General features: G+C 42.4%; 2 protein-coding genes across 4 annotated transcripts in view; both read right to left on the reverse strand.

Annotated features, from left to right (window-relative positions):
* Positions 1-3,923: 3,923 nt before the first annotated feature.
* Positions 3,924-42,671, reverse strand: LOC144718849 (uncharacterized). Of its 2 annotated transcripts, XM_078594420.1 has the most exons (3): positions 42,347-42,671; positions 29,622-29,738; positions 3,924-7,183 (listed from the first exon to the last, which is right to left on the reverse strand). In XM_078594420.1, exon 3 carries the CDS (start codon positions 6,650-6,652, stop codon positions 5,312-5,314), a length of 1,341 nt encoding a protein of 446 aa, XP_078450546.1. In that variant the 5' UTR covers positions 6,653-7,183; positions 29,622-29,738; positions 42,347-42,671; the 3' UTR covers positions 3,924-5,311. The 2 variants fall into 2 exon arrangements, with proteins under 2 accessions (XP_078450546.1, XP_078450547.1); XM_078594421.1 differs by lacking the exon at positions 42,347-42,671 and having other exon boundaries at positions 29,622-42,340.
* Positions 42,672-63,190: 20,519 nt separating this feature from the next.
* Positions 63,191-72,089, reverse strand: part of PBK (PDZ binding kinase) — a 9,366-nt gene continuing 467 nt past the window's right edge. The window contains exons 1-8 of one of the 2 annotated variants that reach the window (XM_078594422.1): positions 70,991-71,226; positions 70,651-70,719; positions 70,045-70,141; positions 68,974-69,116; positions 67,886-68,055; positions 65,668-65,797; positions 64,565-64,735; positions 63,191-63,947 (exon numbers count right to left, since the gene is read on the reverse strand). In XM_078594422.1, the coding sequence (XP_078450548.1) occupies positions 63,754-63,947; positions 64,565-64,735; positions 65,668-65,797; positions 67,886-68,055; positions 68,974-69,116; positions 70,045-70,141; positions 70,651-70,708 (963 nt within the window). In that variant the 5' untranslated portion in view covers positions 70,709-70,719; positions 70,991-71,226 and the 3' untranslated portion in view covers positions 63,191-63,753. Of the gene's footprint in view, positions 63,948-64,564; positions 64,736-65,667; positions 65,798-67,885; positions 68,056-68,973; positions 69,117-70,044; positions 70,142-70,650; positions 70,720-70,990; positions 71,227-72,089 lie in introns of those variants that run through there. The other variant, XM_078594423.1, reaches the window with a different exon arrangement.

Consider the following 72,089-nt stretch of genomic DNA (forward strand, 5'->3'; position numbering starts at 1 on the left):
TGTGTGGGTCTTTGTCCTCAATGGCTGCAGAACATGTGAATCGAGAGCGATGGGCCCTTCTTACAACCCTAGAACCTGGAAGAGGTCATGTCACACTTTCCTGCAGAATTTCCACTTTTTAATCATTGCCAGATGTTCTGGGTTGGAGGTGGGGAAAATAACTGTTCTAAGTGTGGCTACCGTCATGGAAACAGAGAATTGTCACGATTTTCTCAGTGTCATAGACAGGTGAATTCTGTCCCATCACTCAAGAAACCCACATTTATTAGCTTGAACTCTGCATATACCATTTGAAAAACTATAAATGCGGTATTTTTTCATTTATATTGCATTTAATAATACAATTAGAAGCTGCACGCTACTGCTTTGTAAAACGTTCCGTATTTTATTTCAACAGAGTATGTTATGTTTGCATTTGTTTATCGAAAGTAGTTCATTTTGTTTGAATTAGGTACAGCACCACTTCTGTGTGCTTATTAGAACAAAATACGATGTATTGCTTTGGATTTGTTAAGATCGTGCGTGCGCTGTGTTCTAACAGCAGCTGTTCCACATCAATCTGCCTTAATGTCTTTCTTGTTTTCTTTTTGTTATTTTTTCTTCCTTTTTGTCAAGCCCTGCTCCGTTCCAGGCTCCATCTTCACTCATTAGCCTTTATCTTTCCGTGTAGAGTAATCCGATCACTCTTTGCATCATCCCAAACAGCCTCCCGCTTCCCCGTCCTGCCTAATCCTACCCAGGGCTATCGTTAGGGTCTGGCAAAGTCATTAGTTGGGCAGCAAAGCATGTGGTAGTGTTACTGATGATCAGTCCCCACCTCCCCCCTCTGCCCGTTCGCCACGAACCCCTGCCTCTCCAGACGTACATGCAGCAGGGAGCCTAATAACAACGATGAATAGGAGACGGAGTGAGCAAAAAAACGAACATATGTTAACCTGTGCCATATAATGTCCACAGGACCTGTTTTATACAACGGCAGATGCAGTGCAAGCACACTCAACTCTGCTGGCCATATGGCGCCTTGAAAGCTGATAACGTGTCTGTCTCACAAAGGAAATGGGTTTTTTTTTCAGAATATATTTTACGTTCAAGTTTACGATCACCTCGATTGTCATCATTAGCTCTCATTCACCCGTGCAGCACATTCTAGACCGTCATCAATGGTACAGTTAGCTATAACACAGTAAACGTGCAACCTTGCAGATGTGCTTGGGAACCGTTGTTGGACCAACGTTGTCCTGACAGCGGTCCAACGTTTTGTGTTAACTGGGAATTGAGCACAGGTGGCAAGTGTGGAAATAATTTATGTAAACTGCGGTGGCGAGATGGCACGACGAATTTCCCGAGGTGATCACACACCAGGGCACATCCCTATGCAACACATTAAAAGCACACAAACCTCATCGTTACACCACCGAAGACGATTCTGGGTGCACAGTGGGTGGCGTAGAATAATCAAGCAGTTACAACAAACAAACAAAACGATGACCAAGAGATTTTCTGTGTGCTTCATCTCGAACACGTGCGGGTAACGGTGATCGCTGGATCGGAACGACTGAATGAAGAGCGTGATGCCATGCACCCTTACGGACCCAGTAATAAACATCACGATGTATTGCGTAGAGAATTGGCGATGCAATTTTAGCCGGTTGTTCTGAACGGAATCAACATAATCCCGTAAATTATGATATCTGGTCGATGCACACACGTGAATGCTGCCACGGTGGTGTGAGCACACTGGACGTAATAAAAGGTAATAAAAGCCACAGTGCTATTCTACGAAGTGCATGCGTTCATGCAACTTAATTTGTTGGCGCAGTCGTTTTTATGGCACTTATTTGGTCCAATAAATTATATTAAGTCCAACATTTACAAAAAAATAAACCTTTACTGCAATAGTGTATGTCCCCATACACAAACAGATTTGTACCAAAAAAATAGCATATTCCCTCCACACCCCCCCCCCCAATTTGATCTGCATTGTGCCATCGGCATCACACCACAAACCATTTCTCACAAAACAGTGCAACCACCCGAACAGCTTGCAGAAGTGATTATCCCAGAACTACTCCTGAAATTCCTTCAAGTGACCTCTGGTCCACACAGTAGGGGGGCAGCACTTTCCCAATCGCCCTGCCATAGAGGGCAATGTTTGTTGTCGCGTGACAGTCAAATCGATATTTTCATTTCTCCCACAATTTTGTTATACCAACGTGACCAGCTGTGCAGATGAATATTTTTGGGTTTTTTTACGTATTGTTCCTTTTCTAATTCCTGAGGTTTCTTACGTACACTTGGCCTGCCATACCTGCTTGTCACACGTGGTTGCCTGCAAAGTCATTCTCAATATCGCCGCACTTGCCCTTGCCCGCATACAAGAAGGCGGCCAAGGCCGCTCCATTGCAGAGCACCCCCCTCCCGAGACCCTCTTAAGTGACTTTGTCTCTGCTTGTCTCCTGGCTGCAGCAGTGGAACTTTCCACTTGCCTTCGCATGCACAAACACTGCCTGTGGATTACCGGTGGCCCGTGCCAAATGCCACAGCAATGTGTGTTGCAGCACAGGCAATCCTAAGCAGCGGCATCCATACAAATCCCGCAGAGTAGAAGCGTCTTTAAAAAGAAAAAGTTGACCGCTTTGTTAATTGTAAAACGTCATGGTATTGTTTTCCCATATACATTATGAGTATAGGACGCCACATTAGTGTCATATTACACTGCCGAGCAGTATTAAAAGGATAATAAAATTGTAATATAAATTAATGTATGTACTGTAAGCAGGTGCTTTAAGTATACAATAACAATAATATAATTGAGTAATCATCCCCGTAATGTAAATGTGCGTACGTATTTGTGGCATGATGCCACTGGCTTACAGAAGTGCGCTTTCAACACTGCAGAATGATTACCCTTATGCATATTTCATTAAGCATTGTGGTAACATATGAAAGCATCCACAATTTCTGTGAAAGTCTGTCAAGATGCTGTGGTAACAACCATTATCCGAAATAATGTTATGCAAATCAATGCTATTCTTACATAAGTATGCATCACCAATTGGAACCTATATTTCAATCATGCTGCAAATGGAAAAACAACTCACGTAAATCAATAACAGCGCCTTAAAACGACTGTAATAGAAATTAATACATTTCTGGCAGTGGTCCATCTTCTTATCACATGTATGTTATATGCTGGGAAGAAAAATAATTGCCCAAAAGGATACCCATCATATTTATTTCCCTTTTGAGGCCACGGGCGTTATTGACGAATGTTTTGAATGTATTTAAAATAATTGTTACGTTTTACTACAGCACGTTGACGTCGTTTAGAAAACGAATGTAATCGTAACCACCACTATCTTTAGAGCTCTTTGGTAATGTCACCACATCATCATAATCCTCAGGTCACGATGCACCCCACTGCCGGCTGTCTCTCGCCGTCCTGGACAAGGCTCATTCACATGTCGGAATTTCATCGCTTCACCTCGGATGGTGGACTCACGACTACGGAAGACAACGTGAACCGAATATTTGGATGAGTGACATTCATACATCACCGTGTTTGCACCTTCCTCAAGTACCGTCAGCCATTGAAACGTCTATTTTGCAAACAGAAAATATGTTGAGAAATGTCCCTTCTTCGTTACAGATTGAGGAACGTCCGTGGCACGGAGCCCATATATAGCCACAAAACAAGTCTGTCCTTCACCCGAGCTAGCTACAGACTTGCATACAGTTACACCCAAGCCACACATTCCCCTAGAACATATTAGTTAACATATTTTAATTAGCACTGCCTTATCCGTGAGAATCTATCTAACAATTTGTCTGTGAAAAGAAATCTACACAACCTAACAAACGTGTCCACATTTCGTTAATCCAACTCACCATAGCTCTATAAACAGAAAATCATTGTACACATGTACGAGACATAACTTTTATTGTTTCATCCTTTATACATTTAAAAAGCGCAGCTGTACACACAGTAATTAGGTTAACCCCAAAAAAAGCAGCATTTTCAAGTCACTTCGCCTGGAATGAATGGTAGTGGTGACAATAATCAGCCTTAAATGCATTGCATCTATTGTGCCTGTATGGTGCCTCGCTATAAGGCATAGCTGCATTTGACCGTTAACACACATCAGCGATTAAAAGGCAGGGGGCTGGTGGGGGCTGTAGTTGCACTGGCATCTCTTTCCCTCTCTCGGAAACACGGCCACGCAATGCAACTCAAATGACCCGGATTTGTCAAAGGACGTCGGCAAATGTACACACACACACTTGAGGAAGCCACGGTCTGGTTGCCTACTAACAGCACAATGTGTGTGTACACAGACGTCGACATCTCCTCAGCGGCACACAGCTACAGTGACGGCCACACACGCACGCGCTGCGATCGCGTTTGTGACCCAATGACTGGCCCAATGCTCCGTTTCATACGAGGGGTCAAGACGAAAAACGCTGAGCATGGCTATCCACATACTGAAACTCAGCTTCAACAATCAAGCAAATAGAAATCAAAGTTAAATATTTCATAAACTCTTGGTCAAATATATATTTTGTATGTCACAAAAAATAAAATTTGTTGCATAATAAATTACACGATATAACATTTGAAATTTGCCCGGACTTGCTTTTTTTTACCTCCAGTGTCACGTGGTAGCCCTACTGCAATGCAGTACGTTGAGACGAACGGCAACCAAGGATTCGACGATTTTTAAACATGTTCAAGATAGTTTTTTTGTTGCTTACATTTGAATAGGTTATAATATGTGTTTTATCTAAAGGAGAATTTCTTCACACACACACACACAACTACTATATGACCACTGTTGAATGCTAGGTTATACCATGTCACGCAACTCTTGTTTTTATGAACGGTCACGTAAAAATAACACTTCAGTCTGGGCCAAATAAAAAAAAAGGAACATAAATCGACACTTTTTTCCATACATAACACATTATTTAATACTTGAAGACATTAATTACTAACTACTTGAAAATGCCATTCATCAAAAGTGCTCTTAATTACTCAAAGTAGCATATTGAGAGTCTAAGCCTAAAACTGTGGTCCTGCACGTAGGAAGGTAGTTCAGAAGCAGGGCAATCCACACATGCATCACGCTCCAAATGATAATCACTTGTAATGTCCTTATAGTCTCAGTTGGCAGCAAAAGTAGCAGAAAATGGAAAAATAAATTACACATTCTTGAAACAACAAACAAAAACGTTTCCGGCAGACAGGTATGCAGGTGGCAGGAGAAGAAAATAAAACTCCGAAAAGCCGAACCAGTTTTTGTCGCTAAAAAAATCAGTCTTTTTTCAACGCTCCGAGGGCTCGTCTGCAGGCGTAAATCCACTTGATGACACGGGCGTTGCGCTCAATGATCGACACGGAGGTGGTGGGCAAGTTGGCGGAGCCGTCGTCCTCCTCGTCGTCCTCGTTGGGGTCTTTCTCGCTCCGTCGAGACATCTCCTCCGCGTCGGGCTCCTCCAGCTCCACCATGCTCACGCTGCGAAAGTGGAACGAGCCGCGGTGGCTCCCGTCCGGGCTGGCCCAGGACATTCGCTCCTCCGTGAATGCCTCGATATCCTCAGCCTCAAGCCCGCAGAAGTTGAAGAAGCGCTCGTTGTCGGAGGCCGAGCGGGTGTAGCGGGCCGTGAGGTCCGACTTGGAGCGGTAAATCGCTCGGCTCTTCGTGCCGGGAGGGAGTCGCGCCGCCGGGGATGTTACGCGCCGTGGCGAGCGCTCCAGCTTGCGGATGACGCTGCCCAGCTCATCCACCAAATCAGGACGAGGGTAACACGGGGACGGCTCGTCTTGGAGATGCCCACCGCTGGAACTGTTGGGGCTCTTGGGTCGGTTGTCGTCATCTTCTGAACTTGCGTGGATCGTCACCGGGCTCAAGGTCCTTTTGGGAGCCTCAGAAGTCGGGCTCAACGGAGGCGAAGTGGATGGCGAGGAGCTGCTGCGCTGGTCCTCGTCGTTGTTGCCGCCGGAGTTGCCCGCCTGGATCTCGGCGCTGCTGTTGCTTGGGCTGAGTCTCTCCTTCATGTGCGCAGCCTGCAGCAAGCGTCGCAGAAAGCTCGTGGCGGCACCACCGCCACCGTTTCTGTTCCCGTTTTTGCCGCGGCCACCGCTGCCACCGCCACCGCCACCACCACCACCGTCAACCGTTTCGCTCGAGTCCTTGACGATGGTCAATTCTTCGTTGTTGCGGCGGCGGTAAATGAGCAGCGAGTCGGGTCTCGGCTGCTGGCGCTTGGAGCCGCTCCGGTGGAGCGTGGCGGTGGACCGCGGCGAGTTCTCCCAGTCATTGCGAGCATTGTTCAGGCTGACCAGCCCGTTGCATCCTGCTTGCGAGGTGGTGGTGTTGTTGTTGTCACAGTTCAGCGCGCAGCTGTTGGCAGACAGGACCGGTTTGGCATCGGATGTGGGACTCAGTGGCGCGTCGTTGCAGCTCTTCACGTACTTGTACTTGTCGGCTGCGAGTCGCTCCCGAGCGCTGAGACCGCCGCAGTTGGAGAACTCATTCTGCTGGCGGAAATACTCGGGTCCCTTGTTGAGAATGCGCACGGGCAGAAGTGACGGCACCATCAACTGGTTCTCAGGCTGTTCCAGCTGAAACACTTCTGTGTGCATTTCTTTCATTGAAAGACGGTTGCAGCTTTCAAATTGTATCCTTTTCGAGCGTTGCAGTGTGTGGAATCTTCAGCGATAAAACTCTGTTTGATCTTTGGTGGGGGGGGGGTTCAACTTTAAAAACTTTGGCACTTTCTAAACAACAACAAAAAAGTCCACAACTTTTCCAAGTTTGATTTCTTCTCAATGCAGAGCAGGCAAATATGTATTGTTGATCTTGAATCTACAATCAATATCTGTTAGTAGTTTCATAATAAATACCTTCGTGTGCATTCGTCAAAGAAGAAGAAGAAGTTTAAAACTAACTTTCGTTTAGCACATGTTGCATTCCTCCAGCGCAGCAGACAGGTCCAAACTCCGGATTGTCAGCTGGGGCAGTTAAAAACAACTTCTCTCTCCGCTCAGAAGAAACCAGACGCTGGCTCAGAAACCAGACCCTGGCTCCTCTACTGTCACACGACGACGACGAACCCGGGTGTCTGGTGTCAGCAACGGCACGGCACTGCTGGGCCAGGGACTCACTCCGCTTCTCTCCAAACTCTGTGGGAGGACAAAACAGAGAGAGAGAGTGCGCAGGCTTAATAAGCCGAGCAGGTTTGTGACATCAGAGTACCCCCACACACACCACACACACCCACCCCTCCCTCTACTGCTGGGAGGGGCCTGGAAAAGATGCTTTGCCTGGGGCACAGATAAGCACTTAACCCCCCCCCATCCCCTTTGCCTGGGAGCCCAACCTAATCATCCACCCCCATCAACGGGTTTTTTTTGTTTTACAATGGCAAGGACTGCGCGCTCATTAAACCCAAGAGGGGCAGGGGCTAATATGTCTTATCTTAGCTTATTCACCTCATTACGCACAAATAATCCACGTTGCGGGACGAGAAGAAACGCGCGATCACGTGAGTTCTAACGCGCAGGGCTTTTGGCGTGGCTGGCATAAGTCAGCGGCGTTTGATTTCGTTTAAGCGTCAACGTGAGAACGAGTGGAAATGAAAGCGCCAATGAATGAACGGTGGGAAAGTATGCGGCACTTAAAGTTGCAGGCGGCACTTAAAGTTGCAGGCGACAAACGCGCACCTCTGGGTGTTGGAAGATGCAACCGCCTTTGATGTTCCTAGCAGCTCATTAATGCACGCATTCTTCAAAGTTTCACTTTCAAAGTGTTCGTAAGCGTCCATTGCAGAGGATTAAACGCACATGCGCTTCTCTCCGATAATGGTACGAACATCGCGTGGAATGCTAGTTAATCAAATAAATACTGGCCAAAACACACTAATGCTGCATTTCCCCACTATTAGAACTATTCGCAACATTACACTGCTGTCATTGATTTCGCGCTGCTGTGAAAGTTAACCGCAAATGCTTGCGCAACCGCTTGGCGTCGGTTTTGAATCTTCCCCAACGTAAACTGAATTAGCGCAATAAGCTGCGGTCCCATTTGTTTCGCATTGTTGTAACACAAAGGCCCCCAGTGATCAATGTCTTGTGCTGCGAGAAACAAAAGCCCCTCCCTCTCTCTCCACCCCCACTGGACTGCAGTAGTACTTAATATATAATAATACTGAATATTCGTCCACTGAAAATAGGGAGTAGCACGCTTTTGGGACCTATTTTCATCGGAGCAGAGAAAGACACAGAAATGTTAACAAATGTAAATAAAAAATATCGTTTCAGCAAATCGACTACAGTGCTTCTGTTCTATGACCCGTGGGAAGGGACGCAAAAAATGTAAAAACGTCAAATCGATTACAGTTTGCCCCATTCTCATTCTTTTCACGGTGGCATTCGATTTGAATGCTTGAACTTTCAGGGAGGGGGATGGAACTAACAAGCGTGCCCCCTCCATGTGTGCCTTGGAGGAGTTAATGCGGTCATTACATGACAATAGGGAAGCGTGCAGGCTGCTTTCTCTATCGTGGCACTCAACTATATGCCCATATTCCCTCGTGTAATTTAACAATGTAATGTAAAGTGGGACGAGACCGTTTGAAATGTTCAGAGAGCTGTGCCAACGCTCATACACGTAGTCTGTTTATATATTGGGTACATTATTTTCCTATATTCTAGCTCCAAAGCATTCTACCGAAAATAGTATACATTGTGCTTAAAGTTTTAGTTTATGTAGGGAAATATTTCAAGCCAAGAGCGTTCTTAATTATTCATGCCACGTTAATGTGTTGATAATGTGTGTGCTTGTGCTGAGCATTCTACGACAAACCAAGCTTCTATATATTGAAGTATAAAATATTTTACCGTGCATTTCGCAGCACTTGCTAGGCTCGTTTTTTTTTGACGGCGTTGTACAGTCTACATTAATCTTAGCCCGTCTGTGTTATGCCGCGGAGCCTCATTCTGAATGCCGTACCAAGAGAGGGAATCGTAAAACTGACAGGCAGCAAAACCAATTGGCAGACCCTCTGCCCAGAACAAATTTTTCTTTCCGGCGAGATGGGATCTCACCACATGTCCCTCAAGCCTCTGAACTAACCGCACCGGGACAACGAACACCATGATAGGGATCACATGGGGATAGTGTAGGATTGTGGTTCGCTCAGTGCGGTTACCCTCCCATCAAGCTCTCCAGATTCTTCTCTGCAATTTAAAGTTTCAAACAATGCACAATAGATTTTGATCTAAAGCTTTCGTGACTGCAGGGATTCATATTCTTGGTTCTTTCGGTAAAGTCACGTAGAAGGGAAATAATAAAATAAAAAAAATAATAAAAAAAATATTATTTCCCTTCTACGTGACTTTACCGAAAGAACCAAGAATATAATGCACAATGACACGTACAATACCCATTTTTTTACTAACAGCAGCTCCTGAAGTTTACCTATGTGACTTCACATTCTCCTGCAGGTGTGTACAGGAGCGAAGGTTGGTATGTACGTTGAAATTTGTTCACACCGTACGTAGCCAACCATGCTAATCGGAGGTGCGGGGGAAAGACAACAAACTAAACGCAAAAAGCAGCTCTAAAGAAATGAGCTTTCAATCTAGATTAAAAACTTCCCAGCCCCGGTGGCTTCCTAATATCGGAAGACCGTTCCAGACGGTCGCGGAAGCGCACCTGAAAAGTGCGCGATGCAGTGACCGTCTTTAGGTGCGCAATCCTCACTGGCAGTGGGGTAGCTATCGAGTGCGCAGGTGTTGCGACTGAGCTGGCATCCACAGGCTGCAGCGGTCCAGGTGTTTGGCTTTGAAGAGAAGTGAATTAGGAGAGGTGGCCTCATTTTATTCCTTGCACCAGGGCCCATGCTCACCACGCTACCCTGCTGCACACTGTGTGACCGTGCAAGGCTACGTGGCTACGGTGGCCTGGATCTCATTCGGTTTTTTTTACTACACAAAAATAAGTACTGGGGGTAGGGATGGCAGGGGAAGTGGTGGGGGCAGAGAAGCTGCCTCCAGCCAAAGATCCTCCCCCCCCCACTTCTCTTAGCTGCAGATTGATAAGGTCGGCCCACACAGTGGAGTACATACTTAGGAGGAATTCGCAGCGGCAGTCAGAGTGACAGATTGCAGGCCGTGGTCTGCATCAGAATAGGAAAGTGCGTGAAGCCTTTACGAAATGCTTGCTTGGCTCAGGAGTGATGTGGACTTGTTGGTTAAATTTAGACCAACAAAAACCCCGATGGCACTGTGCGGGTTTTTGCGGTTGTGCCGGAGAAGCTGTCGTTGGTTTCGGATTTTTCCGCGTTTCGTTCGGCCCAATGTCCGACGTTTCGGCTCCAGTTGCCGGGAGATTTTACTGAAGAAGCTTCCCCATGGACAAGCTGCCAGCACGTGAAGCAAAACATCTGACATCATGCCGTACAAGACGCGTGCAATTCTATAACACATCGGAGATCTAACCCTACGGCGGTCCGTCCATGCACTCAAATGAAAGAAATACATTGTGTGGTATTTTTTTACGTGCGACAAGCAAGCCAGAAAAATATATCTACTACTCCGCTCTCTTATTACGCCGTGTTCATTCAAAACAAATATATTTCAAACGTTTTCACCGGAATCTGCTTGACATCAGTGTCTAAGGTCCAAAACTAAGCGCAATTTACTTTATTTGTTCGTTGGCTCTGGGTTTTTGTTTAGACTTGTCCCCGGGTCTGGGGTCACTGGCCACTCAGGAGACAAGCGTCATACAAGGGTGGCCAGGATTAACCCCGAGTGCTGAAAGCTTTAGGTCGCGATGACCTTTGCGAGCTCTTCAAAGTCTACTATTGTGCGCAACTTCAGCCATTGACCAAAGCTGACTTCTACTCAACTTCAAAGTAAATAGTACGTGGATCGTTAAACTTACATAATTGTTGCAATTTGTTACGGGTACACTTACAATTGTGTGTAAACATAAAGCGGGGTGTTTTTTTTGTTTTCTCCAAGGAATCCATATATGTATTGTTTCCTAACAGTGCGGCGATGTTCTCCTCCCCCATATATTCTGGGCAATTTTAATTTGCTATTAAGTACCCCCAGAGCATAATACAAGCCCCCTCCCCTGCGGCGGTCTAGAGATCCCCATGTGGGCACATGTTTTTGTGGCAGATATTCTGCCTTACACAGCTTTGTATTCGAAATGCTCTCGCAGTTTACAAAAATTCCTCCAGCTAATATTACGTAGTAGTAGTAAAAATAATAAGTTAATAATACGTAGTAGTAGTAGAAATAATAATGAGGGACAAAATAAGTCAAGACTGTGCTCTGTAACGTGCTCGTTGTTTTTAAATGTCACGGAGTTATTTCCTATCTTCCGTTAATCTCTCCCACAAGGATACTGCTCTTACCACCTCATATCGGGTATATAAATCAAGCCAGACTTGTGTCAGAGATTTGCTTACCCGTCGACTTATATGAGAATGTTAAAGTAAAAACAGAGCTTTATTATCCTCGATTGGCTAAAGCCACAGCTGCTGTACCAAAGAAAATATCTGTATATTCTCCTATACAGAATGTTGTATCTTCACAACATTCATCACCACAGCAGCGCACACTGTGGGTGGAGTAAGTTGGCCAATAGTCAGCTTCTGCTCTCGATTCGTAAGTGGTGGCCCTCCTAAAAAGAAAACCAGCCAAAGCTTTGGGCTCCAAATAACTCAGGAGGCCCTGGATTCATTAAGCAATCGGCTTGTCCCAATCTCCAATTCAAATCCTAACAAACTTAACAAAACGAAATTAACATAATCGAATTAATCTGTCCTCATCTCTATCTCTTGCCTACATCTCTCTCATTTCATTACATTTGTATTATTTGCATCTCTCCTGTCATCTCATTACATCCCTATATTTTCTCTAAACCTCCTTCTGTCATCTCACTAGGAGTTTAGAAAATCAAAGGAGGGGGCCCTAACATCATTTCTATTTAGGGCCCCCAATGGGCCAGCACCACAACCACTGCTGCATGACCACAGAACAGAGAAACATAACCATTTAAATTCCTCATCTTCACGCATTCAGAACCACAGGGTGCAGACGGCGAGTGCAGTGAGCAGTCAGATACTGCTGTCACCAAAGCCAGACAGACACTGGAACAGGTGCTTCTGACACCGTTTGTTGTCTGTTCCTCTGTCTGCCCACAAATTGCTTTACCAGAATGAAGAGATAAACAGATCCTAGTCGCCCAATGGATGACGCACATGACTGCAGCATAATCTATAGAGCATGTTACATGGATGAAAAAAAAGGTAATATATATTTTAAATGACCTTCAAAACTCCAACCCGCATCTCATTTTGGATGCTGATATAAGAAATGAGCGCAAGATCATGCCGTGTCTGGATGCCTTGCAGCACGTGACCTTGAAGGTTGACATTAAGGAAATCCAGGTCCAAAATCTGGTGTCCACGTGAGCAAACAACATTTGACCTCGCAAAGGTCGAATTTTGCCTCTGAAATCAAGACCAGACCCATTTTTCAAGAAACCCCCATCTTGTAACCGTAGCAACAAAGAGCCCCCCCCCCCACCTATCTACCTCACAGGTTCCAAAAAACAGCCAAGCAACACAATCTACAGGACCACAGGACATTACATCATACAAATTAGATCAGCGATCGTTTCTTTTCATAAATAATCCCGATTTAAATAGATTAAGACATCCAAAGCTACCAAAATATATTAACACTCCAACTTAAGGAATATATTCATAAAGGTGATATGTATTTCAAATTTTTTACATGATTTTTGAACATACTAATTTACATGAACATTAAATATCTTACACAACACCTAACCATTGCAATCAACACCATTCCCTACACACCAAATCACACTCACCACTATTCCCGACAAACGAATTCACCATCGCACTCACTACCTGACAAAGACAAAGGTCCCCCATATTGCCTTAACAGACTGTTTGAGAAAGTGCTGTTAGCGAGCACCTATGAAGCGCGGCACACACACCGCACCAGGCACTCATTTGTATGTATGTTGAATTTCTTTTTCGCACTGTACGAGGCTAACCATGCCAATTGAGGCTGAGTCGACCGAGGGGAGGCCCAGTACCAGTTCAGATAATCGTCACTGGTGTTGACCGTACGGTGGGAATCAAACTCTGGTCACCGGATTCGTAGCGCAGTGCGCCGACCACTGCACTACCACTCCTTTCCACCACCTCACCATCGCACTCACCACCATATGCTATGCACCAGCTCACCATCGCACTCACCACCATATGCTATGCACCAGCTCACCATTGCACTCACCACCATATGCTATGCACCAGCTCACCATCGCACTCACCACCATATGCTATGCACCAGCTCACCATCGAACTAATCGCCATTTCCTGTGCATCTCACCATCACACTCGCCACAATTTCCTGCATACCACCTCAGAGTCACACTTACTATCACTCCCTACAAAAAACACTCTTGCACGTTGCACGGAGAAAAAATGTTAACATTACTGTACAAATTATATTTGTATTATTTTGCATGCATATTACGTGCAATAGGTTAGAGCCAGTGGTTGGATCTTTGATTTATTCAGGAAACTAATTGGCCACTGCTCTAAAGGGATACATTCGACACACCTGGGGTGGATAGTAGAGATCATTACACAAGTTAAAAGAGACTTACAAAAAAAGGCTGATTTATAGCACGCAATTTTAAATGCACAACTCTCTACATTCATGTTTTTCATCTTCTTTTCAGCACACCGTCGCCAGACGATTCACTTAGTAAAAACGTGTGCATTAAAACCAAACTGCAAAAAGTGTCCATGCCCAAACTGACATTGGGTGTGTTGCTATATTTGCACTGTCAGCATGAGCCAGTGGATGAAACTCCACATTACCATCGCAGGAGCAAAGTATTTATGTCGGACTACCACCGTTGAGTCTGCCCCAAAGCGGTACAGTAATTTCATCAACTGAGCAGGAATGATCCCCAACTAGAACCTAAACTAGCGACCTTAAAACTGTGAGTCAACCTTCTTTGTCAACGTGAACAGATTTATACTGTCGGATATTTACTACAGTACAGTATTTTTGATTTATATAGGGGATAGAGCAGTGGTGTGTTTGCTAACGAACTGCATTATGAACCCAGAAATCCGAGTTCAATTCCTGGCCACGGCTATCACGAGTGACGAGCGGTATCACAACCGGTCCTGGGTTTCCTTTGACCAGCATGGCAAAGCAGGTCAAACAACTCCCATGACCGACGTAATATTGGGAGGCCTTCGCACAACACTGGATTGACCAATGACTCTAAATGAGTATTGGTTTATATTTCTCTATCTATTTAAATGTATCAGTAGTCATCCTCAATACCCAACAGTGAGTGGTGGGTGCTACGGTGGCGAGATGTTAACTACCTCACCTGGTATACAGGAGGTCGTGGGTTTGATCCCGACCCTGATGCTTGTATATTTATAGTTTGCATGTTCACCCCGTGGTCGCGTGGATTTTTCTCCGGGTCCTCCATTTTTTCCCCCTCCACATTTAGAAACATCCCTTTAGAGAATTTGGCTGCTATAAATTGCCACGCGATAAGCCACTTCATTGGGCTATAATTTGTGGCCAGATCGCTTTCTGAAAACGAGCTACATAGCTCAGTGTGACTTACCTGGTAAAATAAAAGTAGTATAGTGAGAAATAATTCCTCATGCTCCTCATTCCATAACCGTGAGGAACGTAATCCCTCGACAGCTGGGTAAGCCCAAGTGGTACATTCACAGCCATTACCTACGTCCACCTTTGATTGCACAAAAGAGGGAAGCCAGTCTTCTATTACCTGAGCTACTGACCCCTAATAAACAAAATAATGGCCTCCACTCCCAATGCTCATTCTCAGTGGCACTGTGTGGGAAAGAGAAGGTGTGGAGTACTGGGTCATGGTCAGCCGGTTTTTATGCTCGATAAAACTATTCTCAACTTCCTTGATGAGACTAATTGTTCAAATCTCCCGCATCATTTAAGGGGCACTGCTCCACGTGGCGCCATGCAACAGTCGTTCATTTAACAACCAGTGTTTATCTCAGGCTGCGACCAGATCACCCAGACTACACCCGATCTCGTCAGGGTTGAGTTTTGACAGCACTTGGACGGACGACCACAGATGTGCAAAACGGGTGCGGGACTACGTTGGGGGCAGTGCCGGATTATCCTAGTACCACAAGTAGCGACATATGCTACGGGCCCGCACTTTCAAGGGCCCCGCACTGAATTCTTTCAAGCTATCAATTCCGGTTCAGTGATTCTGCACTTGCTCTATTACTATAGTACTATACCGCCTTCAACTTTTATGAACGACTGGGTGTTTAAGGTTAGCGATTTGTCATATTATCCGGCTGTATGGCAAATGAAAAAATGCAATTACTTTACTAGGCAAGTAAAAAGTTCGTCTTCTTGGTTCTTTCGGTAAAGTCACGTAGAAGAGAAATAATACTTTTTTATAATAATTGTTTTATGTTTAAATGTTATTATTTTATTATTTCCCTTCTACGTGACTTTACCGAAAGAACCAAGAAGATGAATCCCTGCAGTCACGAAAGCTTTAAATCGAAATTTTAAAAGTTTGTGTTTGAATATTTGTGTTTTATTATTTAGGGCCCCTTAATAACATATGCTACAGGCCCCGCACTAGCTTAGTCCGGCACTGGTTGAGGGGCAGTGCCGAAGAAAATCATAGTTGTACTGTACTATGCTCCTTGCCTACCACGACTCGCGTTGACCAGCATGGAGAGGCATGAATGGATAAAGCACCATGACTCGCACTGTGTGGGTGGTGGGCTCTCATCCAGAAGCGGACTCATCACAGGGTTTCACGCGTCGACGTTTATCTCAAAGCTCGCAGCACCGAGTGTGAAATTGCAAGTCTCAATGTATTTGGGCCATGGAGAAAAACCACCTCTCCATGTGGTATTTTTAGGTTAATTTTTAGAAAGAGGAAGCCTTTTGCATTCTTGCTGCTGCAGATAGCCGTGCCTCTTGCCTCTTATTCAACCAAGAGATATCAAGCCCCGCTTTAAAAAAAAAACAAGCATCTTTGCCTCCAACAGCCAGCCATTGCTTGACGTTTCACATTTCACATTTCCTCGTCATTTTATCCCTCCACACGAAAAACAAGTGAGCCATGCGAACAAATGTCCAGTCAAAGAGTGCTGATGCGTTGAATAATGCTTATCAGCAAAGCGATGAAAGCTGCACGTGTCCCTTCTTTGTATTCCATGCGTGTCACATCTGAAGGGCACTGGGGTGCAGTAAATAGAAGTTGACCTCACAAAGGAGGAATTCTTAACCTGCTGTGGGTTTGATTGGAATAGCGCGTGTGGCCCTTGCTCCATTAATCCTCAACCTCCATATCGTGATGGCTAGCACAATATTTATTCATAAAAAATATTGACCAATTGGCTTAATAGAAATACATGATTTATATACAGTACTCGGTAAATAAGCATGTACAGTTCTGTCAGTCTACTGCCGAATGAAAATTTCACCACACCATGTTGCTCATGGGGGTTGTTTAACCATACTGCCCTGTGACCTCCTGTCAGCAAGCCTTCGACACTTCACGAGGCCTCAAAGTGCACCTGGCCTGGCACAGGCCCCCATAGTGACGTCACCGTCACTTAGTGGCGAATGGTGGCTGTTTTTGTTGTTAACCATACTTCACCATGCTGAGCAGTGTAGGTCGGTGAAAGGGCTGAGCACTGGTTCAGATACCACCCGATTCTGATGTTGGCTGTGGCCCAGAATCGAACTCAGGTGGATGGAGTTCCGAGCCCAGTGCGCCAATCACTACTCACCCTTATAGCGACATGCAGTACCTTTTATTAAATTGTTATTTATAAACCATTAATTCTTATCATAACCTAGCCTCATGTTTGTGTAGTGGAAAGCGGTATCCGTTACAGAATGAGTCACTCAACATAATTCATATTTAGTTGACAGAATTAGCTTCCAGCTAATAAATAACGGTGGGAGAGTTGTACAGTGGTTTATTTCTCCCCCATCAATAACAAAATGGCACATCAGTCACTGTCGGTCCATTTCTTTGGGGGCGGTTTGGGCCCATCTGTTCTTGGGAAATTACATTCAATTATGGGGGCGTGAACCTCTACTTATGCTCAACGTGTAACACCGGTAAACGGCTTCAGGTCTTCTCAGAAAGAGAAACAGATCAATTGTCCCCCAAGTCCTGCTGACAGAGTTGGGGTTTTTCACAAGCCAAACACAGATCAGAAACTACAAGCCAAACTGCAACAGGATAGGGCGCACACACACACTCTCTATATCACTTTGGCCCGAAACGAAACTGTACTTTCAGCTATAGGGCATTTGAAATGCACGTGCGCGTAAGGGAACGCAGTCGAATGAGATGCATTCCCGCTTGTTAACTTCACATTGACTCGCTATTTGAGTGTAAAAGAGTGTTTAGACATAACCCATTAAGGCTTCCCACAAACCACACAATCAACATACATCAACGTTACGACTTCACTCAAATGTTTTACTTTAGTGAGAGGTGGATGGGGGGGGAAGGAAAAATCGAGGAGTTGTATTTGTGAGGAAGTGAAAGCTGCTTTTTGTCTTTCCATGGTTCTGGGCGGGGGTGGGGTTGGGTCTCCTCCGCCACGGTGACCCACGGCAAGATAGCCGCAGGAGGAAGAGGAGGAGGAGGAGACGCGCGGCGCGATGAAATCCAAAAATAATTTGGAGACCACGGCTGGGCAAGGGCAACGAAGGAATGGCCGGGAATGAAAACGGTAAAGACCTTTGCCCAGCATTGGGAAATTACAGGCCGACGACAACAACAACAACAACAACGGCTTACCTTTCATTAATTTCGACATGAATATAACAGCAAATCATATTTGCCGAGTGTAATGAAGCTTTGCTGTATGCCCGATCATGGCACAACCAGCAAATGACAGCTGAACAAGGGATACACATTAACCCTGGGGCAGAGTACAACAGCAGTATGCACCTTTGAGGCCTTCGATTATTTATACTGTGGCTCGTTTGTGTAAAGCTGACGCATGTTGCACTTCGCCCTGGGCTACCTGGCTAAACTAGCCAATCGCGCCAGATTTGTGTCCGTCACATGACCAACTGCAATGATGCCACCACTGAGCTGTTCTTGTGCCGTCTAAATTACACGGCACCTGAACACCTCCTCGGCTGTCCAAACTCTCTTTGACCACCAGACAATGCCAAGGTGAAAAACAGAAATTGGTATACATTCACTTTCGGTAAACGCTCCGGTGATTAAAATCTCAATGTAGGTCTCCCACATCTACTGCGTTGCGATGTCGTCAACTCTAAACAGGTGGGGAAAGCTTCTGTTCTATTTCAAGTGAGCAAGTGACAATTTTCCAATTTGCCATGCAACGACTACTTTTGTATTGCCACAGCGCACAAATTAACAAGGGTTGGGTATGACGTTAGGCCTCATCCGATGGGTTTACTTAACAAAAACAGTTTTAACAGGCCGGTGTATACCACCTCAACTATTGCTCAACAACTATAACACGTGGTATTATTGAAGGAAGGTGAAGAGCGGGGAGTGTATCGGATAATATAAGGGGAGTGGGGGGGGCTTGAGCAGTGGACCTGTCCATAAGCAGGGAACTTGCTAAAGATCAAATATATGCTTTATTTAAACATAGGTAAGAGGCTGCTCGGACCAAAAGTCCCTTTTTCAATGGAGACCTGGCTCACAAAGCCACACAGGTTTTATAAGGCTCATCACCATTGCGCAAGACTCAAAACGCGTGAACTTAACAATCGTTTTGAAGCCCGAGCCTGCACAGGGATTGCTCGCAAAGTGGGGGCAGTGGCCCGATTCGCACCGAAGTTTACACCAAAACACAGCATGGGGATGTGAATTGGGTTCCACTTCGGCTTACAATGGAGTGTTCTCTGGTGTACAGGGCCATTCTTTCGCACCGTACATAGCCAACCGTGCTCATCGGAGGGCATGGGGGAGAGGGGTGTTACTGTGGGTAGCAATTCGCGTAATGCATTATGAACCAAGGGACTTGGATTCGATTCCCCGTCACGTCTCACATCAGTTGCAAGTGATTTAGGAACCGTTCCTGTGTATGCCCCTGTGCCAGCCTTCACCTTCCCGCACTGATCAAAATGGTGAAGTATGGTCAATCGACCCTTGCAAACAACATGACATGGGGAGGCCATCATCCAGCAGTGGATTGACAAATTAAATACCGGTAATCTTGAAGTATACAGTAATTATTTTTGTGTAATATAAGTTGATGCAAATGTGGAGTTTTTCATTATTGTCACGAAACAACCATAGGCAAATGTTAATGGTTGCCAAAACACAAATGCACGAAAAAACAACGCTTCTGTTTTAAAGTTATGTGAACTATAGCAGCGCTATAGTTTTATGGTAAACACGCACGCCACACTAACTAGAGATTAGCAAGGGACCTGCGCCTGGCATTACGTGCCAGTGTTCAGAGGCACGTGTTTTTGTGCAGAGCACGGTGGCACACGCCTGTTATCCAGCCCTCTGAAAGGCAAGGGTTTGTGGATCGTACACACAATTGTAAAATTCACAAACCCGCTGGGCTGCAAGGTGGCCAGTAGATGGCATTATGGCAAGTGGATTGAATCAATCTGTTCAAAGTCGTGATTGTTTTCCACCGGATACCCCAGTCGGTTTTCAAATGCCAATCACTCATTGATGGCATTGGCCAAACATGCCAATGCAGGAGTCTGCTGGAAATGAGTCATGAGACTCAGTAAGGGTTTTCTTGGATATAATTGTTTTATTTAATAACACCAACTGGCACACATACTAAATCACTAGCATTATGTACCTTGCAGTACAATTTTTTGCAACATTGCCCCTAATTCAGCATTTCCAAACTCATTGGTTGCAGACCCCCAGGGATTGTAAAAACCTGTCAGGGGGATTAGCAGTCTTTGCAATGGATACCGTGCAGGATAAATTTTTTAATTTGCACAAGGGGAACGTCAGCACCACGTTTTGGTAACAAAATACACAACATTTAATACCTCGTCGACTAGAGCCGTGGACGTTGTGACCACTATATTGTCTCCATGATGACTTTAGTATTTTGGGGGTTGGAGGTAGGGGGCACAGGGACCATTGGTTTTGACCGGGAGCTGTCGTACCTAAAAGGTTGAGAACCACTGTTCTAATTGTTAATGCTGTACTCTGTTTGAAAAAAAACATTGTCTTCAGTTCAGGCAGGGCTGTTGTACGAGCATGTGCACAGGTTCAGTACCAAGGGCTCAACAATGAGAATGAAAACCCCACGTTTCTCTTTTGATTCCTTTGCGGTACATTCTTTTGTTGATTGTGAAAGTGTTTAAAGGTCGCAGCTTTTGAATGCAACACCATTCATGCTCTAAAACCAATAATAATACAGTATCATAGCACCACACATTGTGCATGCATGTCTGGGTTATTGAATAAAATAATAAGCGTCGCATTGTCAAGCAATGTACTTTGGCTGAGCAACTCCAGCCGACTCTTTATGCTTCTGTAACAATCCATAGTGTGCCCATTTTCTATAACCTTTCTCATTTTAGAAAAAAAATGTTAAGCCCTTTGTCAATCCACCCCTGGATGATGGCCTCCTCACATCGCATCAGTCGCGGAAGTTGATTGACCACACGGTACTTATAAAACCTTGCTCATGAGTGCGGGGTTGGCAAAGGAGGATTCAGTGGAGGGGTGGGAGGAGAGAGGTCAGATATCACTCGCCACTAATGATAGCTCATAATCAAGGTTTTTGGTATTAGATCGCGTAAGTATAAATGTGTCGTGACCCTCCACCACCCGACACAGCCAGTAAGGTTTGTCACGTAAACAACGCGCCAATTAGTTACTACTTCAGCCCACCGGTGTGTTGGAGAGTAAATCCACAACATTTACAATTTGAGTACGACGTTTCGCTGGTAATTACATCCAGCATCATTGGCGATTTGCCAAAATAGTGAAGCAATTCACTGGCTTCTGGTCTTAAATAGAGCAAGATGACATCACTGAACCCATCAGCCGGGTATCGAACTCAGCCCCCCCCCTCTCAGCTTAATCGAACAAGTTCAAAAAAAAGTTTGAGACACCATTCAACGACCCCACCTATTTTCACTTACAAAACCTAAAAAAATGTCAATGACACGGACGCAGTTCTCCAATGGCAACAGAACCAGTGGTGGAAACTACACATTCCCACTCTATCAACAGTACAATCACTGTTCACGATCCACAAAGGGGTATGAATTTTATGGACCCAGGAACAAATGGGCTAAGTTAATGTTAGGCTGGGATTTGAGCTCAGGTCCATAAGATTTTGAATTGAGCACTCTAACCACAGCTCCATCCAGCCGCACAGTCAATTACTGGCTGTCAGAAATGTCTTTGCATATATATGCAAAAATGTAAAATTTGTATTCAAGTTAAATTCGTACAGAAATATCACTGCAGGTGGCATTTACAACGGATCTGTGGTCATCCAGAACAGACCATACAACATATAACGACGCAATGCCCGATCCACACATATGAAGGAGACATCACAACGATACACTCTCCTGCTCCTGACGTGGTTATCTGGCTTGACCACCTGAACGTGAAATTGTAGTTTTTTTGCTCTGCATCTATATCACCCGTAAGAAAGAAAAAGATGGAGCACGATATGCATGTTCATAAAAACCTCACGATTTTCGTGTCTGCGTCTCAATGCGAAATCAGTAACGCATTCATTCCCTAGTGTGTTTAATGCAGCAGGTATTTGTTCAAAGCAGGTGATGATGTCAAGAGTTAGGGAAGTTTCCATTAGGCAAGCTCTCCTTGTGCTTACATGTGCTTCACACACAAAGCAGTGTTATGCAATGCACATTGACCTTTGTTGAGTCAGACCTTCGTGAATATTACAGCAGTTGTTGCGGTAACAAGTTGGTATTCGTGCATTGTCAAAAAAAGATAGAACAATTAAATAGACCTCGTTAATTATTTAAGCAAAGTGCATGCACAGAACATGATAGCAAGAACACACATTATTGGATATTCATCATCAGTAGCCATGAGCCATCAACTGCTAGGTGAAGGGCTGCGCAAGATTCTTTACCGATGATTCACGGTCTCATGAATGATGGCGAAGGCCCAACTCGCTCCTGCACACAAGCCACTCATCACTCCATCGGCATGGTGAACAGACTCCCGAGCGTGAATTACACTGGTCAACATACTTTTCCTGGCATAAGGTATTCCAACGGCTTTAAGGTAATTTTGGGGTGCTGAGTCCAAATCTGGCATCAGTTTTTGTCTATCACATCAGGTTTTTGAGATATCAAATATTGCATTTTCAATAAAAACTGCAGAAGAAAAATATTAAATAAATGTTGATATCTACATAAAATGATATTATAAACACACTATCCTAAAAATACAGCACCATATTTTAACACTAAAGCAGTCACTGACTCGCGACAACTTGCAATCATAAGTGACAGAGTTAATTTTGGGTGAAATCAATGAAAATGGGGTATGCCGATAGCATAAAAATTAGATATGGTAGAGCAAATCTGAGATCAGATTTGGAATCAGCACCCTGAAATTAGTCTAAAACAGCTGCAAAAGTCCAGGCCAGAAAAAAATGTGTTTTTTTTGTTGACCAGTGTTACAGTACGAGTCATTTCATTGTTGCAATATTTGCCTTCAACTACTGAACTTGGATTATTTCTGCATTACTATGTTCTTTTATTAAATAATTTTATTTAGTGTTACAGTACGAGTCATTTCATTGTTGCAATATTTGCCTTCAACTACTGAACTTGGATTATTTATGCATTACTATGTTCTTTTATAAAATTATTTTAGTTATTTATTTTACCAGGCAAGGCCCACTGAGCTCCATAGCTCTTTTTCAGAAGTGACCTGGCCACAAATTATAGCTCAAGGAGGTGGCTTATCATGTGGACATCTACAGCAGCCAAATACTCGAAACGCATGTTTCTAAATCATCAATGGAAGATTATTATACTTGCTATGAACATTTCGAGGATCATAAAATCAAACTATTGATATTTTTGCAAATGCAATGTTAAGTAAAACATTGCACATTCGAATAATTGCACTCGATACACAGTGTGTCCATTATTAATGACTTACAATTCGACAGCAGTTTAAACTATGGAGTGTAAACGTTAACAACAATACCGCTTATATTTTAACTTTCACCCAAAACAACTCGAGTGATCTTCATCAGCACATAAAGAGAAGCGTACAAACGATCACAGCCGAGAAACCGGGGTGGGGGGGGGGCTCTCAAATAATCACAATGTGACCCGTTTCGTCAATACCACGACAGACAAGCCAAGGTGTAGAGGGATGAGACTCACACGTTGAAGTATTTATAAGCGAGTGTCCGTACTTGCATGGACATCGCGCATACTACTTTCCGATCGTAACCATTTTACAATGTACGATACCTTTACAGAGGTTATGTATTTCCTATTAAAGAAAACATACTGCGAATTTCTGGAAACATCATTCCACCAGCCTTGTCTTCTAGCTGCGACACAATTATTGTGTTTAACAGTACCACAGTTTTTACTAACCCATCTCACACTTGTGTCCAATTATAATGATTTAATAATGGATATCTGTATGGACCCTCTCTACAGTATTTCATATAATACAATAGAACACGTACAAATTGCGTGGAGACATCATTCACAGCCTGTAGCTGGGCCACAGTTATTTTTTCTCATTAACAGCAGTAAAAAAACACATGAGAGGCGTGAAACCAACGCAGGCATGTTATCACGCTGGCACATTCGTCAACGGGTCATGTCTAGAAACCGTTAATTTTTGTTAAAAAGTGAAATGCACCAAAAACGGTCCTCTCCCCCGCGAAAGCCACGTAGGAATCGTTATAAAACAAGCCTGGTTTGAAACAAAGTGCGAACAATTTACCAGCCATGTTGTGGTTGGTGTGAGTGTGTGCATAGTGAAATAGTTGTAACCATCTTCTTGGTTCTTTCGGTAAAGTCACGTAGAAGGGAAGTAATAAAATAATAAAAATAAAACATAATAAAATAATTCTCACGACGTTTCGGCCACAGGGGAGACAGACCTGGTCTTCACCTGAGGACGGCTGCTTGCGTTGTGGCCGAAACGTCGTGAGAATTATTTTATTATGTTTTATTTTTATTATTTTATTACTTCCCTTCTACGTGACTTTACCAAAAGAACCAATAAGATGAATCCCTGCAGTCACGAAAGCTTTAAATCGAAAAAAGTTGTAACCATTCTCATTTTTCAGTTATTTGCATGGGGGATAAACCCCACTGATCCACTTTTATGTAAGTTTGTAAATACCCATGGATGCACGTGACAAATGACCAAATCTTTGGTCAGTGGTCATTCTGCAACCCAAATCACCTGAAACCTCATCGGATCTCAGAAGCTAAGCAGGGTCTGAGCCTGTTTAGTACTTGGATGGGTGACCACCTGAGCTCGCCAGGTGCTCTATGCATAGGTATTTCAAGGGGTGCCAGGAAATGACAGTGCTTGTCACCCTACTCGTATGCCACGTGGAGAGTTTTCTCCAGGTTCTCCGGTTTCCTCCCAACAACTCGTTAATATGATAATTGTTTTTTTACCCTTTTATCTGGCAACAAAACCGACACCTTTTTTTACAAGGAGTCATGTTTGCATTGACCACAATACCTGCGGTCGGAATGCAAACAAAAAACACAACTCTGATAATGTATGCACTGTCCTTGAAATAGATTTTTCCACACCCGAGACAGCTTTTCTTAGAGCCTAGTCTCACATGGTATTGGACCAGATGACACCAAAAGGCGCACAACTCAAAGACAGTGCAGATATTGGCCAATGGAGGATCTTCCTGAAAAAAAAAGTCTTGAGACTCAGTGAAGCATTCATGATTAAATGATTGGAATTATCATTGTATGTACACGTATTTCAGCACAGTTCCTTATTTAGCCATCACACATTTTTTTATAAACCAACTGCAGCCAGCTTCTGTGCTGAGTAAAGTGCATTGCTGTTAGCGTTCACGGCCATTGATGTATGGTGAGTGCAGGGTGGAGCACAGGAATGAGGTTTAGGGTTGGTCAGTATATGTTAATAAAATAGAAATAACAAAACAAATTTTTTTCTATCCCTTTCACTGGACTAAAAAGTTTAATCCTTGCTAAAGTGCAAAAAATGTATTGGCATTCAACAATCTGTGGCAAGAGATGGCATTTATGTATGGTTGCAAATCCCGTAAAAATGCTTCTGCAAACACAGTAGAACCCTCTGGCAGTGTGGGCTTGAGGAGAATAAAGGAGGAGGCTGCTCAGACATGCCGGATCGCCCATGCCAAGCACGACTCTCTCTCAGAAGATAACTTTCTGCCAAAGGAGTGGCCGTGTGGTATGTTGCTATGTTAGCGGTATTAAATTATATAATTCTGAATATGGAAGCAGAAATCTTTCTACTCTAAAGAAACCTATAATGAATTGTTTTGTGACAATGGTAGCAGTAAGCTGAAATTATTTAGTTCTAGCATGAGTTGATGACATTAAAAATAAAGTGTTTTAGATTATACTATACCCGGACCATCCTTGAAATCGAGATTTATGTATGTATGCGAGAACGTGCTCAACACCTGGTTATAGCAGGTGATCCATTTGTTGATATCCCACTAAATTCATAGGGAGAAATTACAGAGAAGCTACATTTTATTTTAAAGCCCCTATTTATCATCCATCAATCTCAATGCACTCTGTTTATATTATAAGACATTGAGCCATTGCTTCCACGACATTTAATCAGCTGTTGAGTAGAGTGTAAGAGGGGTCATTCGAAATCAATGGGGTATCTAAAATGGATCACCCTGAATATAAAGTTCATGTGTATGTGCAAATACCAAGTGTTCACCAACACAGGGGGCTATGAATTACGAGGAACGTATCTGGCCAAGTAGCTTGCAGTTAGAGCAAATGGCTCATAATCTAAAGGCTGCGAGTTCAATTTCTGGTTGGGGGTCGACTCAGCCCAACATCTCTCCGGGGGTGATAAAATAGTACCACTTTTGGGGGAAGCCAACAGTTGTCCTATGATTAAACTCGCCCCAGCCATAGGAATGTGGAATTTCCATGATTGGTTCAGAGCTGTAAACAGGATTTGAGCACTGCCTCAAAGTTCAGTTGAACAAGAAGTCGTTGGCTTTTTTTTTACTTAGGCTGAAAGCATAATTCACTATGCAACACAATTTTTGTTCCTAGGTAGTAAGTGTTATTTCGTAATTGCTTATGCCTAAAAGTATAGAAAATGGAAAGTATTCCCCACAAACTTTGCTTTTGTGACCAAGACAGTGATATTTTGAAATGTATCTATTTTCAACGAGAAAACGGGCGAATATGTGTATTTTCGTTCACATGAAGTCAGAAAAGTTTGTGGAGAATAATAGCCATTTTCTGTACTTTTGAGGCATAAGCAATTACGAAATAACACTTACTACCCAGGAAAGGGAAACAAATTTTGTTACACAGTGTAATCATAATTAACAGCCCTTTGTTATTCCACTGCTGGATAAAGGCCTCCCCATGGCATATCAGTGTGAGTTGGAGAAGTACTTGGTTTGGGTGCCCAGCACTGGTTCAGATACCCCTCCATGTGTTTTTGAAACAAAGGTACTGTAATGTGAAAAAAAAACCACATGTAACAATGCAATACAGTGCCAAATTTAAACCCCTTATTTATGATCTCATCATAGAATAAAGTACCTTGATATTATCAGGTAATGTGGTTTCTTCATTATCATCATCACTGCTGAATGAAGGCCTCCCCGAGCCATCACCATCTCCCACACGTGTTTCTTCAACAGTGGTTGTTTGATTTAAGTGACACCGTTATTGGACACAGTTTAACGCCATACCCAACCTCCACCAGTTTGTAGCGTACGGCAATACCAAAAGTAGTCGGTCGCATGGCAAACTGTGACTTGTTCACAGAAAAAATAGAGCAAAACTTTTCCCATCTGCTCGAGTTGCCTACACCATTTAAAATCAGATTTGGGACACTTACCGTTGGATTTCATCACTGCAGTGTTTACTGAAAGTGAACGTAAAAAGTTTATACTTTTCATCTTGGCCTGTCTGGTGGTCAAAACGAGTTAGGACCGGTAGGGAGGTGTGCTGGTGCCGATGTAATTTAGATTGCACAACAGTTCAGTGGTGGCAATGCGTGTCGGATTGCCAAGGGTAGCAGGCTGGCACAATTGGCTTCTTTAAAGTAAACTATTGCTTTTTTTAAAAGTTAATCAATTTGTTTTTATAATACCAGGTAAGGCCCACTGAGCATTATATATATTTTTTTCAGAAGCGACCTGGCTATAAATGATAGCTCATAGAAGTGGCTTATCACGTGGAAATGTACTGCCAGGCAAATACTCTAAACGCGTGTTGATTCTAAATGAGGGAAAACCCCGGGGGACCCAGAGAAAAATCCACGCGACTACGGGGAGAACATGCAAACTCCAAATATACAGGAATCAGGGTCGGGATGAAACCCACGACCTCCTGTATACCAGGTGAGGTCGTTAACATCTCGCCACTATAGCGAGATGTTAATTCGGCGAAGCATAATGATCATAATCAGTAGCAGCCATTGCCAATCTACTGCTGGATGAATGCCTCCCCAAGCCGCCGCGAACCTGCAATATAGTGATCCACCTAGCACCTGCACACGAGCTGATTGCATTATTCCATCTCCTCGTTGTACGCATTCCATGCCTTTGCTGCCACTCAATCATTGATCTTGACCATCGGCCATCATCCCTACTTGTGACATATCCTGCCCAAGCCCAATAACCTTTCTTCACAGTTATTATTGTGTCTTTAACTTGCGTATGTTCGACATAGGTTCTCAAACGTGTTCTCTAATCCACGTGCTCCTCTTTCTGTCAATATAATTGCGAGTGTACTTTCAGTTGGTGATACTTTTTTTCATTAATAGCCATACTTTATTAACAAAAAAATATGTCTACTTTTTCTACGTCGCTTTACCGAAAGACCCAAAGAATATGAATTCCTGCAGTCACGAAAGCTTTAAGTCAAGATTTATTAACACAATAAAAAAAAACTATCTGATACTTTAAAATATTTTACATCCGATTATAGAAAAGCATTCTTGATCCTTATTTAATTAGTAACACTTGCTTGATCATTATTGGCAACTGGCTATTGTTTTTTTTCTTTTGGGCAAGACGAACTCACAACTGATCTCACATTTAACACTATCAGGTTCACAGGTTAAGGCATGAGGTACAATACTGTACTTAGGGTCAAAGTACACGTTCTGCTATGAACAACTGTTTTTCTGGCTGTACGTATGTTGAACTTCTTTTGCACTGTATGTAGCCAACCGAGATAATCGGAGGTGCATATGTATGTATACATAGACAGATCTTGAAATAGATTGACACAGGAATGTATATTATTTATATACATATGGACTGTCTTTGAGGACTTCAAGAGTCGTAAAAAAAGTAAAATGGGCTCACAGATCCTCAAGTGTCAGGAGGGTTTTTCTCCTTTCCCGTTTACTAACCTGAGCCAGAAGTGAAAATTCCACATTCATATGGAGGGGGCAAGGCTATCCATATGACAACTGAGGTTAACTTTCTTACAAGTAGATACTAATTCTATCAACCCTAGTAATAGAATCTGACCCAGATTTGAACTCTCAACCTTCCGATTGCAAGCCACACAACTTAACCGTGAAGCCATGTGGCTAAGTACGCCTGCTAATGTAACATATTTGTCCCAGCGGTCAACTATCCAACGCCAGCTTTGCATCCCGCCAATGTTGAAATGAGAAGGCTGTCGGAATCACCCGTGTTTACAAAAGGAGCGCACTTACTGAGGATGTAAACACCATAATGAGCTTCTGGAGGCTCAATAGGTCACTGTTTTGACGTGTTCCATTTCCAGACACATGCCCTTTTTTAAGGATTATCTGCAACATCTGTTTTTTTCTGGGGGGGAAAAATAGGCCAAACCTGACATGTTTTCTCTTTTTTCTGCACTCAGTTCATATCACAGAAAGTGACTTGTATTCACTCGTGTAGTACCAACATCTGATCGTGTGTTCGTAGCAGGTGTTCAGGCTGGGATTACATCTCGTTAGTTTTCTTTGTTTATGTCAGGATAAACAAAACATCACAGTCAATCACCATAAACACTTAAATATCTGGTTAACACATTTTTTTTGTCAACTTCTGCACCTTATGTAATGCTCACTTTTTTTCAGGTCCCTGCAGAGGGAATTGAGAATGTTTTTTCCATCAAATGATAGCGTTGTTTTGATTTTTTAAAATATTAATATATATAACGTATTAATCAATGAGTAGAAAAAATAGCAAAGCTTTGTTTTGATAGACATCTGTGATTACTTTCTTTAATCAAGCAAGGCCTGTTATAAAAGCAACAATGACTCCTTAGATGTAACAATGTTTACCTGCAGAGTCTCCAAGGGGGATAGAAGTTGCTGAGGGGGGGAGGAGACTTTTCCCAGAAGAGTGTTTATGAGAGAGTGCAAGGCACCAATGGATTTCCCATGCAGCAACCAGGAAACCTGGGGAGATTAAATACAAGAATAGGTTGTCAGACATTTCACAGGCCATCACACCAACGGGACACACAGGTCATCACACCAACAGGACACAGAACATCACACCGACAGCACACCGAACATCAGACCAACAGCACACCGGTACGTATTTTATGAAGGAAGCCCATTAGCCTCTCTTAAATAAATAAATACCCCCTTTTAAAAAACATTAAACCAGTAGGTGAGCAACGAAGACTGCATGACTCAACATTCAAATTAAGACCTCATTTCTCACAACATTGGCTTTTGTATTTTGTTGCATGTTGACGTAATTTTTTCAAGCAGTAGTAGTAAAAAAAATTGTATCTACACGAGGCAGCCATTCTGGCCATATCTAAAGACATGTTTACCTTTAACTTGTTTTTGTCACCGTTGGTTTATCTCAATGTTATGTGCGTGCCGTGTTTCAGTAACAGACGTTACGCAGTCAGCAGGCTATTTCTTACAGTGCTCACCTACACAGTGACCTTTTGTACCTGTGCACGTACACAATGGTGCAAGTATTTAACGTTTTGCCTAGACTGTTCATAAATACAATACGAGGCCACTTTTCATGACAGTGTGATCATCATAACCAGTAAATGGTAAATCCACTGCTCGATGAAGGCCACCCCACGTCGCCATCCCACAATGTCTTGCCATATCATAAGTCGTTGCGCTCCTACACATGAGCTAATTCCATCACTCCATCTCCGTGTCAGTTGCCCTCTCAGTAACGTCTGCTCTTTTGGCTGCCATTCTGCGACCAGGCTTATCAATCAGCGATCTACCCCGTGACATGTGTCCTGCCCAAACCACTGACTTTTCTTTGAATAGAATAATCCGCGTCATCATAACTGGCAATATACATTGATTGATAACTTTTCTCTTATGGAACATTGGTCATATTGACTTTCATGCTCAAATCATTTTTTTTTCCAGAAGGATTATATACATCTGAATAATGGACAACAGAGGCCAACCAATCACATAAGAACATAGGAGAAAGAAATCTACCATTCACCGCAACACGTGCATGCGATTAATCAGACGGTAAAAGACAAAATTATACCGTATACAATTATGCCTGGCTTTTATAGATGATGAAAAGGAAACTGATTCAGATACTCAGGCATTCACAAACCAAGGTCTTTATAAAAAATGCTAATAAAATGTATCAAAACCATTTATAAATATGGAACAGCTTCACTGATATTGAACGTAGAAAGTAACACAATACAAATCAGCAGGAGTCAGGCTATTCAACGTGATGTAAAAGTATATTTTTTCCAAAATTGGATTTGAGAAAGAAGGGAATAACCATAAATGGAGGAGATACTAACGTCTTTGATTGGCTGCTAACAGACAATAGGACAACCGATGGAAATGAACTAATTCACTGAAAAACGTAATATGTTTCAGAGTGATAAGATCAGGGAATGAAATGAAAGAGTGATTGCAAGGGCACACTTGGTAAATATAACTGAGTGCATATACTTACGGCGATTATGAATGCAGACTGGGATAAAAATGATGAAAGAAAAAGGCAAAGAGAGAACAAAGCACATTGAGCTGCCATATCTATCGGTATGAAACTGTATACGGTATTTCATTTTTCAAGGTATGTATAGTCTTGAAACACTTGACAGCACAAACGTCAAATAACACGTGTAACATTAAGAGTATAAGTGCTTTCCTGTGCAAATGACCATAGGGATGCACTTATCTCCTTCGCCGAGGTTGAGATAGTAACGGAAATTGCATATTCCTATGGTAAGGGGCATGTTAACCTATAGAGCAGCTTCTGTTGACATCCCACAGAGCAGCTGATATTTCTTGAGCCAGGGGGATGAAAGGGCTGAGTTGACCCTGACTGGTATGTGAACTTGCAGCCTTCTAATAGGGAGGAGCAAACTATCCACCGCACTTATCGATCAGATAGCAATCATCATCATGATCATCATTAGTCAAATATGCACAACTAGTACGGTTATTAAAAGTGGACGGGATCAGTATAATGAAATGAGGCCAGATAAAAAATTGTGCTTTACCAAAAAAATGCAAATTGCCACATTGTATAAAATCCCTCACGAGATCGTGTGAAGGTTTATTGCCATTGGTGGAAATACTTCTTGTACAATAGCATCTAGGTCATATAATACAATGGGTGTGTGCACTTGTGTGTATTTGCATGTGTGCTCTGGATATGCAGTCATCATATAAAATTTAGATTTTAGTTGCATTTCCAATAAAATTTCTGAATAATGACTTTACAATCACCCTTCATGATTGAAAGTTCGAAACGTGCATTTTATACAACTTAGACATTTGCATTTGTTGCAGCAGTAGAGAATTGTATTACATGTAATTATTTTGTTGGCTCGAGATAAATAGAAAAATATAAGAGCTTGTATCAGAACGTTTATTTTAGTTCCAGTGGCTGCTACGATCAGTATGTGGAATGGCCAGCGAGCCTCCAGCCAAGACACCCCTGAGCGATTTAAAGTCACATCAAGCTAAGCGGAACGTCCCGCTTGGTCTCAAATGAGGGCAAAGCGTAATTGGCGGGACAATGGGACCGATTTTTTGACCAGGCCCCCCCCACGCCCCGGTCAGCCGATACGGTAGGCGATATGGTCACCACACATCCCTCCGGCTCGTGTCAAATGACCGCTGTGTGTCGGATTAGTTCCACTCCATAAAAAAAAACTTTCCCACCCATTCACCCAGCTTCCCTTTAATGGCCAAGCATGGCTCATAAACCGCTCGATTCAAGTCCTCTTACCCGAGCCCTTTTTTTTTCTCCAGGCTTCAATAATGTTCCGCAAGCACGGTCGAGAGAGCGGCGTTCAGCTCACTGTTGATTTTTTTTTTAAGATGAATTAAAGGATTTGTGTGTTTGCAAAACTGGAAGACATGGGAGTCCCATTTTCAGGAGAGTGCAATAAAAACAAGTCTAAGCAATCACTGATAATCCATAAACAGGCCAAGGTATTCGTTTGTGGGATTTACTCTAAAAACACCTGAACTCTGTGTATTACGGCGGTACCATCGCTGTGCACTCGACAACTCCGAAGAGTGTCAGTTTGGTTGATGCCTTGACAGGCGACGGAATTTGTTGAGGGGCATTGTGGAGAGTGACAGCGCAGCCAGAACATCCCCTCAATGCTCGCTGGGGTTTGTTGACAGGGGGTGCTACTGACAGACAGCCCTATTGCACATTTAAAGTCTGAAATAACAGTTTTTACCAAAACAGATTAGCGGTAAAAATAGCATTTTTTACATGCTCCGTAACTGGCTGTCTCCACACGGTTGCAAACCTTTTTTCTGAATGTTCCCAACCATATCCCAGGATGACAGTATTTGCTACGGGATGTAATCAATGTACAGCAGTGGTGTAAACTTATAGCGCATTGCTCTGCATTTCCAAAAACCTCAGTTGGAATCCTGCCCATGCAAACAATCGAAAAATGTATATATGGACTTCACCTGTCAAATCAACTCGGCTTAAAATGAGTATGGAAAGCATGATGTGTGAACATTTGCAGTGGCGATATAAAGGCCGCTGGGCATGATACTGACCAAGTGACTGACCCCTTTGTGTGTGCTGTGCTGGCCATAATATGTGCAGTAGCTATTAAGCTATATGGGGGAGCTCTGTATATATATGAATGTGTACAGTCTGTACTTAGTTATCCATATTGTTTTGGATAACAAAAGACAGCTTATAATAATATTTTGTATACCGTTGTCATTTCACGACTGAGTGAAAACCTCCCTATGCCATGTTGGTCATGGGCGTTGCTTGACCATACTTCGCTGCACTGATCAGGATGGCTGAGTGAAGGGGAACGTGGACCCAAGACCAGCTAAGATGTTACTCGCCATTGATGTCACAGGTTTCTGGGTTCATAGCGTGGTGCGCTAAGCACTTCATCACCAATTTCCCTGCCACCAATGACCAAGTGTGCAAACTGAACTATTTACCTAATCGAAGAAGAGAAAAAAAATCTAACTTTGCCACATTCGTAAAGAACATTGCAATATCCTACATCGCCAGTGGCATTATTTACATTTGTACAGAAATTTGTAATCAAAGCATTATTAGAAATACAAAAGCAAAACAAAAACTAATATCTTAGCACGAACTTAAGTCAATGTTAATCACATGCACCACAGAAACAGCCTTCCAATGCCAATAAATAGAAAAAACTGAATATTTTTTTTCGTGATTCTCTGTGGTCACCATAGCTACAAGGCAGCTAGGGATACAATTGCAAAGACTGGAGGCATTATCCTGCCCTGTCCGGTTAACGGCAGATGTGTCACAAGACATATCATCTCAGACAGGAAACAAACGAATCGCGTATTCTATAACGTCACGCTTAACAGTATGTCAACAAAGATACTACCTACGCAATGGTGACATTAAGAGGTACTACATATGACGCATGCTCTGAAATGTTGGTGTGGAATTTTTGAGATTTATTGTTTCCTTCGGTGGGTTATGGATGAATGTAAATTATACTTCCGGAGAAAGCTGTGTTCATGCAATATTCATATGCGTAGCGTTTTATCAATGCATCACAGTATATAGGCTGTGTATTATTTCCATTCCAGAGAAAGTGTGCAGTAAAACATAAATATATGCATTATTTTTTTTTCGGTATCAAAATGACTCCACTCAATATGCAGAGATATCATCAGCAGCACAGAGTGGCGGAGTTAAAATGCAAATATTTTTCACCTCCCATTACTATGTTTAGAACATTTTAACACTGTAGCACGCTTGCATGTGAATGTGCGTATGCTTCTGAGGACCATGGCCAAGACGCCGATGCATGTTTTAATGCTTGCATCCGTTGAGCCCTTGACAAACACACCTGCCTCAATGATGGACATTTCCACATGGATTCAAAGTGTCAGTTGCACTCTAGTCAAGAAAACTGTGGCTTCCTAATATCTGAAGATAGTTCCAGACGGCCGCAGAAGCGCATCTGAATGCGCACGATGCAGTAACCGTCTTTGTTCGATGGCTCGTCAATATCCAGTGCAAGGATGACCGGAGTTTGCGTGACGGTTTATGTGTCTTTCTCACATTCTTGTATAAATAGACAAGGACGATGCCAGCCACGGGTGTAAGGGTTAGCAGACTGGATCTTCAATGCGGAAACAACTCCGCCTGTCCATCCAGCAGTATAACTGAGAATAGTAGTCGATCAGAATGTCGAATGTGGTGGGGTAAATTACGGGTTCTCCCACCTCTACAAAGACGTCTGGTCTGAATGGAAGGCTTTCCTAGTGGAGACCCTTCTGCCAACAGTGGTGTGAGCACGTAATTACAGGGCTGCACCTTTGCCACATTTAAAAAAGCTATTAGATCAAAACGCGGTGGTGAAGTCGCGAGGTGTTTTGGTTAATTCGTGAGCTGCCAGTTGTAGAAACTTTTATACATTTGCATTTTAATCAAATGAAGCGTGGCTAAAATAAAACTTTAATTGCAAGACTGTTGCTCCTTTCAAGACTTGTCCCACTCGGTGTCCGATTTAAAACTGACAATTTTCCAAGAAACAATTTGCATGCCCTGTTCGCCCCATGGCCCTTTGGGCTGCAGTAGAATCTCACAGAACTGGTTTCGCAAAGTCCTCTTGGGAGGCCAGTTGATTCTGAAACATGGACGATTGCATATTTGAGAAAGTGTGTGTGCATAATGAACAGTTCCCCCCCCCCCCCACTAGTTGGTTGGGATAGTCACATTGCTTTAATTACTTAATACGTCTTTGTCACATTCGTCTACTAAAGCCTACGGAACGGAAACATGAGAAAATGGTAGCTCAGGTTGGAATCGCAGTGGAGAGATTGTTCAGATTTTTTGCTTAAATGCATGCTTTGAACATTGTATTCTTTGGCATAGTGGCAACACAAAGTCCAAGGTATTTCGATTTTCAGGTGAGCTCTCTTACATTTCTCAAAGACGAAGAATGTGGTAATCTGCACACAATAATGCCAATGTATAAATATGTTACCAAGGTACGTTCTGTACAAACAACCTGTCATGATTTTCCAAACAATAAATAACTGACAAAACATTCACAAAACTAAACTAATCCAGCAGTATATTTACAAAGCACTGACGATGATTATACATTAATTAATCTCTTTTTTATCGTGTTTAATATTGTCATGAATATTTAAATGTCCTCGCCACTATGAAATGTATTTTTCTTCTTTTAAATGCAGTTGTGATTATCCAACAAGACAAAATATAATCAGTTATTAAAAACGTCGAAAAAGTAAAATTGCACACACATCAGTTCATGTGAAGATTTCATCGTTCGACATTCATCCCTCCAGGATCCAAATATCCACACATCCGACAGGGACTTGGCGACCAACATCTTGGGTGTGATTCTTTTTTAATGCTTCTATAATGTTTTGTTGAAGATCACTGACGAGTTTAGAGGTTTAAAACCTGCAGTGTAGAAGGAATATGTTACCGGCATTTCAATCACATAGTAATAACAATCTCAATACTGTAAATGTTCAATCTTGATTTGATGCTTCCGTGACTGCAGGAATCCATACTCTTTGGTTCTTTCGGTAAAGTCACGTAGGTATGAAATAAAATAAATCACGACGTTTCGCCATCTGATGACGGACGCTTGTGTTGCGCCCGAAACGTCGGGATTTATTTTATTTTATACCTACGTGACTTTACCGAAAGAACCAAAGAGTACTGTAAATGTTATTGTTTATTAACGTTTGATGCATTTATGAATACTCTGCAGATGATTTAAAAGTTCAACATGAAAAATATAGGATCAACTGCACTTTAGGATCAACTGCAGAATTTTTTAAAAGTTCAAGAAAACAAGAATGAATGTCTATCCAGAAAGTACAAACTTGAAAGCATTACACTTTGTGTCTAAAGTACACGTTTTGCAAATGATGTCATGCATCATAAACTGATGCTGTAAACATACAGTACCTCATTACCGATACACGAAACACCGCACACAACTGATAAGTCCAGTTGCTCTCCTTGCCCTTGGTAATAACGTGATACTGTACATACCTTAACACCAGGATCATTATCATGGCGTTATCATTGCGGTACATTTCTCAAAGTCAGCTTCAACTTATTTTGTAGTTATAAATTGACATATTGGGCATCAACTGGATACGTTAATTGGCACATTGCTTCTCTGTATGGCATCCAGGCTCTGGAATTCCCTGCCCTTGGTGGTCAGGAAATTCACAGCTGATTGGAGACTTTAAAGTCCCGACTGAAGACCCCCACCTCAAAAAACACACCTTCTCTCTCTCTCTACTTCTCTATCTTGTCTCTTCAGTCTGTTTCTCGCCAGTTACTTCTTCCTCATATTTCTCCTTTACATGCACGGCACACTGAGATCCATTTCCTGAGGTGCCTTTTTATCTAAATAATGAATCATGATAAAAATGCCAATCAAATTGACCTTTTGGTATATGCAAAATCACTAAGAAAAGTTTGAAACATTAACAGCACCATACAGTGGTTTACAAACAAAACGTCTGGGAGTACGAAACACTTGACTGATCTAACCACTTGGACACTGTACCCAACCTTGCTGTAGTAACAAAAACACTCACATTTGCCCATGACACTGTGACCTAAAAGAGGAAAAAACTATAATCGGTGACATTTTGGGCAATGGTCTTTTTTAGCACATCGTAAGTTCTGGAAAATACTATGTCATGCCGCTGAATGTAATTCCACATGTACATTCTTGCATTGCTCATTGTGGCAGAGGTGGCTTTGTGAGCCGTTCCATTCCGAGCCGTATTCGTTCACATCATCTTATTCTAGCATATGGTAAGTAGGGGCAAATCACACGTCCAAATTTAAGTATGTGAGCCATGCAATACTTTCTAGAGTAGCGTGACTAATACTGCTCAGTCTGCCGTTGAGCGGGCATAGGATGCAGTTTTTCGCGATATGGCCCATTGTCTGGTTCGGGTGGCTGCAGTCACACTGTGGGTTAGTTCACACCATAGCACACTGTGATGCATTGGAGGGACAATTGGCCTGTACAGGTGTGCTCGGCAAAATTAACTTTTTCACAGTCTATGTATACCAATAGGGATTGGCAAATACAGACCGAGCATGAGGTGCAGCTGAATTTACGGGGATATTGTAAGTTGTCTGTAAAAAAAAAATCAATAAGCAATTACACTTACTCAACAGTATTTTGTTATCATCATGTATTTTTTTGTTAGATATATTTTTGTTTTCAGAACTTAATGTGTTTTGCAGATCGTGCATCTATTTTTTCCTAATAATGCTGCATCGGTACATGGTTTTGTATGTCTTTGTTATAAATATCTATATTTTTTTACCCCAAAAATGAACAGAAATGTAGGCTACATTCCATGTTACTATCTTTGCCTGAATCGATAATCTCACCCGAGAAGCAATTCCGGAGGCCATCGAATATACGAGGTCAAAAAAAGGCTCCCACTCATTTATTAGCATATATGTAATGGGTTTTTATTGTGGTACAGAGTGCATCTATGTCGGACAATCTATGATGTGACAGCCTATAACTGCGATGTCATCAGTATGTGCCCACGTAAAATTGCTTGGGAGTTTGTGCTGATGTTGTCTTTCATGCAAAAAAACCCTGCACCCATGGGCACCCAGAGAGGGACCTATATTTACGTTGATTGTTATGTCAAAAGAGCACAATCATAATATGCGTTTCTGTCTTTCGGTAAAGTCACGTAGATAGGTTCAAAGAAAAGTCATCAGGATGACGACCGCTTGTGTTGCGATCGAAACGTCGTAGTTTTTTGTTATTTTCTTTGAACCTATCTACGTCACTTTACCGAAAGATCCAAAAGAATATGAATTCCTGCAGTCACGAAAGCTTTAAGTCAAGATACAATCATAATGTCTGCAATTATATGTATTTACACAGTAATAGCTTGTGTAAATAATGCGCACTGCCTGCAATAACACACTGATTAAAAAAATGTGACACCAACACACATCCAGAATAAAATGTTCTCTCAGTAATTTACTGTGAAGTAGTTAGATATGCACTAAAATAATTAAAACACATGACCAAAAATAGTGAAGACAATATACTGTAGATAAGTCATACAATGATGCATTCATAAATAGCAATTGCTACATTCACAATGCATGCATAAAATTGTGCAAGTAAGAATCGATTCCAGCATTTCAAATCATGCAAAGGACGTGAATTGCAGATGGAGAGGTGGCACAGAGATGAGCGCACTGCGCTCAATACCCGGTCACCCGAGTTTGATTCCTGCTCACGACCAACACCAGTGATGAGAGCAGAAGCGGTCCTGGGCCACCTCTAGGGTCGACTCGGCCTCGAATGAGTACCCAGTGTCGCGTTTCAAGATCACCACTTGGGAGACAAAAGTGGCCAGGTGTGGTGCTGGCCACCCACCCCCTCGTGTGCCGTGTCGACCTTCATAGGTGCTACTCGCTAACAGCGCTTTCTCCAAAATGTCTGTTAAGGCTATATGTGGGATCTTTGTCTCGCTTATACCGAGTCACAGGGAAAATGGCAACCCCAATTAATTATTTAAATGAGTGAATGGGTTGTCAAGCACTCATCTTGCTCGCTGTCACATAAGGGTGTGAGATTATGCACTCATTCATATCGATTAATGTTGATTCTTAAACTCACGGTACGTGCACCGAATCGTGTATGCACAGATGGATGTATTTAAGTTCGTATGTATGTTGTATGTATGTTGTATGTACTGAGTTTACATTAACCCTGTAGCCACGAGAAATGCTGCCATTCACCTCCATGATGAAAGGAACATTTATTCTTGCAACGAATCCGTTCAATAATTCATTGAATATCATTGCTGGCCGTGCAGTCATTCTGCAGGATATTTTCAAAACATAGCTTCAACTTTTAAGTACATCTTATATCAATATTACAGCCCAAATCCTTGTAAAATTATGCATATGAAATGTTGTCAAATTTATACCAGCTATGTTCCTCTAATGGTTACAAATATATTACCATTACATCACAGCAGTTCTTACCTGGGGCTAAAATCATTTGACACGTTAAATAAATGGATGTTTGTGCTATAGGTTAGTGGGCACAGTGCATTGCGCATACATTTCCCCCCCTTGCCGAGATTTGGTTTAAACTGTGCGGTTGAGTGCTTCCATGCCATCGCATTCATTTAGACTTCAGAGAGCGAGCACAATTGAATGCCACTGTGTGCAGAAACCCATCCCCGTGTAATGTCAGAGATGGCAATTACGATGTCTAAAATGGGCTGGAGGTCGAGGGATGTCATTGATAGTGACACATGCAGAGACCCTTTCTAACGAGTGAACGGAGAAGCCATTTCGCCACCAGGCAATGGTGGGAAGATGCAGTCTGGGAGCTGACCCCCGTAATTACAATATCCATTAAGCTTCAGGATGCAATCGGAAGTGGATCATTACAGATGAGTGCACTTACTGTATTTGTTGAAAAAGCGAACGACATTCCAAATTTCTCATTCAAATGTAATTTAGAAAAGTTTTTTTTACAATGCAGTGGAATTATTAGTATACACGGCAAATTAACATAAGCAGGTGCAATAAGTAGAGTGTACTTCAAACCATGCAGTGGTTTAAGTGCCATAAGCCTTACTGCAATGTCGTCAGCATGTGCCCATGTAAGAGCAACGGCTACAACAGCAGGGAAATTGTGGCTATTGACTGTCATTTTGGCTATGTCCACCACCCATAGCAGTTTTAAAAGGATGTATTGTTCAGTACAATGCATTAAGATGACCCAGAATTGCCATATTTAGTTCTCAGGCTACACAGCCGCAACCTTTCGCGAATGTCTTGACAAACCATTACCTTTTGCTCGCACAAAGTGAAAATGTGTGCATGGCCGTGAGATGATGATAGGTCTGTTGGCTTGTAATGGTGGGGTTACGCAAGAGCATCCAACGCCTCCTCTTTTGAGTTCCAAACCATCCTGGCCACCGTTTAAAAGTGAGGTCCTCTGTCCAGTGACACGAGATACCTGTGTGCAGTCAGCTGCGGCGAATGATGGCGATGCTTTGACAATGGCATGCAACGTATAATGCAATGTGTGGCACATTCACTTTCCTGATTCGGCTAACTATTTGAACTGTGGGCAGTGCCTTACAGGCATTTGTATATAATGCAGTATCTAGATATATATATTTTAGCAAAGCATGGCATCATTTAAAATTTGCTTTTAACGTGTGTATTTGTTGAGCACACTTTGTATGTATGCGATTCCCATGTGTGCATGTCAGTGTGGAGTCATTTCAATTAACCCAAAACAATTGGGTCGGTCCCGTGACCTGCCAGCGAAGCTTCCACACTTCATATGGCCTCCAAGTGCACCTAGCCTGGCACAAGCGCTATGGTAACATCACCGCCACTTAGTGGCGAATTACAGCTACTGTTATTGTTGGTGTGGGCTGTGGCGCAATGGTTAGCGAACTGCACGACCAACGCGGCAACCCGATTTGATTCCTGGCCATGGCTAACATCATCTGACGAGTGGTATCAGAAACGGCCCTGAGAAATGAGTACCTGGTGCGGTGTGTAAAGATCAGCAGCACTCGGCAGACAAAGGTGGCAGGGCACAAGTATGCATCGTCACACGACCCTCTCGCGTGTCTGCCTTGGCTAGGTGCTCGCTAACAGCACTGCTCCAGCAGCCCACACGGTTATACGAGATATCTGCCATCCTATCAATGTGTGTGCGTAGTCCATGCGGTGCTGTTGGGTCACATTGAAGGTTACAACTGATGGATGGTGCGATAAGATAGAGCAGCATATTCACAAAACATGGTCCCGGAGCCAGTAATAATGCTGTTCAAACAGATGCCGCAACATTGATCAAGATATGGTGAAGGTAAAAAGAAATGAAGCTCAATATCCTGGCAGTATTGTATCTTAAGGGGGTTATTTTTATAAGTGTGGTCTAACCAACATAGGTTTGCACGTTTGTTTTGTACGTCACGCTGTCAAGCAGGTGGAGTTAGATATCAAGAGCCATGCACATTTTCCACATTTAGCATACTGTGTTCTTACTGTAGTTCACACTACGGTTGAAGAGATGGGTTAAGTGTTAGAAATGACAAGACTTGTTGACAATTATCTAAAAAATACAATTTTAATTAAAGCAGTACAAGCTGTTACCTTGTAAATGTGGTTCATTATACATACATTAGCTATGTTCTTTTACCGAAATAACTTATACGAAACATAAAAAATGAATCTGTTCTGAATAAAAGTTAAAAAAAACACATCTAATTACATATTTGTTACACAGATGTACCTGCATTGCTTTTAATCACACGATCTATTTGAAAGCAGTGAACTCGGCACACGTTGATATTAAATCAATTGCCAATGATCACATAAACCGTTCGAGTAATTCAACTGTCGTACTCACAATCACAACGGCACAATTTCACACCATTATAACTTCAGAGTCTAGCTAGAATCCAGCGTTGTCAATGTCTAACACTGTAATCAACTGAGCAGGTAAAACAAACCGATGAAAGCTTACCTCTGATGTGGATGTTTACCCCCCAACACAAGCGTTTAAAAAAAAAAACTCAGCATGGACCTGTTTTTTTTCAATAACACAAAAGTGAGCCGGGGTGAGAGGTATTGGCGTGGTGTAGGAAGGAGAGGGGGGGGGGTGCTGTTATTCCTGGACTTGTGTAGAAACTGGCGAAGACGGAGGCTTGCTTTCTGGTCAGGTGAGCTTCGCTGGTGGTGTGTGTGAGGTAGATTGTGGCTGGTGAGTCATCAGGTCCAACCCCGGGACATGGGTGTTTTTTTTTATTTAAAATTCACGGCAGCCAGGAGCCGGGCACACCTGTGGGGCCGCCAATGATGATGGCACTGACGCAGTCGTGTCGGTTTCCGTTAGGGTAACTGACGGGAACGCCCTCGAACACGCGAGCACACGGTTATATTAGCCGCGAGGAAAACAAATATTAAAACTTACCTGGCAAGTGACCATGGCTCTAATCCAGAGCAGCTTGGTGTTTGTTCAAATGTTCCATGCGGCCGCGCAAAAGAGAGATGTGCTTTGGTGTAGTAACCTAACCTGACCGTGGCTTTCAGAAAAAAAAATATTTTAAAAGGCGTTTGTTTCAAATTCATTCAAGCATCAACGATTCCCTTCCCCCACCCCTTATTTCTTTTTCAATGCATATCCTGTCTGTCAAAATGTCGGGATGAAACGGGAGATACCTCATTGTGAGGGAGTGAAAAGCATAGTGTCAATCAGATGAAAGCGCACACACCTAACTTGTAACTCAAATAGCTTGCGATAAAAAATATTTGAAAGACCATTTTACATTTCCACAATTTCTAAAGCTTCAAGTTCAGGCGGTGTATAAACACACATTCGTCATAGTGATTTCTTGCTCAAATTAACATTAAAACGGTACTCATTCAGTTTACAGCCCTGAGCCAGTGGTGGAAATTCCACGTTAATATGGCAGGAGTGAGTGTTAACTTCATAAAGTATTACTCATTTTTATCAACCCTCAAAATGAATGTTGAGCTGAGTCAACTCCCAACCAGGACTTGTAAACTTCCAAGGCACTGCCGTTGAGTCTCCTGGCCGGAAACATACATTCATTTAATGTGATACTAACTCGCCTTTGAGAATGTTGTGAAGTGTATAAATGCTTCGTAACTTTGAAAGCGTCATACAAAGAGTGATCAGATAGTAGAGTACTGTCATTATGACATCGGGATTTTATTGGCAAGTTTTTTTTTATCTAGCAGTGGATTCGGAATAGTGCTTACATACAGTACAGTTCCAGCATACTTTACCTAAAATCTGAAATGCACAGGAATATAAAGATAATATTATAATTTGCTCAAATAAAGCATTACTGTGTATCCATATAAATGATGTGAGTATTTAATGTCCAAGTATTTAATATTTACTGTACAGTTTAGTTAATTAATGTGTAGGCCTCCTAATGAGAACATATTTTATCCAATCAATACTATTGACCAAATCTCACATGCGTGCAAAAAAAAATCAAAGTGGCCCGTTTGTCTAATTGGGTTCAATTTAATGCGCAGTGAAATTAATTATTCAGTGCCTTAAATACACGAGCAACGAAAATCGCATTTATTTTTATGCGTACAAAATGTGTTCGGAATTTTAAAAAATGTATTATGATGCTATAATTAAGTATGGGGACAATTATTATGGGGCTGTATTTTGCCCCCCCCCCCCAAGCCAATAAATGTATTAAACCATGGCTCCCAATACACAACTGGTTCGATTGATCTTGTGTTAATACAGACCTTTTTTTTCATTCCACTGCTGGATGAAGCCCTCCCCACACCACACAAGTCACGTGAATGATTTTACCATACTTCATAATGCTGGTCAGTGCGGTTTGGTGACCAGCATTGTGACTTTGTACATGATAACAAATATTCTTTATGACCATGTTCATGATTTTAACATCATGTAAAAAATGGTAATAAAAAAGCCAATCAAAACTTGCAAGTGTATCACCTCCCTTAGCAATTATTGTGTGTGTTGAAGTTTAGGGGTGTTATGCTATGTTCTTTACACGTCAGTTGCCATGAATATGAAGGTGGTTTGGCAAGACTTGGTGGTGACAAGCTTGCGTGTTAAGGTGTGTGTCCTTTTTTTCAACACCCGTGTTGACCAACTATACTGCCGTTCCTTGACTCTGCACACAAGAATGTTCCGTTTGCCATTAAACCTTGAACGCCGCCTTGAATGTCGCCAATGTGCTGAAACGGTGGTACAGTATTGTGGGGTGTGTTGTTGTGTGCCATTTGCACAGCAACCATTTTACTCGACACCAGACTCTCACGGTAGTGAGGGTGTCACACAACCCTCGAGCGTGACCTTGTTTAAAGGGGGGTCGAACAAAAACTCAGGTTTGGCGAGGCGGGGGCAGGCAATGTTAAACAAACATAAATCCAGTGGCTCTCAAACTCTCTGGTACGGTGACTCTCCAGTCAAATCACTGCCCTACCCCTCCCACCCAGCTCTTCAATCCCAAAAACACAACTATAAAAATACAGAAGAAGAACCTGTACATGTCTCCAGTGAACGAGGTACTTGCAAGGCATTCATCGTGTCTCGTGTTGCTTATAAGTGCGCTTTGTCACCACGGTGTGGTGACGACGTTCCTCGAAATATCTCCTGCACGATACCCATGCCACAGCCTGCGCCCGCCGCCCCCCACCCCTCAAAAGCTTTCGTGCCACGAAGCCCCAATGGGGTCACACCGCACGGGGTTAAGAACCGCTGCTTTAAAAGTTTCAACAATGTACAGTAGTTTTTGTTTAGAGGGGTTTGGCCCTCTTCAGCCACTTCTGACGCTATGGGGCTGGAGCCACTAGACACAGTTGAGTGGCTGAGTGATGTCTACACTGGTCCTGGGCACCTTCACTGTCAACGACTCTCAAATTACCAAGTGTAGGTCATGTATGGTGAAAAAAATAACCCCCATGACTGACGCAGCATGGAGAGGCCTTCATCCAGCAGTGGAATGACAAAACATGGAAATTATTATATTGTAACGAGATACTGTGGCAGAGCAATAAAAATCCTGCACTGTGATTGACAGTCCACCATCCCTCCGTAGTGAACAAAATCAGTAATAAGTAATATTTTTTAAAACTTTTTTTAAATGTACTAGTAATGGAAGAACTCCACGACTCCAGGAAGTGGCCTCGAAGCTTGCCATAACGTAAGGGGCCGTAGTTCAGCCAACATCAGTTTACCGTGAACAATTAGACCCAAGCCGAAAAATAACATATACAAATATTGTTTAAAAATATTTATTTTTATGATAGACTATAGTACTGTCATCAGTATGACATAAGTATACCAAGTTTGCAGTCGATACCACATTGAGAAGTGGGTTAAAATTGAGTTACAAGATTTGAGGATACAACAACGACAACAACAACAACGACAACAACGTCGACAACACTAACAGACAGAGTGAGTTAAATGAAAGTGTGTAAAAAGAGCATGTAACTGGTATTGGTTAAACATCCCAATGCTGATAAATGACAGTACCTACAATTTAGTCAATTGGTATTACTCTCAGCAGTGACATCTCCTCCTACTGTGAAGAAAATAGGCAGAACCCTCCTAAAAAGAGTCTTGACACTCGGCGAGGCTTTCCTGGGTAAATACGCACTTTAATATTGCTATTAGTACCACTTTGTGTACATTCTAATCTCCAGTCATTGTAACATGGAATTTCAACCTCCAATTCAGAGCCACCAAATTGCTTAATCCTTGTGCATTTAAACACTTCGACTTTTTCTTTGAAAGTACAATTACATTTAAATTTGTGTTTATGTTGTTGAAAATTGAAATAAATAAAAAACATGTGACATTGTGCTATCATACCAATGCTCTGTAATGTTTTTTGGTGTGATGCAGTGACATCGTAGGCGGGTGTAGTACCAGCCCTAAAGGGGCTTGGTGAGCGCTGGGATAGCGCGGGCACCACGCACAGCGTGTGGTGGGGGCTCCCCCGAGGGGGAGGGGGTGAGTGTCAGCCCAGGGGCAGGGTTGCCCCGGGCCATGACACTCTGGTTGACCCCGTAGGCACGTGATTCGGAGTGTCCACTGAGAGGTCCCCAGGTGGGGGGGCTAGGGGGCGATCACGTGTCCGGGGAGAGCTCTCGAGAGGGATCGAGAGAGAGCTGGAACGCTCGAGAAGGTGGGCGGGGCCAGGGGCGGAGCAGCCCCGACCCAGGGGGATATAAGGTGGGTCCCTGAGAGGGACCGGGGTCGCTGCATTCTACAAGCTGAAGCTCTACATCTACAAGCTGAAGCTCTACGTCCTACAAGCTGGAAGAACTATAGGCATCAACACATGGTCGGGACCCGAGCGACGGTCCAGACCCTTCGTCGCTGTAACTCCTCCGTATAGGGTAGTTAGCTGGGTGGCAACCACCCTAGGCTGTATCTGGTGAAGGGGCAGTTACCTCTTTGTGTTACGTGATGATGTTACGAATAAATGTGTTGCCTCTAAACAACAACGTCTGCGACTCAGTTGGACTCACTACATATGTATGCGGGCGGCTGCTCAGAACATGGCTCACTCACCGTCTTTTGCATTAATGGCTTACAAATGATGGACACCGGTCTACGTGTGTCAACACCACGGGAATGCCATCGCGTGCCTCCTTCATGGCTTCCAGTTCCTTCTGTGTTTTATGATCAGCTTGTCCGTTCACACTGCTTGCGGTAAAAGCCTCCCTCATTTTTCTTTCATTTCCCCCTTTCCTTGAGGTTTTTGTGAATTATGATGTCCGAACTCTTTGATTTAATCTCACTGCCATCTCTTCTGCTGTCTTCCTTTGCTTCGTTTTACCTCCCATCGGTGTCCACCGTGTAGTTCATTTTGTCTCTCATCTCTCAGTTCATTCTAGTCAAGGATTAATTTGTCACCAAAACATGTTCTGGGTCACTGGTAGACCAGGAGGTGGCACGTGGCTAGTTGTAGCCACAGCCATAGGTATACTAGACGTGGTGTGCCAAGTGCGGACTATATTTTGGGTTTCCAACCTGGACAGACCCTGCAGAAATTAAACCCTGCTTCTACGCAACAATGGTCAGACTCGGTCTTGAGCAGACATTGTGGATGGAATGTTGATGTCACATCTGTGTGTCTGGGCCAGTTACAATTGACGCTCTTTTAAAGGATATGTGTTTTCACAACGTAGAGTTTCACCAAAGCTGCAAAAACTACCCATTGCTTGACATGGTCTTGAAGAATTTTAAACAAGCATGCTGCTGTACTGTAATCTAAGTCGTGCTGCCTTCAGAAAAAAAAATGTTGGTGCTAATCAACGGTAGTATGCTTCTAGAGTCTAGACTGTGTTAGTGTTATGTGCAATATAACAATAACACATGTGAGACATTGATAGTGCCTATTATTCTTTCTCTAGTATTCATAACGTAAGACCTTATGTCACAAAAATGTGTATGTAAACAGTTTAATTGATGGCTCATTCTAAAACAAAACAGATACAATCTTGTTTCAGAGACACTATTACATTGTGTATGTATATAAGCATCAGCTAATGAGAAAACGGGAGGTGCGCGGGTGTTGTGGAGCAGTGAACCTTGGCATTGTCAGTTTGATTCTCATTCATGGATAAACTCAGTAGAAAGTGACATTTGTACTGATCCTCGGCTTGCATCTAGTCAGGGAATCAGAAGGGCTCAAACTTTAAATTGTAAACGTAATAGAAACCAAATTTCATCAGACTAAATTGCAGTATTATGCTGTTTTCTTTGTCGATTGATAGGTAATATCGTGTGTATTATTACTGATAGCAAGCAGTGTGTACAGCATATCAGCTAAGTTGGAGGTCAGCTAATTGAACCTGAAATGTGTGATTATTCCCACAAACTGCACAGTTATAGCACAGAGTGAGCTGGACAGTTTAAGCTCGCAAATGAAAATTAGAAGCCATTATCCATTAATATTTAATAGAACAGAAAAGCTTTGCTGCGCGAGGTTAGTCCAGCAATGTTGCTATATAGTGCTAATAATCAATTCCGTGAAAGCTGAGAAAAACCCATCATGTTATTTGGTCACATTCAGTCTAAGGCTAGATGACTAAGGCAAGAGGAAAACAAATCACTTCTTCAGGAGATACTGATGGTTTTTGCATAATGCACAAAGGCCATCATCTATTTAAAATTTCTGTGTGTTGCTTGACATAATGGCAGCTTATCGAATTGTAAACGTTTTTTTTTACTTTTCTAAGGACTTGTTTTGGGGTGCACTGAACAGACAGCTTTATTGAATATATTGAATGTATTTTCATTGTTGAATCTTAGTTCATGATATTTAATTGCATGTTATATTATGTACTGGCAAATATGCAATTAATTAAGTACTGTGCACGACTATCCAAATACAGCTGCCAGTATATCAGAGATTAACAATGCATCTATTTATCGATCATTACTCATTTTTAAATCCTTTATATTAAGTTCGCTTGCTTGCTTGCTTGCGTGCTTGCTTGCTTGCTTACGACCGTGCAAATCTTTCGGTCGTTTTTTAACCCACTTCCCGTGATCCAATCGAGCTGACATTTTCCACACAGACTCGTTGTGCGAGACAATTAATGTTCGTGAAAAAAAATTCCCAAAATTTTACACTGTTTAGGGAAAACAAATTAAATATTTAATTACCAATTGCTTAATACTGGCAGACAATCATCTGACCCATAGGTGGCAGCCATCTCAAGCCAGAGGACGAGAAGACTCTAGCCGCCACGCATATAAAGGATTTAAAAACTTTGTTTTTAAATCCTTTATATTAAGTTCGCTTGCTTGCTTGCGTGCTTGCTTGCGTGCTTGCTTGCTTGCTTACGACCGTGCAAATTTTTCGATCGTTTTTTAACCCACTTCCCGTGATCCAATCGAGCTGACATTTTCCACACAGACTCGTTGTGCGAGACAATTAATGTTCGTGAAAAAAAATTCCCAAAATTTTACACTTTTTAGGCAAAACAAATTTATTTTACATATATTCAAATATAACTCATTCATGGCTTTGGCTGAACGTCACAGTGTAAGAGCCCAGAGTGTAACCCCTCCACAGGCCGTGGTGGAGTAGCGCAGTTGGTAGCGCCCTCGCTTCCCATGCCAAAGGTCGCGGGATCGATCCCTGCGTCCTCCACAGGCGAATATATTTTTAAATCTTTTATATTAAGTTTGCTTGCTTGCTTAAGACCGTGCAAATCTTTCGGTCGTTTTTTAACCCACTTCCCGTGATCCAATCGAGCTGACATTTTCCACACAGACTCGTTGTGCGTAACAATTAATGTTCGTGATATTTTTTTTCAAAAATGTTACACTTTTAGGACGAAAATATTATATTTAATTACCAATTGCTTAATGGTGCAATGCAATCATCTGACCCATAGGTGACAGCCATCTCAAGCCAGAGGACGAGAGGACTCTAGCCGCCACGCATATAAAGGATTTATAGTGAAAAACTTTGTTTTTACTGGTTATACTTATTAAATCCTTTATATTAAGTTCGCTTGCTTGCTTGCTTGCGTGCTTGCTTGCGTGCTTGCTTGCTTGCTTGCGTGCTTGCTTGCTTACGACCGTGCAAATCTTTCGGTCGTTTTTTAACCCACTTCCCGTGATCCAATCGAGCTGACATTTTCCACACAGACTCGTTGTGCGAGACAATTAATGTTCGTGAAAAAAATTCCCAAAATTTTACACTTTTTAGGCAAATTTTTTTTATTTTACATATATTCAAATATAACTCATTCATGGCTTTGGCTGAACGTCACAGTGTAAGAGCCCAGAGCGTAACCCCTCCATAGGCCGTGGCGGAGTAGCGCAGTTGGTAGCGCCCTCGCTTCCCATGCCAAAGGTCGCGGGATCGATCCCCGCGTCCTCCACAGGCGAATATATTTTTAAATCCTTTATATTAAGTTCGCTTGCTTGCTTAGGACCGTGCAAATCTTTCGGTCGTTTTTTAACCCACTTCCCGTGATCCAATCGAGCTGACATTTTCCACACAGACTCGTTGTGCGTAACAATTAATGTTCGTGATATTTTTTTTCAAAAATGTTACACTTTTTAGGACAAAAATATTATATTTAATTACCAATTGCTTAATGGTGCAATGCAATCATCTGACCCATAGGTGACAGCCATCTCAAGCCAGAGGAAGAGAGGACTCTAGCCGCCACGCATATAAAAGATTTATAGTGAAAAACTTTGTTTTTACTGGTTATACTTTTTGCGGGTTTACTTGTTAAAGCTGATGATACATACATTTTGTGAAATAATCATGTTTTATTTCATTCGCACATGTTGGATCTCACGGGTTCCATATCACCCTTCCAGCCACTGGATGTCCTTACAATAGAATCGTTGATTGAATTGAATCAAGACCATGAATCCCAGCCCCCCCGCCCCCCCGGATGAATCGACCACTCATGCCTTCCACCAAGTGGCACGATTCAGGTTGTGCTAATCTTCTCTGACTATAGAGAAATGTCATGGGGTGATGTGAACTCCTGGAAAAGCTGAGTGCTGTGTGTCGGAAACGCCATGTCGGAACGCCTGGATTAATGGGTAATCTTTCCTACCAGGTGCGTGAAATTTCCAGCAGACCGCGCAGACCACCCAGATAGCCAACTAAACGCCAAACACCTGTTCAGCCACAACATCTATATATAGGTGTGCATCCACATTCTTTGATTTGGAGTGGTACGAGTTTGTGCAGTGGTTATATGGGAACAAAATCTGAGCGTACACGCGTTTCCTCAGTGTGTGTGTGTGCGCGTCATCCTACAAGGTCGCGACTGACGGAATGCGCTTTACGTTCGCGTGTTTGCCGAACAAGCAGGCCAGACCATATCGCCTCACCCTGCCAGAGTGACAACACAACCCCCTGTTCAACGCTGTGAGGGTAGGAATCCTGTCTGCTAAAACGGGCAACTAATTTAGCACTGGCCATAGTACAATAGCATGGTCGTTGCCCATTTTTGTCGGTGAATATTATCAGCATCAAAGGGTAAAGGTTCAGATATTTGGCTGCGATACAATTCCACACAATAAGCCAATTCGTTGAGCTATCTTTTGTGGCCAGGTCGCTTCTGAAAAAGAGCTATATAGCTCAGTGGGCCTTACCTAGTAAAATAAAAAAACATAGTTTGTTTAATATGTAATTGCTTGCTTATACCACTACTGGCATAAGATCCTCCACGAAATTATGCCCCTCTTAATGGGCATTTGGCCTACTCTTCCACGCTGGCCAGTTGTCTTGGAAGAGGTTGGAGTACCCACACTTTACTTCACCACACACGTGACCTGCCAGTGACTGTGGTGTTTCCATTTATTTCATTTCTTGATAACTGCTTCTTGTTTTTTTAGTTTGATGTCCTTCCCCAGCACCTCTGATTAGCACGGTTTACTACTTACGATGGGAAAGACGGTCAACATACATACATTTATGCTGCTTGGTGGACAGAAACTTACTGACAGCATGCACAGTTTATAGACTCCATCTGAATCAAGTACTGAAAATATACAGCGATTTTGTCAATCAGCTGCTGGATGAAGGCCTCATCATGCCAGGTGTGGAAATAGTCACCTACTCACACAGAGCCAGGCTGACATTCAGAATCATACAAAGAATCTGAATTTAGACTGGAGAAAACCGATGAGCTATGAATATATTTTTCACACAGATGTCCAGTATGGGCGGGTCGGCAAGTTACAACATTAATCTCTGCTTCTGTGCAACTGTGGGCAAAACAGACTTGCTCATCTTATAGTATTGTACCAAACGTTTGACTGATTTGCACATGAAAATACTAAAAAAATATGCACCACGAACAACCAAGCAATTCTAGTGAGTGGCACTTTTTTATTTTCGACTCAACACACATTTTATACGTAGGTCTGTATGCAGCGTTTGCTTTCACGTTTGGGCTACTGTGCACAAGCACATGCGTACAGCATAATGTCCCTGGCTGCCTTTCATTAGGCTGGGCCAACGAGATAAAGTTTGGCATCAGCAAGTTTAATCTGACACGGTAAACTCAGCAAGAGGAGGCAGCTGCGTCTTGCCAATTTCACGTGCTCATTGCTACACTCTGAGCGTCGATGTACTGCTAAACTTGGTACATGACATGTTGAATTAAAAATATCCAATCATACGCGAACAGCAAGGGAATATTGATTTCATGTTTTACCTTTTTTTGCGTTTCTGTAAGCGTAGGCAAATTTCAAGTGATCTATGTTTGCCTTTGAAGGGGAGAAGCTGAGAATTACAAGGATATTGCTGATGTTACGAAATACAGTATATTAGAAAATTTGTACAAAAATGTGTTTCGTTCCTGACATGCCCTGTTCTTTATGGCCCCTGCCTCACAATTTTTACTTCATGCCGATATACTGTCACTATTTTAACCCATTTAACATCGGCATGCTCCAATTACAGCACCACACAGTCATCACGTAAGTATTTGAGGAGTATGTGTGCAACATAATGCATCACAGTAAATGACTGTGACATATACACTGCTTCTGTGTTACATTTCCTATGGGCAAAATCATCCGCAATGTGGCCGGCCTCATCACTTGTCAGAAGTGAAGCGGAGTTGAGCTTGGTTATTGCTTGGATGGGTCATCACCACTATGCATTTGTAATGAGTCAAACTGAGTCGCAGACGTTTCTCTTTAGAGGCAACACATTTATTGTAACATCAACACGTTAACACAAAGGGGTAAATGCCCCTTCACCAGATACAGCCTAGAGTGGTGACCACCCAGCTAACTACACTATACGTAGGAGTTATCGCTACGAATGGTCAGACTCTCACTCGGGTCCCCGACCACGTGTTGATGCCTCGTAGGACGTAGAGCTTTCAGCTTGTAGATGTAGAGCTTCCAGCTGTCGGATGAAGAACCCCGATCCCTCTCAGGGACCCACCTTATATCCTCCCGGGCCGGCACCATACAGTGACATCCCCCGATGTCACTACACATTCAACTGGTGTCAAGAGGCTTGCGGTGGGGCTACCTTGTCAGAAAGTGCAGCAAATGCTATTATTGCCCTATGCTATGCTCCATTCTCTGATGCCCGCCTTCAACAACCTGCGCTGACAAGCATGATGAAGTATAGTTAAATAGTAAAATAACCCCAAACGACTTGCACAGCGTGGGAAGGTCTTCAACCAGAAGTGGATTGACAAAGTGGACGAGCAATTGTTATTTATTGTGTTCAAAATATCCTGAATTTTACATGTGGAAGACATTTTCACACCTAAAATTGTCTGCGCGATTAATTTCCCGACCAAATGCACGAGACTTAAAGTGTCAGCCAAACGTATTAATGTGCGGTATTTTTTTGACAACAAACATGTGGTTTGCGGAAGTTGAGCTTCGCTAAATTGACTTCATGCAGCAAGTTGACATCAGCACCTTCACCCTGTGAAACCCCAGTACGTATTTGTGAGACAGAGGCAGTGGCTCACAATGCGTGTGTGGCCAAACAAAGGCCAAGGTTGTTGAATTGCTTGAAGATGGCAGCCCTATATTTTGAGCAGATACCAAGCAATGGAACAATACAATACGTTTTTCCAATTGCATACTCTGTGCGCGATGAATCTATTCAAGGGCAGCCGATGTGGGGGACAAACACGTTTTAGACAGAATAAGTAATGCGCACAGGCAAAGTCCTCCGTTTATGCAATTCATTCAACAGTAAAGCAATTTATAAAGTCAAGGAAGGGAGCATAGACTTTGGACCAAAGCAAATAATATAAATACTGCATTAGGTAAACAAACTGTGGATGCGCACTGTGTGTGTTACATCATGTGTACTTGAGTATGTGTGTTCTACAATCCCAGCAACCTGGGTTCAAATTTTGAGCTTCCGTAACTGGTGGCCTAAGCTGATCCACAGCGGTGTGTAGATGTCCGCAATGTGACCATGTGTCGTGCCGACCCCACCATCAACGTGTGTGCTGTGCCAGATTTAATGGGTGTTCAACAACAGGATATTTATCGAACAATCTACGTAGGCTAAATGAGCACCTTGATGCAGTGTGTAAACATCAGCATCGGGAAGACAAAGGTGGACAGTCATGGCGCTACACCACCTCCTTGTGCGTAAAATAAATAGCTAAAGTGATTTCCTGCTCTAATGATCGTTGAAGTGATGCTTAGCTCCTGCTTGCAGCCCTGAGCCAGTGGTGAAACTCCACATTCCAATAACCAGGACATGTTGATACATAGGATATCCAATTCCCCTTGGTACCTATTTTATCGATCCCCAAGGGATGATGGAACTGAGTAAATCCCAGGATTTGAACTTGCAATCTTCCTAATGCGAGCTGTTCGCTCCACCGCTCAGCAACCTTGTGCGTCTTTTCGGACTAAAAAAGTGCTTTCTAACAGCAAGTGCAGACAGTGTATCTAGCCTATGTTGGGGTTTGGTATCTTTGTGCGATACGGAAGGTGCTCCATCGCATCCAGAGCTGTGTTGGCCTCGTCAGGTTGCTATAGAAGATCCTAAGACAATGTAACTCCCAGGGGTGCCGAGGCACAGGTGGTGATGGGGTTAGAGACGGCTGCCCCACAGCCCTAATTCACTATTAGTGCCTGGGATTAAGCCAGTCACTCCACACGAGGCACAGACTTCCACAGTGTTTGGCCTGGACACTCAGGTATGGAGGAGCCATCGCCAGCCAACGACGTGACAGTACTGGCTTCGAGGTAACCAGCATGTGCACAGGTGTGTGTGCGCACGCACACACAAGGATCTTTATCGGACAATCGACTCCGTTTATGAGATGAAAGCATTATTCTACAAGGACATTAATAGCAATCGTTCAAGAAAAACGTATTGATCATACCGACATAGAGAAAAAAATCAATGCATTCTCTTGTAATACACAACACTAACTAAACTTAGTAGGTTTGTTGATTTCAATTAAATGCATGTCCTTCCTTTAATAGGACTTAGAATTACCGCATGAATCTCAACTTACCGACTACATTAAACTTACTCCAATGAGTACACCAAAAAAAATCTGATACAACACCAGAAATGATCATCCACTTTTGTGCAAGACTATCTGTAACACAATCAAACCACACGTTTTTATTGCCATTCGAACAAATACAATTCTTTATCGCGAAACAAATCTTGTGGAGTGCTGGATACATTAACAAGCTTTGTTAATATAAAGGGATATACTAAATAATGAAACTTTGGAGTCAATACACAGGATCATTCCTTATCCATGTGTAGTGTGCCAATTCACAGACACTAGTAGGCGGCACTCTCTCTCTCTCTTTTATTCCGGCCTTCACAGCCTTAGGGGATAACCACACACCGGGTCGGGACAGCCAACATGCTGCCAGACCCACAGCTTGAAGAGGGTGACAATCACAACGGCGACGGCGGCGGCGGCACGAGTTCCACTCCAGATCACAGCCACCCCGACTGTGAGTCGGAGCTCGCCTTTTATCCTGCCCAGCGTGGCCAGGCTCCGCCCTTGGCCCCGCACCCGTCTGGATCCCCTAGATGGCTCCGTGCTTTGCCCACAGGTGCAACTGGTAGAACGGGCTGTTACCCCTAATTCTATTGTCTACCAATCTTCTAGCGGCACGTGCTCCAGTGACTCATTCCACGTCACTACACATGTATTGTTCTCTCTTGTGCGCATTCGTGATGGACTGGAGTCATAATAGTGCTCGATAAGAAATGCTCAGACATATTTACTTACAATGGAAGGATGCTGCGGTGTTGTAATGGTTACCACACTGGACTTGCCACTGATTCAAATTTTCGGGGTGTCAGTTGAAACGATGGGCAAGGTTCTTAAATTCTCCCCCTATCGATACATCAGTATGCATGGATATACCATAGTTATGTCAATCAGCAGGCCACGTGCGGTGGGATAAAGGGTGAGTACTCCCTCTTCAAAGACATCTTGGCCATACACATATATAATAGCCAAGCTCTGTCCTTCTGTGACTGTGATTAACGCGGCACGGATTGGTTGAAGTGCATCACGTGACCACGAGAGGAGACGGGTGAGTCAGAGTGAGGAAGCTGACGGTCGATCCACTCACACATGGCCCACTCATACACACAGCTCACTCACACTCACTCACACACAATCGCATGCAGCTCAGAGGAGACGGGTGAGTGAGAGTGAGGCAGAGCCGTGCTCCGTCCACTGCTGCCCTGAGGGACCCCCGTGCTCCCCACTGCTAGCTCGAGAGAGAGCCGCGCTGTCTCCACTGCTGTCGTGAGGGAGCCAGACGCACTCTCCCCACTGCTGTCCTGAGGGAGAGCTGTGCTCTCTCCACTGCTGCCCTGAGGGAGAGCCATGCTCTGTCCACGGCTGCCCTGAGGGGGAGCCGCGCTATCTCCACTACTGCCGTGAGGGAACCAGACGCGCTCTCTCCACTGCTGCCCTGAGAGAGAGCCGTGCTCTGTCCACTGCTGTCCTGGGCAGAGCCGTGCTCTCTCCGCTGCTGCCCTGAGGCAGAGCCGTGCTCCGTCCACTGCTGCCCTGAGGGATCCCCGTGCTCTCCACTGCTGGCTTGAGTGAGAGCCGTGCTCTGTCCACTGCTGCCCTGAGGGAGAGCCGTCCTCTGTCCATTACATTAGTACTCGAGTTTTTTTTGGTGCTTAAATCCGCTGCTGGATGAATGCCCACCGCACGCTGTGCGAGTGGATCGTAAGCATTTACTTGACCAGTCTGTTGGGGGCTGCCGCACGCTGTGGTTGTTCGGGGACGCTGCAAGCTGTGACCACATACTATGTTGTGGAATAGTCGGCTAATATCCTCTCGAGGGGCCTTCTAAAACTCTCCCTTATGGAGGCCTTTCCACCAGAAGTGGCATGAGAAAGCAAATGCAGGGCGGCACCTTTACATTTTGTTGGTATGGATATTGACAAATATATATTTTAAGGAGGTCCTTCATGAAGTTAATCATGGCCATTCGACAACCATGGATTAATAAAATAGACCAGCAGTGTATTTCTTTACACATGCAGTCTCTGGGCTCCGACTGTCACAGCAACTCACTCCTTAAATCTCAGTACCTTTTACAACAATTTTAGAGCTGCCAACAAAGAGTGCTAGCACTCCAGTCATCCTTCATAGATCCTTATGGAACTTGATCCACGTCTACTTTGAAAGTCACCAACTTCAGAGTTTGATGTATGACTATGGACACTTGCAGCACTTAACCAATACCCTCTGGGACAAGTCTCCTAAACCTTGATTCGTTAACTGTTACACTGAGAACGTGAGTGTGCTGAGTATGTTGTGAGCATTGTCAAGAGCTTTAACCCCATTGTCAATGCCTATATCATGGATTTATGGTGATTGTTTTGTTGCTTGGGGGGGGAATCAAATTCCTTTAAAGGTGCTTGCTCATGCCACTGCTGGGATCTCCACTAGAGGGAGCTCTAGAGCTCCTCTATATAATATTTGGCCTACTCTTCCACACTGGACAGACATCTTGGAAGAGATTTGAGTATCCACACTTTATCCATGTCACACGACCCGCCAATAAACTATGGGGTACCATGTATACTGCTGGATTGATAGAGGCAGGGAGGTTTATAAAGTTCGTCATTGTTCAACTGCCGCATTAGGAGATAAAATAAAAGACATCTGGATTGCAAGTCCAATGTGCTAACCATTACAGTTACACCATGGCACCATCTCATGTGTATTACATAAACGACATAGTATTCGCTTTTGGTATTTCAGAAGGTGCTTAAATTATTGACAAAAATAGCATTGGGCATTTTTAAGTCCAAGTGGTGAGCGCACCGCACGATGAATCCGACTACTTGAGTGACATTTCTGGCTATGGCGAACATCATTAGCGAGTGATATCTGAACGATCCTGGTCCATCACCTTCACCAACCCACGCTGACCAGTACGGTGAAGGTCAAACAACCCCCCACAACCAAACTATTGTGGGGAGGCCTTCATTCCGCAGTGAATTGACAAAAGGCCATACGTCTACATTTTAACGAAAACTTGCCCTGTGATAATTAATTCATGGCAAGTATAATAATCTTCCATAAACACAGTGTGCTGTGTTTTCCTCCTACTGTGAACCACTTTAGAGCCCGTAGATCTGAAAATGTTGCCTGGAAATAGTGGAGTCCATTCAAGAAGTCCTGATGTTGGGAAAACATTGCCAATGGACCAATTTGCAAACATTATCTCTGAACTGGTACTGAAGAGTATAAAATATAGCAGCTTTTGTTAGGTATATTTCTTAAGAGTGTGTTGCAAATATTATTTGAATTTTAGAAAATACAAAGGGAGGAAAATGTAAAGGCTTTTTAGTTAGAGCTGCAGAGAAATGCAAGCTAATGTGCTTGTAGCACATATTTAGTCTTTTTTCCATACTACAATAAATACAGCTGCTCTAATTCCAGCTGCAATGGTTGAGTTATAAAAAAGTAAAAAAAACATGCAAATATGCTTTTGCACAAAACAGTTAACATAATTGAAAGCTATTAGAGGACTTGTTCACTAAGATGGTGGACGCAGTGGAAGTGGGGGATAGGAATGGCAGGTTGAAGGGATAGGATGAGACATCTCTGGTTGTAATGGAAGACATTCCATTCTGCAGGTGAAAGGAGAAGTCTTGTAAGTCAAAATATCTTCTGAGAAGTGTCTGTCCAAAATGGAATTGCTAACTTTGAAGTCAGGGCTTTAATGCTACTGTCCTGTTTCCCACAGTAATTACATCCATGTCCTCTGAAGTGACAGCTTTTATTAGTGGCATCATTGAACAAGGGAAAGGCATCATCATGAACGTAGGTAATTTTGCATGTCCACCCTCTTGTGACAACTAAAATATCCACTGACCTTTCCTAACCTCTGGGAGTTTGTCCTTTTTTTTTATCTCCTGCTAACATCCGCTCGTTAGATGATGAAAAAGGAGCTCTTCCTTCATGTCCATCACCAGATTTCTTCGTGACCCATACAATTCAGAAGCATCAAAACTATTTTTTTACAATCAGGCTTTTTTTTGTTAAACTTCTTTTCCTAAACCTGACATGAATGCCTAGCAGCACAATAGTGGTCTCATTTAATTGCCCCCTCCCTATCATGATGGAGGATGCATTACCATTTTGTGACTAATTTAGCCACGTTGGCACCAAATAGCAAAACACCCCTTACCCCAACCCATAATATTTTCTCCACCTCGTAGCAAAATGGTGTCATGAGGCTTGCACAACACGGCATTGAATTGAAGCTACAGGGTGAGGCTTTAGTCCAGTTTTTTTGGACACGCTACGGTCTGCTGCATGTTTTATTCATGGCATTGTGCAGCGTAAAAGCCCATTCATTTCAGATATTTAAAAAAAAAATCATCAAATATTTTCTTCACCGTTAGTGTCCATTGCATTTGACACCTTGTTTGGGTCATAGATAAAAGAGAGAAAGATTAGTCAAAACAAATCTGGATTCTTGCATTGCTACACTTGTCACAATTTGCAATTCTATTGCTCATAGAAAACAGAACTCTACGGCAAAGCACATGTAAGCGCTGTACGATTTGACACTGCCATACTTTTTGAAGGATTTGTGTGTGTGTATTCCCAACCGAAAAGCACGCATGCCATATAGAATGGCAATGCATGCAGACTGGCCATAATGCATGTGCAAGCATTTCTTCATGTGGCTCTCAATTAAATGGTTGCACATAATGTCCGTGTTAGTTGCTATGGGAATGGAAAATGAAAAGCTAGAGTGTGGTTTAGAATACAATTATATTCGTATTGTGCCAGCTATAATACATCTTGAATCCCGCTTGCCAGTTTACAATTGAGAGTAATTTAAAATTGCAAGTGCTGCAGACCCAATAAAATACAATAAAAGAATGTGCTTGCTCTGCCTACCTCGGGAAACGACTGTAATTATAAGGCACTGAATATCAGTCTGACCTGTTCTCAGCATGCTATTACAACTGTAGCCGCGGGGCTACAAAAAGTATAGATTTACTGCCAGTGATGTGCTACAAATTGGTAGTTACACTACTTTCTGGAAACACCATTGATACAGACAGTATTCACACAGTGCATGTAAACAGTAACACTTCATTACTCTGTGAGCACCAGCCACTGCTGTCTGAAAAAAAAACGGCCTCACTATGCAGCACGATACACAAAACACTATTTAGCTGGGTTGTTTCCATCACTACACATTTCTACATTTTGGTGTTTAAACCAAGTTGCATTGGAATTGCATTATCATTGGCATTATGGCCTAGATCGCAAGATTGAGAACATTTATATCCTGTGGGGGATATCTCAAAAGTTGATGGGTAATAAATTGGTGGCTGTTACATTTATCAGCAGCCATGAACATTTAACTTTGTAAAGCAAGGTCAGTAGTACATTGCCCTTGTTTCATTAGCCAATCACCAAACAATGAATTCGAATCTTGGATATATCAGACAGGTTATTTAGGAATCACTGACAGTGCTTTCATTTGGCAGTCACTGGCCAGTGCTTGGACATCAATCGTCATCTTGCATCTTCAGATAACCGTTGCTGAGGATTTTGAATTGATCCATCTGTTAATATTAAGGCTGGTATCATCCATATACCCTGCGTGGTGCTTTTAAATAAGCTATATTAAGGGTCTTCAGGAAAATGATATTAAATGTAGCACAAAAGAACAATGCACACGTTTGTAATTTACCATATACATTACAATACACACATTTAAGAGTAGAAATTACTCATCCACTTATCTACACTGAAGTAGCAGGGCATTACAGATAATCAAATTTGCAAATGTTAAAACCCAATCAGAATTTGTATTTTAGATGTATTTAATTGATCACATTCCTATAGATTATGTACTGCCATTCCATTATTAAGTATATAGAACTTACGGCAGCAGTACATTTCAAATATAGTAGGAATTATATATTTTAAAATATATAAAACTTACTTTTGATTATTGCTGTAGGTGAAAATTATACTTCATTCTGTGGTAATTTGGCTATTTCAGAGGATTAAGAGGCCAGATTTGCAAACGTTTGAGCTTAATAAATCCACATTGAAACTAGGCTAGTAATACATGGCCCAGAAAGGCCGAATTACCCACATGCGAACAGCTACCATGGTCAAACCCACAATAAAGTTGCACTTACACACAATTTCCAAAACTACATTGCAATTTACTGGATAATCGTATAAACAAGGTTTTCAATCGTAGGAATTATGTAACCAAGAGTGTGAAATACTGGAATTACATGTATACATGGACATTACAAAGTCCAAATCGTGCCAAGCGTAATCACGTTGCCTTACACGTACTTCTATGAGCCTATTTTCAAGCTGGGGAGAGGAATGGACCATAACTAGATGATTAGCAGCCAATCTGTCTAATCCCAATGGAGTTGTAAACAGACCCAGAACACACACTAACACCGGATCATATCTGCTCCACGAAGATAGCAAAAACAGCTGAAGTGGGCAATCGACGTCACTGGCTTGCTCAATGATTTGCCCAGGGCAGCTGGATATGTATTAGTTCTGCATGAAGCAATGTTTTTCTTGTAAATCCAGAAACTTAGATATTGCTGCTGAATTTTGTCTGTCAATGTAGAGGCTTGTTTCTTATCTGGCAAGACCAAGTTTCATGGTTGTCAAATTGACTAGACTCAAACAACATAATAACGGTAGTTATCTCCATTATCAGCACTTAGCTGGAAAATGAAATTATTCCTATGGTGTGGGCTAGTCTCTACATTAGACGACTCATTTTATTCATCGGAGTGGTAATTGGCTTGAATCAGTTCAAAACCAGAATTTGAACTCACAACCATACGATCGAGCCAAGCCATGCAGTTGTGGAAGATCAACTATACTACACCCATGTAGCCGCCTTGACATGTGCATTGCAACAACCAAGGATTTGGCAATAGGTAGAAAAGAGTGTATAAAACAGGAAAGACAGTTTACCACATTCTTACAATTATATATTGTTATAAAGGCTATGTGACTGTCGACTTGACTCATCGACCCTCGTATCATATTTAAATCACAGTACTCATTTCTTTCTGTTATATTGCCCTCTACTGGCTAATACATATAATCACACATTACATCAATACCATATCAGATGAATAGAAATGTCTTGCAGAAGTGGTATGTGCACGTACATATTTGATATAAAACATCTATGCATAAATTCTACATGCAGTTATCTCAGTTATTTTCATTCCTGTTAGGTCCTGTAGTTTGCACTGAAACATTGCAAACCATGTTACCCAAGTCATTGCAAAATGGTTTTTCAAAAAGCACATTTACAGGTTTCAAAGCATAGCCGATTTATATTCAACGAGGTGCACAGGTATTAAATTTCAATCCAATGTTAAATTGATCCAATCCAGGCTTAGGATACCGTTTGAATGTAGTGCCTAAATAATCGTATCTAAAATTGCAGAGGCAACACAGGTTAAATAAGGTTTCTATATATTTTTTTCTGGGGGAGGCAAATATGAAATATAACCTACACCAGCAGCAAATTGTTTATCTTCTCAAAACAGAAATAATGAATGACATGTAACCTGCAGCTTGTTCAAACGGGTAAGACCTTTGGGGGTCACCAGTCGGTGACATGGTTCTTCTTTAAGTCACCAAGACTGCACATCACCTTTATTGGTTGCCCAAACACATGCAAATTGCTAACTCCACTAAATCTGCATTACTTCGTATTATTCTACGGAATTTTTTTTATAACTTTTACACTTATGTTAATTGACAAGGCACACACGAATAGCGATACATTCTGTAAACAATACAACTTTGAAAATGAATTTTAATATGCGATTTTACAATGAGTAAAATAAAACATTCTGCAAGAAATACAGTATACACAGTAAAACTCTTTAGTCAATCCCTTTTGAGGAAAGATTTCCCCACACCATGTGGCTTATAGGAGTTGATGGATCATACTTCACCACTCTGGTCAATGCGAATTGAATGTCAAAACTGGTTCAGAGATCACTGGCCAACGTTAGCATGACCAGAAATTAAACCAAGGTTACTTGATTCATAGCACAGTGCACGAACCACTGCACCCAAAAAAATGCAATGCGACAACATTTAGCATTACAATATGAAGCAACAGTTGAGAACAAAAATGTAGAATTTAAGTAACAAATTGCCACTTAAAAACATTGAAATATATACCAATATAAAGCAGGCCACGACTGAATACTTTTCTGCTCTGCAGTAGAACACTGCATACTGCGGTATAGAAAAAATTGGAAAGATAATCAATAACAAACTCTTCAAGCTCTGCAGTTGCTAGAATCACTTAAGACCTCTCCTATTCTGGTGCAGCATGAAACGGCGAGCTCATTAGAGTTCCTCTTGGAGCATGCGAACAATATTCTCGGCAGAGGGACGCTTCTGTGGGTCCTCATCGGTGCATGCTACGAAGAGATCAATGACGCGGGCATAGCTCTCATCCAGCTCCTCCATGTTGAGAGCAGGCCGTGAACCCAGGGCAGCGTAGTACTCTTCATCATCAAAGCTGTCCTCATTGCACTCATCTGTTGAAAATCCATCACGAAGAATTATAAAAAAAAATATCAACTGCGGTTTACATTTTCGTGGTTGTGCTGAATAGTTCCCCAAGTGCTTTCAGAAGGCCCCCAGCACTTGGAGCTAAAAGCCGGACATCAAGCGTAACAAGCTGTACAAACTTTAATTATATTGGCGAGCGAGCTCAAATGGCTGTCTGATATTACGATTAAAATTACGAGGGCAGTAAGTTTACATTCACACAGGTGATTATAGAACAACTTAGTTTTTACAAAGATGTGGCATGAGTAATGCAAGTTTGATTGAATGGTACGTAAGTTAATGCGTGGATGCACATGATATAGCACTTGCAAATTGGATGAGCATGAGTTAGTTCATTAAAAAAAATACATTTTACCACAATAAAGTGAAAGGAATTGAAATCATTTAAACCGTTCACCAGGATTAAGGTGGATACAAATCTTCAGCATAATGCACACATTGCAAGGTGGAGGTCAGTAGTATTTTACAAATTATCAAGTGGAAACTGACATGACATTATTAAAACATCATTAGCTCCAATAACACAAATTTTCCTAAGTATACATTGCACACAAAACACTGATACCCAGCAGAATATCCTTACCTTCGCTGTCCTCATCAGGGATGACTACATGTGGAATCTGCAGGCTCATCATTTCCCACAGAGTGAGGCCATAAGCAAAGATGTCAGCTCTGTCTGTGATGACGCCATCTTTTAGAGCCTCCTTTGGCTTCCAGGGCTCAGTACCAATATAAGCGTCTTCCTTGTTTTTCACTGATCAAACAGACATGTTCTTAACAATGCAATTGCAATACAACTTTGATGTTGCAGAGCAGTCATACCAATGTAGGAATATTGAAATCCTTAGGAATGTTCAGCTGCCCCTATAAGCCTGCACCCGACAATGCATTCCACTACTATTTAGCTCAGGAATATCCTTAAATGATTCTACACTTCATTACAAAAGCATGTTACCATAATGTGTCTAACAGAACCTAACAAATAATTATTGGATTTGATTATAGTTTTAATTAACTTGTGTGGTCTGCATACAGCCAACATTTAACTAAATTGAATTATCCAAAGGGACCTTTGGCACAACTACTAATTTCGTACAATTATTATTTAATTACACAACAGTATTGGCCTTGCCAAGAACACATATTTGAGAGCAACCTTTTTGGTATTCATGTTGCAGAATATACTACATTGCAGATCATTTGGCTGAGACACGCTTGACAACTTCTAAAGTTTTGTAGCAGCAGCAGGCACATTGATATATTTTATCGCAATGCACCGATACAATATTAAGAGCAGCATAATAAATAAAGTGAAATGGATGTTTCCAGCTGAAAATCACATGACTAGGTAAAATAATTATATTCAAGCTGATCTTAATGATCGTGATTGCGAGGATATCGCTAATGTACATGCATTTCAGATTTGGCCAAATTTAGACCAGTTTGCAGTCACAACCACTTATACAGGCAGTGGTTTTGGAAATTGGTGGATGACAATACTTGCACATGGTCTTTTGATATGAGCACATGTTACGCATGTTAACAGGATGTCTAATTTATTCCTGACGAATGAATATTGCCTATACAATTTAAAATGCAAAACCAGCATACATTATAATTGTACATAAGTGGCACTTTCGGAATCGTAAATCTGATACACGTTAATTGCAAAGACAGGTTTCTTACATTTCATATTCTCATCCAATGCCATGGCATATCCAACATCACAGAGTTTGATCTGTTTGAAATCGTCCATGATCACAATATTTGCAGATTTGATATCTGCATGGAGCAGCATCTTTTCTTTGTGTAAATACTGAAATACAAAACAACATGAAAAGTACATCTACATACAAGACTCAAGTTTCAAAAGGGAGAATAATGGGGACTTCGCAAACATATCCCCTCGCCTTCAAATTCTGCCTAGATGTTGCGAAACTTTACCATAACATCACGAGCGTTTTTATGAACCGTATGGCACAAATCTCTCCACGTGGGTAGAAGAGACCCTGGAGGGTGCGAAACCTGGCACAGTCAAGAGACATCAACATGCCCTGCTCCAGACCTTTAACATCATAGCCAGGAAGACTATACTGGTCAACTGGAAGGATCATGAGCCCCCTTCATGGAGACAATTGCACACTTAAGTGCACCATGCCCACAAGCGCATGTGGGCATGGTGCACTTAAGTCATAAGCTTAAAGGAAAGGAGTTTAAAGCCAGGTGGTCCCCTTTTATACAGTTTGGAATGAGCTGGTTGGAATAGGAGCCCTCGGAGTCAGGGACTGGAAAAGATGGGTATAGCCCCTCAGTGGTCAAGCGGGGAGCGAAACTCGAACGGTGGCAGGTCAGGATGAAGACTCATTAGCCATGCATGTTATTTGATTTTCAGGGTTTTCTTTGTCCCCCCCTCCCTTTCACCCCCCCCCCCACCCCCTCTTACCTTCCCCACCATCCCACCTCTCCCCTAGACATCCCTTATTAGGTCGATTATATCCCCCCTCTACTCCCCATTTAAATGTTCATATTCTCCCCGACATGGTTTCTTCACTTGGTTGAGGCAACAGGCCCCTTTCCCCATATTTTACCCCCTTCCTCCAGTTGCGTCGGGACCGTGTTTCGTGAATTACGATACCCGCTCACGAGAGCTGCATGGCATGCTGTATTGAGCACGCGTTTTGTTATAGAAAAAGGAACAACAAAAAATTCAGAACAAGGATGAAATATCAGTAATGTGCAGCACCTAGTAGTAATATATTATTTAGCTATATCAGGCAATATAGTCCTCAGATTACTGCATCTTTTCACAGTATCTTATTATCCGTGTTTCATACAAAAATCCTGAAATCCTTCAACTTTTTGTGAAGTTCGTGTCAGTTTGACATAAAGTAGACCCTTATTATTCGAGGGGTTTTTTTGCGCGGTTTTGCATATTTGCAAAAAATGTATTGGAGTGCAATTTGAAATTCGAAGGCCATAGCACGCTCCGAACCGACAAAAAGTCCAAAGGCATGGAAACGGTGTAGATCGTGAGAGCGCGGAAGTTGTCCATGAAACACTCCCCCTCAGTCTGCCACTGTCTACTGCAACGTTTACACGCGAGTGCTTTCCTTTACAATTCTTTGGAATTTGGACTGTATAATATTCATTTGATTATATTTGCAAATGTAAATGTTTGTTAATCATTATTAAAGGGAAGTTAAATAAAAAATAGCACTATACAATGCATGTGTTCATGAATATACAGTAAACCCTCACAAGGGTTACGTTCTTGAAAACGTTCGCGAATGCTGAATTCGCAAATGCAGAAACCTTGTTCCAACGGGAAAAATGTTGTTACGTTGCTGGTACGAGTGGACATGGGGGGGGACATGGTAAATGTTTAAAAACAATTACTACTATAAATAAATAACACATTATTGAAAACAATGTTTTGCATTCGCGTTCTTTTTAACGTACCTCAGAGTCGATTTGCTCATGCCAAAATGTAAAATTCGTATAAAGTAAAAATGCACAATAGAGAATTCAGAGCGGGATTACTGTGAGACTGAGGACCAAGTCGGCACCCGAGCAAGCATGCCGAATCTTCGCAGGCAGTTTCAAATGTAAAATTATGCGCACACCTCCCCAGTGTTGGTCTGATACGTTGGGAGTTGGGCGGGTCGCGAATTTGTATTCTTTTAGAAACTCGCGAATATGTGAAACGCGCTAAACAAGAACTTGCGCATTTCGAGGGTTTAGTTGAATGTATACACAGCTTGTTTTAACATAATACATGTTTCTGCCCCCTAACCCTATTTTCCTCATCAGCTTTAAGTATTAATATTCGCAGATTTAATATACGCGCCTTTCTCCAGGAATATATCCCCGGCGAATTCTGTATTAAAGATTTACTGTACATTACCTGGAGCCCTTTGGCAACCTCGAGTGCTGTTTTGAGAATGACAGATGCTGGGAAAGGTCCCAGATCATTATCAAGTCGCTCTTCAATAATATCAAAGAGGGACTTCTCACCCCCATATTCCATGACAAGGGCTAGACCACCATCATTTGTCTGAGCCATGGCTCTGTAACCTGTGAGGAATGGACGGAAAATAATTCACCATGAAACAAAACAAGGCCTTGCAACGACAAAAGCAAAAAGTTTCAACTGCGTTGTTTCCTTTTCTCAGTCCCAAAGTAATAATATAATTTACAGTGGTGCTTTTTAAGTTTCCCAAATCACCATGAATACAATTACATAACGATAATATGTAAAGTTAGTATATATCAAAAATATATAAAAATGCAGGTGTTAAATGTTAAGGCTGGCAAAAAAAATCCATTACTTGGCAAAAATTTCGTGTGCAGCCCTTTGTCAATAAACTACTGGATAATAGGTTTCCCACACCGTACAAGTCCTAGGGGTTAGTTTACAACAATTCCCCGAGTCGGTCAATGTGGATTGGTTAAGGTGGGGAGGATAGACGTGGGAGCATAAAAGTCCAGTAAAGGTATCCCTCGATGTATGAACGTTCGGTTCATGTAATTTCGCGTTAAGGCAATTGACAAATTATGGACACTTTTCAATTAACGAATTCGAATATCCACGTTGATGAAATTTCCCACGGCACGCGCCATGAGATCCCTACAGTGCAACAATAACGCCTCCACATCTTTCCAGGCATTCCAACATGCAGATCTTTTTAAAAAACTAATAATTTTTGATTTAATTTAATTATCATTCAATCGTGTTAATATTTATTGTTATTTTTCAATTTAGAAAAGTGATCAAGGTGTATATTTAAAGTTTCGAAGTAAAGTTGGAATGACTGTCCGAAACACATTCCGAATGTTTCGTATTAAATTAGTGGGAAAAGCAATTTAGACTTAAAAAACATGCATACAATAATTTTTTTGTAAGTAAAGTAAATTTAGCAATACCTGTACGGATTTTTTTTTAAGCAATAGGTACATTAGAAAACGGAAAGAGGTGACAGTTGTTTCACACACCAACAATGTTCGGGTGGCTTAGATTCTGCAGGAGTTTGGCCTCTTCTTTCAGCCTCTTCTGATATTGTTCTTGTATGCCACTCTTACACAGTGAATTTATCTTCTTGACGGCCCATGGGGAACGACAGACACCTCGCGGAGAGCTGCCATCATCACAAAAGATTATTATAATCCATATCACCATTGTTATTAAGCCAAAAGGTGTGTCAAACTTCACAATTACAAACTTATAAAAATGAATTATGCCCTGTACAGGCTAAGCAAAATATGGTAGCCTAACCTCTGGATGACAGGTAATTACTTTCTAATGTTGATACATTTTTCCAAAATATAGTCAACAGAGTTGAAATATAAATATTTTAATCTTTACAGTGTATACATTTTACAAGCTAAGAATTTGGTTAAAGTACACTAAAACTTGTTTGTATAAAAACTACGGCACTAAATCTTGAAGTTGGCCACAATACCCAGAAGCATGTCATACCACCATACCTGGTACACAGCTCCACAAATCTGGATACCCCTACCTGTCCAACATCCAAGTTATTATACTCTTGGGTCCTTCGGTCAAGTTAATTTATTTGCGTGACTTGACCAAAAGACCCAAGTGTATGAATTCCTGCAGTAACGAGAGCTTTAAATCAAGATCCAAGTTATTCTAATACGTATTATGTACGTATGTTGAAAGTCATAAATATAACAAAATAATACAATTATACGACTTATTCAAGTCCAGAATGATCGAGTTCTACATGAGTAGACTCATTAATTTCAAATAAACCACATGTTTTGAAGTTAGAAAAATATTGAGAAACGTTTAATCAAGCGATTACAAGAATCACAGTAAAACAGGTAAAAACCAGCAGGAGCCAATCTATATATTCTATGTGTACAACTGATGACAAAATATATCCCTGGACCATTCTGACACAGGGTGTGCAGCTGTGATATTTCTGAAGGAATTATTTATCTCATTCAATTATAACACAAATTTAATATTTTGGGAAAATAGCAAAAAATTGGAAGTAAATAACTAAATACATTAACACATATGAAACCTTCAGTACTCACCGCTTCAAGAGGTACACATTTACGCCTGTGCCATAGCCCAGTTTTTTCATAAATGGTGAAGGAGGGATCTCCATTGATGGTGCAGGTGTTCCCTTTCCTAAAATCACAACAGCAAGCAGCGTTACATCTGGTTCATACAGTCAATTAAAACACTCTCCTTGTATATTTATTTAGGATGAGTCTATTTAGGATGAATCGAATTTAAATGAACAAGGGCCAGGTCAACCCTCTACTTTGGGTTCCAATGCAAAATTAATCAAATTGCACTGCCATTCGGGCATTTTTACATGGGAGGAAAGACAACGTGAATAACGGCTATTAACACAGCAAGTGTGTTTACCTCCCAAGTGAATGCAAATTTACGACAAATTAATTAAGCTGCTGGCTATATGCCACACTTCCCCTGTAATCCGCGACACACCACATTGGCGAGAACATTCGGTACAACCTCCGCGGTGCACCGTGGATTACCGGATCTGCAATATGGCATCTCCCCCCCTCCTCCCAAAAAACGAATGCTTCTCAATTACAGAAAACCCACATGTTTCTCTGACTGTACAATTTGTATGGAAAACCCAGTGAGCACAACGGCAACCCTGACTTCACCTGTAACCTGCAAGGACTTCACACGCGGATTCTTCGGGGTATGAAACAACACCTCCATGCCAGGAGATTCTGCACCACAATTCACAACGAAAACAACAAGCGGGTATTATTAATACGTGAATAGTCGTGTCTCGCTTAACGGGCGTTCTTTCTACGAGAATGCGCACTGACGAGCAATTTGAATTTAGACCAATCTGTTCGCAAAACGAGAGAAATGTTCACATAGCGAGCGATGACCGATCGATCGGCAGGGGGCGCAAGGCAGCCCGCAGCTGTTTGTTTACAAGCTCTCCTATGCCGAGTGCGCACGTGTTTCATAGTATGAGGGCAGGTACTGTACCTGCAAGCACTGTAGTTCTTCATGTGTGGCAAGTGTTATATTTGATGTTTTATTACTTTAAAATAACAATTTGTATTTCTCACGTAAAAAAATAGTTCAAGAGTGGAACATTTTGGGGCCGAAACGTAGCTCAGTTTTGAACATGGGGGTCGATGAGAAAAGGATGATCGTTTGACGAGTTTTCGCTCGCCGAGAAATGTTCGCGTAACGTATCTCGCTCGTTAAGCGAGACACGCCTGTAACAGTGAACAAATATAATCGGCAGTGAATTAAAAACAGTATCAAGAGCAAGAATATCAACACTTAGTGAACATTGCGTGAGCAATAACAATTACTGAACAGCAATGCGTAAACGAGGAGTCAATTAGTAAACAATAACGAGTAAAAATCTTGACTTAAAGCTTTCGTGACTGCAGGAATTAATATTCTTTAGGTCTTTCGGTAAAGTCAAGTAGATAGATATCTACGTGTCAAGACTTTCACGTAGATAGGTTAAAAAAAAATAACAAAAAACTCCGACGTTTCGATCGCAACAAGCGGTCGCCTTTGAACCTATCTACGTGACTTTACCGAAAGACCCAAGAATAATAACGAGTAAGTTTAACACGTCGGCTTTCGCGACCAATATGCATAATACAGGGGGGTTTCTTGAGTGGTGGCGGGTTTAAGGACACATTTATATTTACGCGATCTCATCCCAAAAACCTGTATCATTAATAACGAGTAAGTGACGACCTATAACCAACAATCACCCGCAACGCGCCCAATCTTTCAAGTGTTGAGTTTGAAGAGCGCCTGGATGTGCGGCCACCATGCACGAGGTTACGTGGCACTCAGAACAGCAAATCTCACTCTTCTACAATGTCCCTCGCCTTCTCTAACACCGCGGTGACCGACGTGGTGAAGTATGGTCAAAGGGTCCCAGCATGGAGTCTTTGCCCCCCCCCGCCCCACGACGACCTACACGGCGTGGCGAAGCCCTCATCCAGCAGTGGATTGCCCCAAGGGCCGTGGTACATGGACATAAACACGAGCTACGGATGAGGAGTCCGTAACGATCGACATGTTATAGACGAGCAAGGACACTTACGAAACAACA

This window comes from Lampetra planeri, chromosome 5 (genome assembly GCF_965212315.1).
Source record: "Lampetra planeri chromosome 5, kcLamPlan1.2.h2, whole genome shotgun sequence".
Lineage (NCBI taxonomy): Eukaryota > Metazoa > Chordata > Hyperoartia > Petromyzontiformes > Petromyzontidae > Lampetra > Lampetra planeri.

Bases quoted from the DNA above. Each gene is read 5' to 3' on its own strand.
- LOC144718849 (XM_078594420.1), bottom strand. From the start codon at position 6,652: ATGAAAGAAATGCACACAGAAGTGTTTCAGCTGGAACAGCCTGAGAAC.